Below are 72089 nucleotides of genomic sequence, written 5' to 3' on the forward strand. Positions count from 1 at the left end.
ACACACACACACAGAGGGAGGGAGGGAGAGAGAGAGATGAACGAGCGGCGCCACGGCCGAGCAAGCCCCACCTCATCCAGAAACACGTAGCCACGTGCTCCGTTGGGCTTCGCTTCGCGCCCACCCTGCCCCGGATGGCTCTCCCGAAGCTCGCGCGGTGGGCTTGGTTTTTCTCCCCCCTCCCACACACACTTTCTCTCTTTCTTTCCTTCTTTTCTTTCTTTTTAAGCCGGAGGAACTCTCGGAGCGCCGCACGTGAGGCGGGAAGCCCAAAGTCCGCGCCACCGGATGCCTGAAAGCGGCGGCTCTGCTGTGGGTGGGGGGGGGGGGGCGAGACTGAGCGATTCTGAGGTAGCGCTTCGCCGACGGTCTGAGGGCGCCAGGAGAGCGAAAGGCGCCGTTTTCCCGGGCAAACCTTTTCAGAGGGGGCGGGGGAGCGCGCGCACGAGGGGCTCACCCCCCCCAAACCTCGAGATTGTGTGGCGAACGTGCCGTTCTCGAAGCGCCCGAATGCTTACCTGGCGGGGGTGGGGCGGGAGACGGGAGGGGCTCGCGGTTTCTCCCTCCATCGTTTCTAACCGCGGGTTTTACGAAGGGAGGCAGAAAGCGAACTTTTCTCCCCCTTCCCCCCCAAACGAGTCTCTGAAGTTTTTAAAGGCTTGGGTTGGTTTGATGGGCATTTCGTCTTTCCTTCCAGCCGGGATCAGCCTATCGGAAGAAGCGAGGAGGGAAAAGCTTGTTTATTGTGAACGAAAGTCGCAAAACCGTAATGGCCGGGCACTTCCTGCTGCTCGGGCCGGTTGGGAACGCTTTGAGATGCTTCGGGTGTCCTCCCCCCCTCGATTTAATCCCAGTCTGTCGGTTGAAAACCAGGTGGACTGATATCGCAAATTCGTGCCGTATGATTTTGAGTCGGGGAATAAGGACTCGGAACCTGGTTCGTCCGTATTCTCGTGGCCCCAGCCTGTGATCTACTCACAGAAATGGTGCGCCCCCCCCCCAGTTGACCTTGATGCTACGTGATTCTGAAAGGAAGAACTGGCTCTGTCAACAAACGGAGCTTTGCTATGAATTGTATGTTTATTATTATTAATAATTTTTATATTATTATTATTATTATTATTATTTTATTATTATTATTAATATTGACTGTTTCCTCATTGCTTATTTGTGCCCTATGACAATCCTTAAGTGTTGTACCTCATGATTCTTGACAAATGTATAATTTCTTTTATGAACACAGAGCATATGCACCAAGACAAATTCCTGGTGTGTCCAATCACACTTGGCTGATAAAATTCTATTCTTAATTTTGTTGTTGTTGTTATTACTAAACTTCTCTTAACGGGGACTTGGATAGGGACAGAATGAAGCATTTTGGGAAGTTCTCCCTCCCCACCATCACTTGTAGCAGTCAACTGTATTATCATGGTATCTATCAGGTGATTTAAATGCTAAATAGTGATATTACAGGCACAATCAGGGTCATGTGTAGCTTTTGTACTACTTTTCAGGCTTGTCAGAATGTCTTTTGGTTGCATGTTGTCACAATTAGGTGAGAATGCCACTTTTTCTAGCAGAATATGCTTACTAGGCATTGCTGCTAAACACTGCTTCTCAACCTGGATTTTAGCGACCATTTTCCCACCTCTGTTTTATCTTCTAGAGTTACTGGAAAATCTTAGTTGAAATTTAAAAAAAAAGACTGTCTTTATTACCAAAACAAGGCATACAAATCCAATAAATAAATAATAAAAAATAATAATTGTGATTCATGGAGAATCCTATGAGATGTTCTAAATCCTTAGTGAAGAATTTGTTATTTTGAAGTCACTGGATGAAGTTTATTTATCAAGATTTTTATCTTCAAGGTGCTCAGAAGAACAAAGGTTTTAAACAATACCTCCTTAGTTAACAGAGCATAATGATATATAACCTACTGCCCAAATTCTTAAGAAATGGTGATCCGTGGGCAATATTTCTGGATGCCTCTTTGGTGAAGCATGTGTAAAAAATTGTTGAGATTGATGACATCCAAATATAGTATGTGAAATGAAGGTCAATATTAATGTCTGAAGTTGATTATTAGTTCTACCTCCCATCTGAATTGAAAACATTTTGACTAATCCAGTAATTAATTTACATGGAATGCTGTACCTTTCCCCCAAATATTGAAGAAGCTTGCTTTATCCAGAATAATAAATCAGAATTGTATAAAAGTTTTGCAGCTTCTTTCTCAAATAAGAAATAGAAGGATTATGCACCTACAGTTAGTAAATATAAATGATTCTTAATAAATTGTCATTCATATTACTTGCTTATTTTTTATATTATCCCCTGTAGTGGCAACTTAGTTTACCTTTGATAGAGATATCTAACAACCTTTTGCTTTCTTCTAATTATCCAGTTTCAGTTAAATTAAATTAAAAGGTTGGCAGAGGGGGGGGGGGATTTAAAAGAGCCAAACCTTAAACTTTCTAACCTTTTGCAGAAAATTGTTTTTTGCTTCATATGTCATTCCACTTTATCCTGTTGTGTTCCTGTGGCAGCCCTGATTTCTCTAGCTTCTCAATGCCCACTGCCTCCCTTTCCTGTCTCCTTGCATTTCAGATGCTCCATTCTCTTTTTCTTCAGCTTCTGGGCACTGGGGAGTGCTTTCCAATGTTTTCCTTTTAGATGTTTAATTGAAGGTATGGGATGTTTAATAAAAGACTGCTGCCAAAACTGGAGCCATATATGCCACCTTGTTTCTCAGCCTCTGCATACTACGGATGATGCGTTTGCTTTTGCTGCCATCTCCTTTGCCAGTTTCTTGTAAATGTGCTGCAGAGTCCTGGCCCTGTGCCCTCTTGTAGCCACTGGATACATAAGTTCACCCTTTGCTTCTTTCTTCCTTCTTCTTTCTTACCTCTGGGTTTCACCAGATTGCTCCTTCAGATGGATGCAGGAATCTATTTCACAATTTTGTGATAATTTATTTATTATTTATTTATTATTAGTTGGACTTGTATGCCGCCCCTCTCCGAAGACTCGGGGCGGCTCACAACAAGTAAAAACAGTCACAACAATCCAATTAATTGAAATATTTAACGATTTAAGAAAAACCCCATGTAATAGCAAACACACACACAAGCATACCATGTATAATTAACATGCCCAGGGGAGATGTTTAGTTTTCCCATGCCTGACGGCAAAGGTGAGTCTTAAGGAGTTTTTGGAAGGCAGGAAGAGTAGGGGCAGTTCTAATCTCCGGGGGGAGTTGGTTCCAGAGAGCCGGCGCCGCCACAGAGAAGGCTCTTCCCCTGGGACCCGCCAACCGGCATTGTTTAGTTGACGGGACCCGGAGAAGGCCCACTCTGTGGGACCTAATCGGTCGCTGGGATTCGTGCGGCAGGAGGCGGTCTCGGAGATATTCTGGTCCGATGCCATGAAGGGCTTTAAAGGTCATAACCAACACTTTGAATTGTGACCGGAAACTGATCGGCAGCCAATGCAGACTGCGGAGTGATGGTGAAACATGGGCGTACCTAGGTAAGCCCATGACTGCTCTCGCAGCTGCATTCTGCACGATCTGAAGTTTCCGAACACTTTTCAAAGGTAGCCCCATGTAGAGAGCATTACAGTAGTCGAACCTCGAGGTGATGAGGGCATGAGTGACTGTGAGCAATGAGTCCCTGCTATGTGCTTATTATGTGATTATTATTTCTTCCTAAGGAACTAAATAGCTAAATGGTTCATAGTTACTTATACATCAATATCTCTGTGCTTATATTTGTCACACATTTGATTTATTATATTTCTTTCCTATTTTTCAAGAGAACTGCTTCCAATGTTATATACGAGTAGAAATAGAATAAACTTGCAGATAGAGGGGATGGCTGATTAGAATAGAATAGAATAGAATAGAATTTTATTGGCCAAGTGTGATTGGACAAACAAGGAATTTGTCTTGATGCATATGCTCTCAGCGTACATAAAATAAAATATACATTTGTCAAGAATCATGTGGTACGACACTTAATGATTGTCATAGGGGTCAAATAAGCAATGAAGAAGCAATATTAATAAAAAATCTTAGGATATAAGCAACAAGTTACAGTCATACAGTCAACATGGAAGGAAATGGGTGATAGGAATGATGAGAAAAACTAGTAGAATAGAAGTGCAGATTTAGTAGAAAGTCTGACAGTGTTGAGGGAATTATTTGTTTAGTAGAGTGATGGCGTTCGGGGAAAAACTTCTTGTGTCTACTTGTCTTGGCGTGCAGTGCTCTGTAGCGAACGTTTTGAGGGTAGGAGTTGAAACAGTTTGTGTCCAGGATGTGAGGGGTCAGTAAATATTTTCCCCGCCCTCTTTTTGACTCGTGCAGATTAGGACATAGAATAGAACAGAACAGATAAGGAATTTGTCTTTGGTGCATATGCTCTCAGTGTACATAAAAGTAAATACACAAATACACTTCTTCCCTTTCAGAAGTCCTTTTGTTGAATTATGGTCATTATTGTAGAAATTAGCAATACTTTGATTTGCCACCCAAATTGTGACAGAATGTGTGTATGTGTGTGTAATATATGTGTGTAGGGGGGTACACCTTCATTTTAAAGGACCTCTATACTTCATGCATCAATGCTATTTTAAGAAGAAAAAGCATATAAACATTACAGACATTCCTAGAGTGACCATGGCAACGGTATTGTTGCATGATATTATTGTTTCCCCATATTAGCTCTACATGGAAGCAACCCATCAACACATGTGGATTGGATAACCATGATATCCGAATCAACATTTATAGAAAGGTAACATAACCCAACTAGGACGAGGTGTAATGTGTTCTTCTAGTTAGATTGTTATGGCGAATGGATATGAAGAAGATTCCATTAACAGATATAGTATCAATAGAAATGTATGCTAGTATTTCCTGCTGTACCTATTTATAAATAGAGAAACATGCTTGAGGAAAACAGCATGATGCCCTCCAGATCTTTGAATTCTTATTGATCCCACTAATGTGGATTGATAGAAAAATCTCTGGTCAGCACCAGGATACCTATATTTGCAAAATAAGCAGAAATACCTCTGTGATAATTCCATAGCTTAGTGGATAAAGCAAGGATGAAAATCTACAGTTTTTCTTGAATCTGGAGATTGTTGTACACTTTGGATTTGCTTTCAAAGGGGACCTGTTTATGCTTTTTCCGGTGCCAATCCTACACTACATTCTGTTGTAACCAAGTTTGGGGGGGGGGAATAAAAAATAAATAGCTTTGACTCATGATGGGTGCTGAGTCACAAGCAGTCGGTTTAGTTAAAATTTACCCCCTTTTTCTTTGTCTTTATATAGGAAACGCATGCCAAATTCCAAGTTCCTTTGTGTTCTTTTTATAGACAATAAGATTGGTTAGTTGGTTGGTTGACTACTTCAACTTGTGCTAAATCAACAAGGATTACAGAATTAAAATGCGTGCAGTACTAGCGGTCAGATAGTTTGATACTACTGAGCAATTATGAGATCATCTGCATAGTGTCACAGTGTCTCATCTCCTAATGAGATAAGAGCAGAATGATTGTTAAGGAATCAGAGTGAGACATGCTTGCATTAAAAGGGCCAATAAATGGTTTTGATTTATTTTGTATCTGATTTTGTATCTGATTCAATGGGTGGGAAATAATGACATCAACAGGAGGGGAGGCTAAAATGTCAAGACAGTATTGGTATGCCAACCCACAAGTAAATATCATAGGCAGGTACAAAAGGATGAAACTTGAATTGAGACACCTCTTCTATCATCTTGCCTTTCCTGATTTCTTCATATAGACCAGGAGCCACCAACCTTTCGGACCTCAGGGACCACTAAATTCATAATTTTAAATCCTGTAGACCACTAATATGATAAATAGTATTTAGTGTAGAAATCTTCAAACTTGGCAACTTTAAAACTTGTGGACTTCAACTCTCAGAATTCTACGGCCAGCTATGCTGGCCAGAGAATTCTGTGAGTTGAAGTCCACAAGTCTTAAAATTGCCAAGTTTGGGGACCCCTGATTAGTGCTATATAAAAATGCAAGTAATTTTTCTGTCGACTACCAAAATTTTCTCACGGACCACCAGTGGTCCATGGACCACCAGTTGGTGACCACTGAAATATACTACTGGAGTCAGGGGATAAGACCTCTTTGGTATCAGTGAAGGTTCTCAACTTAATGGAGAAAGCATTTACCGGTATTTAAAACTGGTAACACTGGTAACACAACTGGTAACTGATCATGGTCTGGGGAATAAAAGAAAACAAAGTAATGAAGAACAAACAAAAATGTTGCCAAGAAGTTTTTGTATCATGGTTAAGGATAAACAAGGAAAAGCCTTCAGTAGTTCATTTTGAGTTCAATGAGTCATCTTTTTTATAAATGCTCCTGAATCATAATACATGTATGTTTGCAATAAGACTGAGTAACTTTTTCTGGTCCTGAGAATTATCATCTCATTCAAATATTCCCTGCAACTGAGTAAAATTGTAGGGATGCAGAGATATACAGTACACCTCTCTTGCCAGTATGTTGTTGGTTACCCAATGCTAATGGCAATAGGAAATTGAGGGCTATAATGGGGTCACTAGATGGAGGGGCGAATCTTCCTGTTTCCTTCTGTTCAAGACTGCTGGCATTAGATCTCTGAGTGCAATGAAATTAAGAAAATATGTTCTTGCATAGTCAACCTCATGTGTTCCAACAATTTATTAACCCTTAGGGATATCAGTTCATTCCAAACAATTTTTGCACAACTGTGATTATTTACGCTACATTCTTTTGAAAATAAGTCTGTAAATGTTACCCTCCTTTCAAGCATGTGTATTAGCCTGAGAAAATTCCCACATTGTTCATAACAGTTTGACTAAAAAACCTGGAATGCCAAGTTATGGAAAACAATCTAATAGCAGCCATTCAGCATTCAATAATGTCTTTCCTAATGCTGCATCTATATCATATTAGAGTCGCTTTCCACTTGTCCTACATGCACTATTAGTAGTAGCAACGTTCCCTGTAACCTGCACTGTGCACTATAGCGCAGGAGATTTCACACCTCAGTGCACGAGTTTCCAATTCCAGCGCAGAGGTCCAACCTCTGCGCTGGAATTGGAAATTAGAAGAACTGTTGCTGCTCTGCAACTATAGGGCAGCAACAGTTCCTCTCCAGTAAAGGCGGGAAAGAAAGGGGCCAATTGCAGGCTCACTTTCTTCCCACCACTTTAACCCCGAGTTTTCTCCTCCCCCCGACAGCTGAACGGTCTTTCTTGTTCAGCTGCCGGCCTGGTAAGGTAAGATAACCGTCCGGGGGGGGGGGGGGGCGCCGAGCGGGGACCCTGGGCTTGGCAGTGCAGCCCGCCGCTGGCCCTCTAACCATCCATGGGGGGAGGCAGCGAACGCATTCTGTGGGTGAGGTGCAGGCAGCCCCAGGAGAGAAAGGGAGAGATAGAAAAGAAAGGGAGAAATAGGGAGGGAGAGAGAGAAAGAAAGAGTGGAAGAGAGAGAAAGGAAAGAGGGCAGGAGAGAAAGAGAAAAGGAGAGATAGAAAGGATGGAGGGAGAGAGGAAGGATAGAGAGACTCTATTTGAAAATATTCTATTGAAAATGTAGAATTATGGACGTCAGAACTTGTGCATGCATGATAGTGCGCGCCCACACTTTGTTTGTTTGTTTGTTTATTTATTTATTTAGACTTCTATGCCGCCCAGTCCCAAAAGGACTGCCACTCAGACACTATACTTTTCCGCCCACACCGGAAAAAAATTAGAGGGAACATTGAGTAGTAGTGGACTTTGAGTTTTTCCTATTTTTTCCTCCAGCAAATGGATTTCATGAATAGATTTTGAGAAATATTTGTTGTCATCAAGAGAAAAACTATATTCCTAGTTTCAATCAGCTCACAAAAAACAATTGAATCTACAAATGTAGACTAATACTTTTTTAAAAGCATAAATGCATACTGCATCTCATTCACTAGCAGTACAGAAGAGCTGTTTACTGACCAGAAGTCTTAAATTGTGTGCTTTGGTGTAAATCACAAAGGAGCTAATAAATGTCTTATTCCTTGGACATACTCATCAGATAATGGAAAGTGACATAAAATAGGATAAAAAGTGGTATCTAGAAACATAGAAACATAGAAGACTGACGGCAGAAAAAGACCTCATGGTCCATCTAGTCTGCCCTTATACTATTTCCTGTGTTTTATCTTAGGATGGATATATGTTTATCCCAGGCATGTTTAAATTCAGTTACTGTGGATTTACCAACCACGTCTGCTGGAAGTTTGTTCCAAGGATCTACTACTCTTTCAGTGAAATAATATTTCCTCATGTTGCTTTTGATCTTTCCCCCAACTAACTTCAGATTGTGTCCCCCTGTTCTTGTGTTCACTTTCCTATTAAAAACACTTCCCTCCTGAACCTTATTTAACCCTTTAACATATTTAAATGTTTCGATCATGTCCCCCCTTTTCCTTCTGTCCTCCAGACTATACAGGTTGAGTTCATTAAGTCTTTCCTGATATGTTTTATGCTTAAGACCTTCCACCATTCTTGTAGCCCGTCTTTGGACCCGTTCAATTTTGTCAATATCTTTTTGTAGGTGAGGTCTCCAGAACTGAACACAGTATTCCAAATGTGGTCTCACCAGCGCTCTATATAAGGGGATCACAATCTCCCTCTTCCTGCTTGTTATACCTCTAGCTATGCAGCCAAGCATCCTACTTGTTTTTCCTACTGCCCGACCACACTGCTCACCCATTTTGAGACTGTCAGAAATCACTAATCTAATTAAATATAATTGTTTAATTTAATCATATGACAGGGAATGTTTTTCCTTCTGAGGTAATACACAGTGCCATACAGAGATGCATTGAAGTGCTCATTAATCTGTCATCTCCCACAAGATCCCTTTTATTTTTTGTGTTCTCCAATCTGTACTTCAGATTCTGCTCGAGGTCCTGCAATATGAATGAGAGTAGAGATAGCAAAGGAGGCACAATGTTCTTAGCGGGGAATGATAAGCTTCTAATTTTTGAATTGAAACAGGCATTAGAGCATAAGAATTAAGAGTAGCTTGCATTACACAAAAAACACATGATTGGGGCATTTTTATAGCTTATACAACCCATTTTTAAGCAGTACCTAAAATTTTCCCTTTCAATAGTTTTTTTTTTCTTTTATACCTTTTAAATGATAAGTATGTGATTCCTAACTGTTGTATTTGAATAAAGCACCTAACAATTTCAGACATATAATGCATTATATGATATATGAGTGCCATCTGCACCTCTATAACTGTCTGGTTCAGTTCTGTAACCCAACGAGACAGACACAGATTTCAGAAGATAATCAGAACTGCAGGGGAAAAAAATGCTGCCAATTTGCCTTCCATTGAGGACCTGCATGCTGCAAGAGTCAAAAAGAGGTCTGTAAAAATATTTACGGACCCCTCATATCCTGGACATAAACTGTTTCAACGCCTACCCTCAAAACGCCGCTACAGAGCACTGCACACTAAGACAACTAGACACAAGAACATTTTTCCCCGAATGCCATCACTCTGCTAAAGAAATGATTCCCTCATCACTGTCAAACTGTTCACTAAGGCTGCATTACTATTAGTCTTCTCATTTATTTATTTATTTATTTATTAAATTTGTATGCCGCCCCTCTCCATAGACTCGGGGCGGCTCACAACAGTAATAAAAAAAAAACAATGTACAATACAAATCTAATAATTAAAACTAAAAACCCATAATTTAAGAAAACATACACACAACATGCCTTACATAAACAGTATAGGCCCGGGGAAGTTATCTCAGTTCCCCCATGCCTGACGGCAGAGGTGGGTTTTAAGGAGCTTACGAAAGGCCAGGAGGGTGGGGGCAGTTCTAATCTCAGTGGGGAGCTGGTTCCAGAGGGTCAGGGCCGCCACAGAGAAGGCTCTTCCCCTGGCCTCCGCCAAACGACATTGTTTAGTCGATGGGACCCGGAGAAGGCCAACTGTGGGACCTAATCGGTCATTGGGATTCGTGCAGCAGAAGGCGGTCCCAGATATATTCTGGTCCGATGCCATGAAGAGCTTCTCATTTATGTCTGTATCACTGTAACTTGTTGCTTGTATCCTTATGATTTATATTAATATTATTTCCTGATTGCTTATTTGTACTGTATGACAATCATGAAGTGTTGTACTTCATGATTCTTGACAAATGTATCTTTCCTTTTATGTACGCTGAGAGCATGTGCACGAAAGACAAATTCCTTGTATGTCCAATCACACTTGGCCAATAAAGAATTCTATTCTATTCTATTCAGTAAATAAATTCACATTAATAATGAGATAATATTCAAGCAAAGTGTTTTCACAATAGAATCACAATTCTGGAAAGTGAAAAAAATTATAATGCTAGACAAGCATATATAGTGAAACTTGTTTTATTTAACATTTGTTTAGCCAGAAGACTACCCTGTTAATATAAAGTGATTGTTGACTATCGATTGCCAGTTGGATCTGTTCATGTACTATCCAAAATGTCCAATAGAGGGCAGACTACCTCCACACTCATAAGGCTTGATGTTGTGCAGCAGCATTCGGGGTTTTCCCACCACCTATTTCACTTCATATTTGGAGAGGTCCGACACAATAACTTGTATTGCTACTGGAAGCATGGGTTTTTTCACACTAAAGTGGTGCTTTTAACAATGAAACTTATGCAAAGAAATTTGACCTGACAAATTTGACTACATTTTTTATATTATACTGTATTTCTATTATTAGATTTCTTTGCTGGAATTTTAGGATCTAAGCAGCGGTAAAGTGCTCCCTGTTCGCTCGTGACTGTCAAGCAACTCAAGAGAGTTGTCTCCGAAGGGAGTCCACCCACCTGCCCGGTTGCTGATTTACCCCTTTGCATGCGCAAAGAATTCTGTGCATGCACAGAGGGTAAAAGAACCCAAATGTTGGCACCTGGGTCAGTGTGGGCGGAGCCTCACGCTCTTTTCGTGACCGGCTCTTCAACAACTAACAGGCACAAGCAAACCAGAAACATTTTACCCCTGGATCTAAGTCATTATGAATTTGTTTGCTTTTAAAATCTCTAGCCAAGTTGCTAAAGTGAACTATATGATCTCTAACTGATTAGATCCCTAGAGGTCAGGAGGTCTAGTGGATGAAGCTGCGAGGATGCAGTAATGGAAAAGAGATACTTTTTTTTGCTTCCATCATCATCAAATTCTATATGAATTTTCACCTACATTGGGCTTGAATAAGATCTGCAATATATGGGAGGATATATATATGTTGAATTCAGAGTAGTCAAATCTTTGACAGAAGTAGAGTCCCTTGGGATTGGGCGGTATAGAAGTTGAATGAATGAATGAATGAATAATAATAATAATAATAATAATTAATAATAATAATAATAATAATGTACTAGATTTGTAGGCCGCCCCTCTCCAAGGAATGAACAAACAAGGAAGGAAGGAAGGAAGGAAGGAAGGAAGGAAGAACAAAGATTACTAACCAGAAAACACTGAAAAACTTATTAGAATCAATTGCCAATTCATCAGCTTTCTTGGGCAATCATTCTAATAGCTTCCGCACCTCTGCGGAGAGAAATAGTTGCTATCAACCTAAATCTAAGTAGAAATAGATTCAGCAATGACAGGAATAGCTATGAAATCTGTCTCTTTGAGACCATTATCCTAACCAATAGAATAGCGATGGCAAACCTATGACACGTGTGCTACAGCTGGCACATGGACCCATATCTGAGAGTAAATGAGGTGTTGCCCTATGTCAGCTGCAGCGTGTATGCACACAATGACCAGTTGATTTCTGGCATTCTTTTCAGCCGTTTTCGTTCTCCCCAGGGTTTAAGAACGCTAGTGATGGCGAAAAATTGCCCAACGAGCTAACTGAAAGTTTGTTTCTAAACTTCTGGTTGGGCTGTTTGTTACTCTTCACCAGGATCCAGGAGGCTTTCTTGAACCCTGGGGAAAGCAAAAAACAGCCAAACGGGTCTACCAGATATCCAGAGGCTTTAGTAAGGCCTGAGTGCATGCCTGCAGGGGAGGCAGAGTGTGCGGTTGTGCACATGCGGGGGGAGGGCATTGCAGTATGGGTGTGCGCATGTGGGTACACTATCACGCATGCATGCCCCCTTTTGGCACTTGAGCTAAAAAAAAGGGTTACCATCACTGCAATAGAAAATCAAATCAAATTCGGAGTGCGATCTGCCATATGTGCTGGGCCAGAAACAAGTTGATTGAAATCCGTGGTTGGCATGGCAGCTATGAATTCCTAGGCAGCCCCAAAGCAGTCCAAGCATGGAAATTAAGATTATCTAGAATTCATCCTCTAGGACAGTGATGGTGAACTTTTTTTTTCTTCAGGTGCCGAAAGACTGTAAACTCGTGATATCGCACATGGGCAAGTGCCCACACCCATAATTCAATGCCTGGAGAGGGCAAAAGCAGCTTCCCCTGCCCCCTGGAGGCCCTCTGGAAGCTAGAAATGGCCTGTTTCCAAATTTCTGGTGTGCCCAGAAGGTACCTCCGGAACCACCTGCTACCGCATGAATCCCAGCGGCCGATAAGGTCCCACAGAGTTGGCCTTCTCCGGGTCCCGTCGACTAAACAATGTCGTCTGGTGGGCCCCAGGGGAAGAGCCTTCTCTGTGGTGGCCCCGGCCCTCTGGAATCAACTCCCCCCAGAGATTAGAACTGCTCCCACCCTCCTTGTCTTCCGTAAACTACTTAAGACCCACCTATACCGCCAGGCATGGGGGATTTGAGACATCTTTCCCCCAGGTTTATTATAATTTATGTTTGGTATGTATATGCTGTTTGGTTTTTAATTATGATAGGGTTTTTAGTTTTTTAATATTAGATTTGTGCCATTATAATATTGTTTTTATCGTTGTTGTGAGCCGCCCTGAGTCTTCGGAGAGGGGCAGCATACAAATCTAATAAATTATTATTATTATGATTATTATTATTATTCCTGTTTTGCCTTCCCCAGGCTTTAAAGGCTTCCTGGGAGCTGGGGAGGGTAAAAATGCCCTCCCCCATCCCTGCGCAGGCTCTTTGGAAGCCAAAACTCCCCTCCCAGAGTCTCTGTGCAAGCCAAAAACCAGCTGGCCGGCACACACATGCACGTTGGAACTGAGATAGAGCAGTAGCTCGCGTGCCATCAGACGTGGCTCCCTGTGGCACCTGTACCATAGGTTCACCATCACTGCTCTAGGAGTTCTGAACCACCTCCATCAACTCAGATAAGGAACCTGTTGGGTAACTGACTGGATGGTATACCAGGAGAATCCACATTTTCTTCTGAATAACCAAAACTAGATATCAATATTTTAGATTGATGCCTGAATGGACAATAAGCCTGGAGAGAGAAAGAGATCCATATACTGTATTCCAAAAATTCTCTTGCCCTGACCTTCTGCTCTTTTTTGGTGCTATACCAAGCATTCCCTAGTTATCCAATTCAGACATTTGTGAAACATAGTAGAGCAGTCTTCTCATGCACAATCAAATCTTAGATGAGAAAGGTCTTATCTACCAGTCTGGTGCTTAATAGCAAAACCTGCAGATCAACAACAAACCAACATGAGTTTATCTTGGTGAAAAGTAATGGAGTCAGTTGATGTTTGGGCTTCCATTCATGTTATGGTAGCCAACTGTGATTTCTCTGCTAAAGCCCTTGGAGTAAAAGTGGAGAAGCTGGAAAGCTGTAACTGTAAGTCAGTGAAACTGGAGTCTTTTTCTCATGAAGGAATTCACAATTAACTTTGATCTTTGGCAGCAGCCTAGTCGCTGGTTTGTTCTCTTTTAATTCCTCTCACTGAGAGGCTGCCTAGATGAACTCACATGCATGAATTTGCCTTGTATAAATGATGCTTTCTATATAAAAAAGATTGGTTTGAAATATCATCATGTGGATTCCTCCTTTGTTTTCAATCTGTGTAGGTCCGGGATAGAACAGAAGTTATTAGGACAACAGGTACTGAGAAGTGTGCTAAGCCCATGGAAATGGAAAAACGTTAGGTAAAAAACACTGGCTCCTCCTAGATTATCTGGACTATAGGAGTGAGTGATGGAAACATTCAGATACACTTGTAAGATTTTATTACTATAACCTATCTCAATAAATCCTCCTGTGGAGTGTTTCTCTTTATTCTATCTCATAGTGATCTTATGTTCTTATAAGCTCTGGCTGCTATGACTAGAAACTAAACTGCTCTCATCTCCAACCATTAGATGTGTTTGGCTTCTTTAGAAGACAGGGACCTCCAAGTTGCCAACTCATAATGCACTTCCAATGTTGTAAATTTTATACCTAATCACTCAGTAGTTTTAAATAGATGAACTTGCATTGAGAGAGGCCAAGGAGGAAATTGGCATACCAACATACTACTTGAAGTATGAGCAGAGAAAGCCTTATTTCCAGGATGAAATTTGATTCATGTTAAAATTCAAAAAAATGTGAAATATGATTTGAAAGCGGATATAACACATGGCCGTCACTTTTACCTGGATATTTAAATGCTGAATTGCAATGCAATATCTTTCTTTGGAGGTAATGACACTAGACTGATCTTGATATCTGTACATGCTCCTTAATGAAGTGACTCAAATAGCCCAAGCAAGTTTTTGGTTGCTATATCAAAACTTCACAGCTCTGGATACAACTCAGGGTTCCTGACAAGTCAAACTGAGCTTGCAACTTGAAGTTGGTTGAAAAGGGTAGTTCTGAATTTGAAATACTGATTCTAAGACCTCTGACAAATTTTATTTGTACATAGTTACCTGGTACATAAATCATGTTTTTGTCAAATGTATAGGTGTTTGCAGGCTGTGCAGTAGCAATTTGACAAAATGTGATACACCATCAGTGCATTGATTTAAATCCAGGACTGCTTTTGGAAATTACAATAATTACGGAATAAACCTGTGACAAATTTTTATTGTGGAAAAATAACTATGCCTAAAAAAGATGCTTGATGTTTAGTTTTGATTAACAAAGGACCAAATGTTACGTACCAAGGACTTGGGTTGGGATATAGTGAGATCACCCTCTCCTCGCTAAAACATAAAACAGTCATAAATTTAGCTTCCTTTATTTGGAAGGGAGAGAAAAATAATTCAAAAATAATGCTTCTGAACAGAATATCCCACTCCCTACCCCTGGAAAAAGTACAATTGACAAGAGTTCTGCTCTTTTCTGATCTGAAGCTTTGACTAAGGCAGAGTGGGCACCTATGATGACTCTCAGAATTCCCGAGTCATCCATTTGAACATTTCTTTTGGCTATCCAGTGATCATTGCCCTTGAAGAATTGACACAAAATAACTCCAAAAGATGGGCATGGCAATATTCAGCCTTCCTATCTAATTTGAGGAAATTAGATTTATAGTAGACGCTATAGATTAGCAAATCTAGTTTTTTGTGTAAAGATTACATTCTGACCCACTAGAGAAATGTCTGAATTTGCATTAATATTACTGTTTTAAGGCGTATTTTTATTTTTTTGCATTAAACAGGATTTTGAGGATTCTCCTTGTGTTCTATCAGCCAGCTGTATCTTCAACAATTCTGAGTCCCATCCCCATCAGCAAGTTTACTTCAATTATTGCTATGGGACAAAACGACAGGAAAGAAGGTTATGCCATCTCAAGTTGCTGAAAGTAGAATACAAGTCTAAAAATCATGTAATAGTATTCTCTTACTGTGCCATTAGAACTGCCCCCACCCTCCTCGCCTTTCGTAAACTCCTTAAAACCCACCTTTGCTGTCAGGCATGGGGGAAGTGAAACATCTCCCCCGGGCCTATACAGTTATGTATGGTATGCTTGTGTGTATGTTTGCTTTTAATAATGGGGCTTTTAGTGTTTCTTTTAAATTATTACATTTGTTATATAGTTTATTATTGCTGTGAGCCGCCCAGAGTCTACGGAGAGGGGCGGCATACCAATCTAATAAATAAATAAATAAATAAAATGTTAGGGGAGGGCGTTGGGTGGGAGAGAAAACAGCTGCAAACTATAAACTCTAAGTGCAAAAATAAAAATTAGCTTTGAAATGGTGGCGACTGCCCTCTGGTGGCACTTTAAGCTCCAGCTGCACTGGGTAGCAATAGCATTGCTGGAATTTCAAAAGGAAAAAACATAACAGTTAGACCAGGAGTCTTTGGAATGGTGTGATGTGATCTTTTAATAGCAATTTGGAATTCTTCCCAATTCTGACGTGCTCTCTGAATAAATAAAGCTCTGGGCTGAATTGTGGAGTTTTTGGTATAAGTTCAGCCTTGAGCCAATTCAACTATGAACTGCATATATCCTCTTCTATTGGTGAATATAAACAATTGGCATGTCTTGACTCTTCTTTCCAGCATTAAATATATCATTATGATTTAACAAAGCTTTCTGATCAGAATACTTTAGATGTTATCATGGCTTTAAGTGGAATATATATGTCTTCCATAGACCAATTTATACAAAATGTTTTTATTTAAACAGATAACAAAAACAAGGAAAAGTATGCCGTTTGAAGAAATCTGGAACTAATAGAGAATATATTAATGAGAATGCAGAAACAGAACTTAATTATACCTTGAATGAAAACAAAAATGAGTTGTTTAATGGGAGCCACAGTCAAATCTTGGTCAACTATTTCGTTTTACATTATGATGAGAAATTAACCCATTCACGCAATACATGACTGGAAACATAAAGTATTATTATCCTTCTGCATCCTTATAAACAAACTAGAATGATACTGCAAGCACTAGTCAGACACTGCTACCAGGATTTGTGATGATTGTTCTGGAGACATGTACTGCCCTTCGGCACAGAAAGGCGAACAAATATTAGTCATACATTTGTACTGTTATACAAACCATAGGAATAGCCACTTTTTAAGTACGTTTTCCAGAGATTATAAAATATTATTAGGTTAGCTTCAAAATTATTTATGATCACATTAAATATATACTCTTGGATTACTCAGCCATCAATTTTTAAGATTATCTTTGCAAGTCTGTTCCATAAACCTGCAAAAATGCACACACATTTTCTAGTCTTTTCACATACACTAGAAGAATCTTGCTACAAAATAAGTTACCAATCCAAATTTGTATATCACCTTTCTCCCTCTGAATGCACTTTGACTAAAGAAAAGATACAAACTTCAAAGTAAGTAAAAAAATGTTTATTATGCCACCATTTCAACACAGGTTTTGATCTTCAAAATACCCTAGAAACTGGAAAAAAAATCGAAGAATTTAGATAACAGAAATCCTTCTGCAAAGTTCAGACTAAATACATGCGAAAGACATACTCTTCTCAAAAACACAATTCTGAACAAAGCACCAACTACACAAATATGCAGAATGGTACAACACTTTAAAACTTCACCAAAATATTCTCCATTAAAGGTGTAAAAGTCACCTAATTCACTAGGCACCATTCAACTGAACAAAAATAACAAGTATGCAATCACACTGCACTGTTTGCAGCAATAAAGTCTTCATTTTTTTTCCATTTCAATAGCGACCTGCAATGCAGAAAGAAGCCAGTTAGAATCTTGAATCTCTGCAATTCTGCCAAAAGACATTGTTAATTTATACTATTTGGAGAAATAATACAGAATATTGGACCACTGTTGGAGGCATTTTCCCCCTAATGCATAGATTCAGACTTCCTCTTCTATTTGCAAAATAAAGAGGAAAGGAAGTGGCAATTTTCACCAAATTAACCAGTAAACTGCTGTGCCATTTCCCACTATTTTGTAAATGTTTTGGTAATCTAGAGCATGTTTGTGATACATTGCAAGAAATGATAAAATGCAAGCAAACTTTGAATCACGTCTGCATATTCAAAAGCAAAATGGGTTTATGCAGTTTAACTCAATCCAGTTCAATAACAGTATAAGCTTCTATTTGGATCCAAAGTGTCTCTTTAAAATATTACTTTTTAATGAAGTTAATGACTAATCATCTAAATTTAACCTAGAAAACATACTTTGTTGGTGTGTTATTCCAACAAAATATTCTATTTATTGAGGTGTTATTTGAATCAAGAATACGGGTCTAAAATTTTCACTAAGTCACCAAGAAACCATTGAGGAACAAAAATGAGTACAGGTACAAATGCATATACAGTGAACCCTCGATCATCGCGAGGGTTCCGTTCCAGGACCCCACGCGATGATCGATTTTTAGCGAAGTAGCGGTGCGGAAGTAAAAACACCATCTGCGCGTGCGCAGATGGTGTTTTTGCTTCCACTGCCGCCCGCCCTTCGCCCGCCCACCCCGTTGCTCGCGCCTGGGGTGCGCGCGCATTTGGGGACTCCCTAGATCCGCTCCCCAGCTGGGGAGCGGATCTAGGGAGTCCCCACCGCGCGCGCGTTGCTGGGGAAAGCGCGCGCGTTTGGGGACTCCCTAGATCCGCTCCCCAGCTGGGGAGCGGATCTAGGGAGTCCCCACCGTGCGCGCGTTGCTGGGGAAAGCGCGCGTGTTTGGGGACTCCCTAGATCCGCTCCCCAGCTGGGGAGCGGATCTAGGGAGTCCCCACCGCACGCGCGTTGCTGGGGAAAGCGCGCGCGTTGCTGGGGAAAGCGCGCGCGTTGCTGGGGAAAGCGCGCGCGTTTGGGGACTCCCTAGATCCGCTCCCCAGCTGGGGAGCGGATCTAGGGAGTCCCCACCGCGCGCGCGTTGCTGGGGAAAGCGCGCGCATTTGGGGACTCCCTATATCCGCTCCCCAGCTGGGGAGCGGATCTAGGGAGTCCCCAAACGCGCGCGCTTTCCCCAGCTGGGGAGCGGAGCTGGGATGTCCCCAAGCGCGTGCCGCCCGCCCGCCCACGCCGTTGCTTGCGCCGCCGCTGGGGTCTTACGGGGGCAAGAGGGGGAAGACCCAGGGAAGCCTCTGCCCGGCGGGGAAACTCCACCATCTATGCATGCGTGGAAGGGCACGCATGCGCAGATGGTGGAGTTTACTTCCTGGTTGAAAACTCGCGAAATAGCCCTTTCGCGATACTTGAACACGCGAAACTCGAGGGTTCACTGTATAACAATGGGGCTCTTAGTAAAATATATGCTAATTTAATTTAATAGTTAAAATATTTATTTCCAAAAGAACATTTCTATATCAAGGTGAAGACAACTGAGACCAGGAGGTTGTTTGAAATTCGACAAAAACTTTGCAGTAATGTATCTCTTTTTTTAAAAACAGAAAACATAACTGAGAATTTTTTTTAAATGAGCAGAGGACAAATGAGTTTTGTGACTCAGTATTCTAGAAATGCTTTGCAAAACTTGTTAGGCAACACTGCTCATCAAAAGATTAAAGCAGGCAATTCTAAAGTCTGTCCCCACTTGCCCATTATCTGCTTTGGTACGCACATGAAGATCTGATAGATGTAGCTAGTCTCTTTGAGAGCAGAGCTTTAGCTCTTTGCTTGTATTAAAAGCATAGCTTTGCACAGCTTTTAGTTCAAAAGAGTTTACTATGCGTTTATATTTATACTGCTATGGTCCATATTAACTTTATTGGCCTGCAATGGCAAAATTATATTCAACTGAACTTGTAACTTACGAGGCGAATAGGATCGAGACCGGGAACGGGATCTATAACCCCCTCGGCTATAATATGGAGATGGTGATCTTCTCCTGCACAAAAAAATGTGAGTGATGATACACATTAACTTGCACTGCTACAAATAACCTTGGTAGCTATATAGTACACAAGAATACTGGATCATCATGGATGTTTCAAGCCCATTAGTTTATGTATCTATCTACTATTATCTATTTTATCTATCATAGGGCAACATTTTTTGATCCCAGGTTCCACAAACTGTCTAACTTACAGAATGTGCCCAAAATCTGGGACCCATGATTCCTGAGCTAATGAAATTTAGAAAAGTTGTAGCTGTTCCACTGCTATTGGCTGCTCTAGTTATGTGATTTCCATTTTCTCAGCCAGTCTCACAATCCCTTGTTCCCTTCTCCCATCTAGCAGCAGCCACCTACCTTCCTCCTAAGGAAAGGAGAATGGATTTCCAATACTCCCTGCCAGATGTCCACAAAGAAACTTAATAGGAAAGCTGGCAAGGAATTAGAGGTCGCTCCTCCTCCCCCTGCTTTTTTTGCCCACCCATGGTCATTCTTTTTCTGTTTAGACAAGAAAATATATTCTGGAAAGATGACTCAAAGGGGCACAGGTTGTCTAGTTATTATTAAATGCTTCTATTTTTACAAATCTGCTTAGTAATATTGTACAATAGACATAATATCAGATAAGCCAGGGAAAAAGTGAGAAGTTAACCTTAAAACTAGTTACTGCATCTGAATTTACATTGAGTAGCATATAAATGAGTTACAGCTGAAATTGGAAATGATAAGATTGCTCAATGTAATGCATTTTAATTTTAAATTCTGCAGAATAGTGATTTGAATCACATAAATGTTTTAACTAAAATGATTACTTAAGATTAATAATCCACCTCCACTTCTAAATATAGCTAGATCAAAATACACTGCTCAAAAAAATAAAGGGAACACTCGAACACATCCTAGATATGAATGGATGAAATATTCTCATTGAATACTTTGTTCTGTACATGTGCTGACAACATGTGAAATTGTCAATCAGTGTTTCTTCCTAAGTGGACAGCTTGATTTCACAGAAGTTTGATTTTACTTGGAGTTATATTGTGTTGTTTGTTTAAGTGTTTCCTTTATTTTTTGAGCAGTATATTTTCTTGGAAACCAGATAGAACCAGTCACTCATCAGTATTGGCTTTGAGGATACCGCTCCATATAGATTTTTATAAAAAATATTCCCATTTCACCCTCACTTGCATATTTAAAAAATCATATCAGAATCCTTTAACATACCTGTACATTTGATCCCTATCTTGGGCACCTCGCCATCCTCCTCCACCTCCACCACCTCCTCTGTGAAAGGATAAGCAAAACGTTTTTAAAAAGCTTTGTTAAAATTGCAAAATACAAATAACTGATATAAAGGAATAATGCAGGGGGGAAAGCCCTGGGATTAAGGGGAAAAATCATATGAATTACATAACAGCATCAGCCACTGATGCAACAAATTACTCTGAACAGAAAGTGTGTTGAATCCTAAATCCTTTGTTTCAAGTTTAACACAGATATACTATTTTAATTAAATGTTTCAATGCTGTTCCAACTATCTCAGTAATTTTCATCTTTGAAAAAGGCCCTTTCTTAATTTAGGACAACTGCTTTAAGTTATTGGGCATATTTTAGACATAACGTATTTTTGAATATTTATTAATATATAGCTGAAAAGTTCAGTCACAGTATCCATGAGCTGGCTTTTATCAAAACCTTTGCAAACAGAAAATAAATTCTGTTTAGATTTAGACTATTGAAATGCTTTTTCTTTTATGTTGTTGAAAAATGTAAATAAATCCTTTAAAAAAAAGATTTATAGGGCTGCCCACCTCAAATACAAGCCACTGGAAAGCTTATATTAAAAATAATAAAAGCATATAGAAAAAAATGTGTACAGTGGTACCTCAAGATACGAACCCCTCGTCTTACGAACAACCCGTGATACGAACCCGGGGTTCAGAAAATTTTTGCCTCTTCTTACGAACGTTTTTCATCTTACGAACGCCAAACCCGAACTTCCGGGTTCGGCATTCCGGAGGCTGCTGGGAAGCCCCGCAGCCCGGCTGTCACCGCTTTGGATTTTTGGCTGGGAGGGAAGGCAGGAGGTCCCGCGCTGGGGAAGGGAGTCAGGAAGGTCCTCCTGCTCCCCCCTCAGCGAAAAACACAAAGACGGTCTGCCGCCGCATGACAGGCAGGGCGGAGCAGCATGGAGCAAACGGAGTCTGAAACCGCCAGCGGCTTCAGCTTCCCATTGCTCCGCGGGCGGCGGCAGACCGCCTTTGTATTTTTGGCTTGGGGGGGGAAGCAGGAGGCGCAGGATCGGGCGGGCGGCGGGCGAGGCGTGACCGAGCGGGCCCGGCTCAGGCTCCGGCTAGGACGGGGCGGGCAGTGGCTGGGCGTGGCGGCGAGGGTGCGTCCGACTCGGGGCTGGCGGTGCCCGATGCAGCGGGGAACATCAGCGTGGGAGGCAGGAGAGTACCAGGCAACCGGAGCAGCGTCGCCGCTACTCCCGGCTTGGTTTCCCTCGCCGCCGCAGGCAGCGTGCCTTGCGATCTTTCGGGTCGGCCAGGCTCAGGGGATGAAGCCGCGCCTCCCGGGCCTTCTGTCACTGAGCCTCGCCGGCCCGGAAAATCGCAGCCCCTGTTGCCTGCGGCGGCGAGGCAAGCCAAGCCGAGAGCAGCATCACCGCGGCTCCTGGCTCGGTTTCCTTCGCAGCCGCAGGCAACACGGGCTGCCATTTTCTGGGCCGGCGAGGCTCAGTGACGGGAGGCGCGGCTTGATCCGGGAGGCACGTCTTGATCCGCTGAGCCTGGCTGCCCGGAAAATCGCAGCCCGTGTTGCCTGCGGCGGCGAGGGAGCCCAAGCCGAGAACAGCATCACCGCGGCTCCTGGCTCGGTTTCCCTCGCAGCCGCAGGCAACACGGGCTGGGATTTTCCGGGCGGCCAGGCTCAGCGGATCAAGCCGCGCCTCCTGTCACTGAGGCTCAGTGACGGGAGGCGCGGCTTGATCCGCTGAGCCTGGCCGCCCGGAAAATCCCAGCCCGTGTTGCCTGCGGCTGCGAGGGAAACCGAGCCGAGAGCAGCATCACCGCGGCTCCTGGCTCGGTTTCCCTCGCCGCCGCGGGCAACACGGGCTGGGATTTTCCGGGCCGTCCAGGCTCAGCGGATCAAGCCGCGCCTCCCGCATCAAGCCGCGCCTCCCGTCACTGAGCCTCGCTGGCGAGGGAACCCAAGCCGAGAGCAGCATCACCGCGGCTCCTGTTGCCTGCGGCGGCGAGGGAAACCAAGCCAGGAGCCGCGGTGATGCTGCTCTCGGCTTGGGTTCCCTCGCCGCCGCAGGCAACAGGGGCTGCGATTTTCCAGGCCGTCCAGGCTCAGCGGATCAAGCCGCGCCTCCCGCATCAAGCCGCGCCGGCGAGGCTCAGTGACGGGAGGCGCGGCTTGATCCGCTGAGCCTGGCCGCCCGGAAAATCGCAGCCCCTGTTGCCTGCGGCGGCGAGGGAAACCGAGCCAGGAGCCGCGGTGATGCTGCTCTCGGCTTGGGTTCCCTCGCCGCCGCAGGCAACAGGGGCTGCGATTTTCCGGGCCGTCCAGGCTCAGCGGATCAAGCCGCGCCTCCCGGGCCAGGCGGCTGCCTTCCGTCACTGACCCCAGCCCACGCCTGCTGCTTGCACTCCTGGAAAGACCCCAGCCCACACCTTCGGGAGCGTCCCAGCCGGGTCCCTTCCACGGGGCAGTGGCCACGGCTCCCCCCATTTCTCCCGCTGACCCTTTCCACACATGCACACCATCCACAGCCTCCGCGCCGCCGGTTGGCTGTCATCTTCTAAACAAGCAAGAAGAGGAGGAGGAGCTGGGCGCCGGTGGTGGTGGAGGAAGGCGCCCAGCTTTTCCTCCTCTTCTTGCTTCTTTAGAAGATGACAGCCGGCCGGCGGCACAGAGAATGTGGCCCGGAGGTTGGGAGGGAGGCGGAATACAGGAGGAGGAGGAGGAGGGAGGCCAGGAGGGAGGGAGGAAATCTGAGAAGACGCATCGTTCGGCTTCAGGAGACAGCTGGGAAGCGGCGCGGCTCTTTTAAAAGGTCGCAGCCGGCCTGGGGGGCTTCCCAGCACCCCCCCGAACCCGGGTTCGGGGTTGGGGGGGTACTGGGAAGCCCCCCAGGCCGGCTGTCACCTTTTAAAACAGCCGCCCGGCTTCCCAGCAGTCGCGGAAAGCAGGTTTTTTGCGGGGTTTTTTTGGTTGCACGGATTAATTGACTTTACATTGTTTCCTATGGGAAACAATGTTTCGTCTTACGAACCTTTCGTCTTACGAACCTCCTCCTTGCACCAATTAAGTTCGTATCATGAGGTATTACTGTATTTCCTTTGCAATAACTACTGTTTTAGGATGACTCAATTCTATCTGTTTAAACATAACCAATAGTTTGGTATACACACATCCACACAACAGAATATAAAACAACACTTATATTGAGACATCAACTATTGATGAGGTTATCAATGCAAATGATAAATAAGCAGTGTTAAGCACTTCTACATTTTGTGTAATTGGAAAGCACTCTCGTCCAAAACAAGATCCAAAATAGAATTTCCTTTACAGAATTCAGTTGCAGAGGGCCATGTACCAAGGTTATTAAGATTCTTTTTAGTCTTAATTCAGTCCCGGGGTACTTTAGAGAGATGGGACTGGCCACACTTGCAGATGATCTGTACATGGTTTAGGATGGAGCTATGCAATCACCTAGATTTCTTAGCATGACAATAGTATTTTGGGATTGGGAGATACTATAGTGGTTCTTCTCCTTCTGCGTCTAGTTTCCAGTCAAGTGTTGAGTGGGAGAAACCTAGCCCTAAGCCCCTGCAGCATGGGGTGCCTTAAGTTTCTCACTGTTCTTTAACATTTACATGGAACTGCTGGGTAAGGTCATTTGACAACATGGGGTTACAAATTTCCAGCTCTGGCTGGATTACTGAAGTGGTTATCTTTGACTTTTGACAGGGTAGCACATCTCTGTAGAGACTTGGCAATTTGGTGTCCCTGTGGGTTTGCTGATTCAACCTACAAAGCAGGTTGTAACCTATGGTCAAGAGCCTTTTTGCACAGATTTGCTTTGGACACCAATTCTATCCATTCCTGACCAGAAGGTCTTGCTTAAAATCACTCATGCCTTTGTCACTTCCCAGTTGGACTACTGACACATTAGCCTTGGAAGCAACCAAAAAGCTACAATTGGTCCAGAGTGGGGTGGCACACGCTGCACTGTATGTTCCTAGGTTTGCTCATTATAGACTGGCACTGCACTGTGCAGGATGCACAAAATTCCCAGGATTTTTTTCAATTGTCATTCAAGACGATAGCTACCACCTTTAAAGTTCCACATGTCTTGGAGTCAAGTGGATTAGAGTGAGCAAGCTTTAGGTTCCTACTCTTAAATATTGTCATTTACTGTACTTAGAATTTGTGCCTTTTCTACATTTTATATATGGGAAGAATGTTTCACACCATGTTTTCCCCAAGATATGGCAGGCCCCCCACCCTCTTATTCTTCCAGAAGGCTCTTCCCCTATGTGATGGGATAGCGTAAATTTGACGCTTGGAAATGGTTGTGTTAGAAGAGGGTTTTCTTGTATTATTTGTTTTTTATTGCTATTTTGAGTCATCCAGAATTGTGTTTCAAATTGGGAAGCCATATAAATAAATTGCATTGCAAAAGAAGAATATGCAATCTTATCAACATCTAATTAAATAGATTTGGGAAGACTCGTTAGTACTGTTAAGAAAAAAGGGATGAAGAGGGTGTCAAAAGACAGATCGAGAAGAGAGGGAGGGAGTGACTGAGAGAAATAGGCAGACTCACCTGTATGATCTACTATAATAGTCACGGTCATCATAGCCTCTATCATAACCTCTGTCATAATAGTCTCGCCGCCTGGAACTACCACTAAAGTAAATATAATAGAGTATTAGAAAGACAAATGGGTTATATATGTATAATAAAAGAAGGTAAAAAAATTCGTTTCCCATTTTTCTATCAAAAAATGCTCAGATAATATAGTATGTTAAAAATGTAATATCAAGACATATAAATACTTCAATAATATCAAGTTTATTAAGCTTTGCACTATGAAGGCTGCTACATTACTTGCAGTCACATCTTATCTGTTAACTTTCTTTTTTCCCTAGGGTATCTCTAAATAAGAACGATTTTAAAGCTTTTTGTGGGTCGATAATGCATAATGAAACAACTGCTATATGTACTGTGCTACTTATGTGGCTTAAGAAACAAGCTGACTTGATTATTCCTACTCAATGCCACATTTGCAGACTGATATGCAAAACTATAAGAGTTTGCTGTCAACATTTAAGTTTTTAAAATATGAGTGTCAATGAGTATTCAGCTGGGGAAAGATAAAATACATGTAGCCCTTAACATGGTTGCTTAGCAACTTTTTGAAGTTACAATGGACATACCTTGGTACCTACAACTGAGATTCAAAGTTCCGATGGTGCGGCCTGGTGGTTAAGAGTTTGATGGCCATTTGCAGTGTCCTTTAGTTACGTCACTTGTTTTACATCGGTTTTGCCAAAAAAAACCTGGCATATACTTCCAGTTTTGGGAAAACCTGAGCCCAGTGAACCACTGGCTTGCTTAATAACTGCCACTTTAAGATGGTACAAAAAAAGATTGTAAAATCAGGTTGGTCCTATGACTGTCCCATTTTATAATAGTCACAACTTATGACCATGATGGGTAAGCTTCATTATAGTAGTAAGTCGAAGATTACTGTTACTGCTGTCAAAATAGAATGTTCTGTGTGTCTTGTATTTACATTCGTAAAACAGAAAGCTCAATAAAAAATGAGGGTTGTGCGCTGATCCAGGTTTAAAGAACACAATGTAATTTGGAACATGAAGAAAATATCAGAAATGTATTTTCTGCTGTGCTAACATGATTACTGGTGTGCATGAAAAATATTTATTGGAAGCATGGTCTCTGTCAGGCCTTATGATTGACTGGCCTGCTGCTATTGCCTAATCCGCCATGGATAAATTCATCCCCAGCTTGTTTATCATACTGTAGAACCCAATACCTTTTCATTTCTAATTTGCTAAACTCATCTTGGTAGAACAATTTATGGTTTTTTAGTTGTATCGATTCATAAATCAGGTGTAAGTAGAACATATAGCAGCTTGATATGTTGTACAGATAATGTTTTTTAAAGGTAAATGTTTCTGCTGTCCAGTCATGTCTGACTTATAGGAGAGGGAGATCATCTCAGTTTCCTAGCCCGGAGAATCAGTGTTGTCTGAAGAGGCTTCAGTGGTCATGTGGCCAGCATGATTATATGCCAAAATGCCCTGTTACCTTCCCACCAAATTGGTACCTACTTATATTTATCTACTTGCATTTGAATGCTTTTGAACTGCCTGGTGGGCAGGAGCTGAGGCAAGAGCTCATCCCATCGCATAGTACTTCGGGTCTTACACTAGTAACCTTCTGGTGGTCATGTCCAGCATCTCAACTTCTAGGCCACTTGACTCTTTTCACACAGACTATGAAATCAGAATAGCAAAAGAAAATGAGACCTGTTTTGCAATACAAAACATATCTTGTTTTTTACCAACTGATTCTTTCCTGCTTGACTGCTGTGTGACATTGTTTAAAGCTGAAAGCCTTGTCAGAGGCAGTTATGGTTGCAGCATCATCCTGTAAGTAAGACCTTAGTATCATTACAACACATAACATTGTGTAAAAAGACTCAAATGAAGCATTGGCTTACCTGAACGTTCTTCTCTGTGCGCTTCTGGGAGAGTCCAAGTTTGGGGATAAACTTTAGCTGGTTGCCAAGACACTGAGTTATTTTTAAGTTTAAGCACTTCCTCTCTGCTCAGACATCCTTTCTGAGGTAGGACACAGCAAATAAAGATGCCCACGACCCTGGACTAGACAAGCCAGGGCAGGCTTGGACTCTCCCCGCAGTGCACAAATAGGACTGTTCAGGTAAGCCAACCCTGTTTCTTTTGTCCACTGCTTAAGAGGAGTCAAAGTATGGGATATATCCAAGCTTAAGTCTCATGGGCAGCGAAGGCTCATCAGATGTGGAGCAGATTCTCTGTAGTACTTGCCTGCCAAAGGGCAACCAAGTCCAGTTTATAATACTTGACAAAGGGAAATGGCAAAGACCACATGACTGCCTGACATGTTTTCTCCATATTTCCAAGGTGGCTGCGATATGGGTTGATCCGTGATATGGTGATCCTGCCCAGAACGGGCCTGGACTGGCCCTTGTAGGCCTAAATAATGCATGCCTTAAGCTGGCAGCTGAAAGTCTGGTGTATGACTTTGTGTCCCATGGAAGCCAATTGGAATGCTATAAAGAGCTCTTCAGGTAAAGAACTGAACGGGGCTGTCCATCAGATATAAATTCGGAGAGCCCTCCTGATGTCCAGCTTATGGTAACACTTTTCTGACAGATGTCGTGAGTTAGGATAAAAGTCCAGCAGTATTATCACCTGGACCCAATGGAAAAAGAAGTTCACTTTAGGTAGGAAGGAGGGATCCAGACGGAGGACCACTCGGTCCAGATGGAAGTGACATAAAGTCCTGGCGTATGGAAAGAGCGCCCAATTTGGAAGCGTCCTGGCTGAGGTGATGGAGACCAGGAAGGCTGTCTTAAGTGTTAGGAACTGGAGTGATACCATTCTCAATGGTTCAAAGAGAGATGATATGAGTGCTTGCAGGACAAGGGAGAGGTCTCAAGAAGGATATCTATGAACAACTTGGGTTTCAGATTAGTTGCACCCTCCAAGAAACTGTATACGTTGGGATAACACAGCGAGCGAAAATTGTCAAGTTTTAGGACTGTGGACAAGGCTGCAACTTGTCTGCAGAAAGTATTGGGAGCTAATCCTTTATTAAACCCCACCTGCAAGAAACTCAAAATCTGAAGAGTTGAGACTGACAACAGATCCAGGTAAGACTGGAAAGAATCTACAATAGGCCGACCAGGAGATCCTGTGTTTGGGAATTCGCCAAGGATGAGACATTGAGAATTCCACCAGATCTGTGTAACAAGGGCAGCGGGGCCAGTGTGAAACAACTAGGAGAATCTCTACCTCTTCAAGCAAGGATCTTTCGGATCACTTTCAGGATAAGGGGAAGGGGAGGAAAGCTGCAGAGGGGTCCAGGTGGCCAAGGATCCTTCCACTCCCATGTTGGAAATCTGGAGAAAAATCTCAGCAGTTGTGTATTGGTGTGAGTCACAAACAAGTCCACTACTGGTCGGCCGGAGATGCTGGACAGTCTTGAATAGGTCAGGTTGCAGGGGCCACTCCACTGGATCCATCATAGTGCAACGTAGCCAGTCCTCCTGCACATTAAAGGCACCCGAGATATGCTCCACTCGAAGCGACCTCACATGCAGCTCCACGCACAATCTGATTTGCTCCACCTCCTTCATGGGACGTCTGGACTTCACGTTCCCCTGGCGGTTGATGTGGGAGTGGGTCACCACATTGTCCATCATGACGAAGACATGGGAGCCCCTCAGCAGCAGCTTGAAGTATTGAAGAGCGAGGTACACAGCTTGGAGTTCCAACAGGATGATGTTGGCATTGACTAAATCGGATGGAGTCCAGCATCCCTGGTTTACCTAGGACTGGGTATGGGCGCCCACTTAAACAGACTGGCATCGGGGGTTAGTCACCCAGGTGGGGTCTATGAAGAGGCAGCCCTGCTGAACAGCCGAATCAGCAAATGTAGGATCGCTGGTGGCACCCTCACCATAGAAAGACTGGCACGCACTCGTTGAAATGGGAGTAAGCTCCATTGGAAGGGGCTTGAGCGTGAAGCCTTGCCTGTAAGAACACATCGATGCACGATATGAGTTTCCCCAGCAACTGGAAAAGTAGAGAAAGGGTGGTTGAGTTTTGCCGATGGACCTGTGCCAACAGAGAAACAATGCTGTCACAACGGTCTAGTGACAGGAAGACCTCACAAGTCTGGGTATTGATGATAGGGCCGAGATGGAAGGGTGAGGTGGCTCTTCGAAAAGTTCACTGAAAAGCTGTGCCCTTGGCAAGGTCCAAATTGTGAACAGGGAATTCTTGCATGCACAACGGGATGAAGATTGTATGATATTGTCCAAATAGCACTGTAGATGCAATGGATGTGGCCGCAGATATGCCACCATTACATTGAGAAGCTTGATGAATGACAAGCCAAAGGGCAGGGCTTGATATTTGAAGTGAGTCCCCCAAAAGGTGAACCTTAGGAACTTCCTGTGTGATGGATGTACTGGGCACATGGAGATAGGCCTCCTTGAGGTTGATAGATTTGAGCTAATCCCGTTGCCTGAAGCATCCTAAAATGGACCCAAGGGACTGCATCTTGAAGGGTTTGTATGCTATGTACACGTTGAATTGCTTCAGATTCAGGATGGCTTTCCAACACCCCCCCCCCCCCGGAGCTCTTGGAAACTAGGAAAAATATAGAATACAATCCAAGTCTCTCCTGTTCCTGGGGCACCCTTCTCTATGGATGAAATTTCGAGTAGGTGGTGGATCTTGGCTTCCATCAGTATCCTTTTTTGTGACATTGGATGGAGTGAGACACCGGATGAACCAGCTGGGGGACGTGAAGTAAGGTCTATGGTGAGGCCAAATTTGATGTGCTGGGAGCCAAGAGACCGTGGTTGTAATTTCCCATTGGGCTGCAAAATATTGAAGCCTGTCCCCAATAGGGTTGGACTCTGTGGAATCATTTGGGTCAACAAAAAGCCTAGGCATCTGGATTGAGAAACCTGCCTGCCCCTATCCCTGGTAGCGGATCTGTCCTGGAATCTTTGGAATCAACTTCCCCCAGATTCGCACCATGCCTACCCTCCTGGCCTTTCGAAAGGTCTACAGAGAGGGGCGGTATACAAATCCAATAAATAATAGTAATAGTAATAATAATAATAACAACAACACACTTTTGCCGGCAGGCCTGGGGCTGTTGAGCTTTGGCATTCTGCTCCGGCTGATACTATGATTGTATGCCTGTGATTGGATAACCAGGTTGAATGGTTTTAATTGTTTGGGGTTTTAGATTTAGATTTAATATTTGGGTTTCTTACATTTTGTATTTTGTAATAGATTTTATCTTGTAAGCAGCTATTCTATTCCCATAGAATTTGCATTTGGCCGAATACAGACCAGGGGTGGCAGAAGGACGATCTCACGGACGCTTGGTGATGTCAGTGAATATTTTTGAAGATGGAATGGTCTCTGTTTCTCATTCAGGTTCTGAGAACAAGCCGGCAGCTGAGTCAATACCCAAAGGATCAGATGAACTTTAAGACAGGCCAAGGTTGACTTAGGTTTGGCCTTGTGTGGTTTCTGCTGAAGCCAGACAGCAATGCCCTGTGAGTAGGCATTTGCAATCATATGTTGTATATCTGCTGGAAGGTGTCACCAGCTATCTTCCCCAGGACAGAGCCCTGCTGCAGTGGATGTAAACATAGCAGTAGTAGATGCCTACAAGGTTGGTGGACCCAGGGCAAGGCTTACAGAGGCAGTTGGTAAGGAGGGATCCCCCTGTTCCATGATCTGGGATACAATGGGACGGCCTGGCGACCAGTCCAGTTCAGATGCAGTATCTATGTCCAGAGGTTGAGAGAACATGGCCATCAGAGGAGTTTCCTGGACTGGAGGAGGCAGCAAACCCTGGGAAGGTGGAGGAGCCTGCAAAGGCAACTGAGGTAGCTGCTGAGGTACCAGTGAAAGGGACATCTCTGCTTGCTGTTGGGCCTTAGCGAATTGCTATTACAAGGCATGAAGTCTTCTTTCTGTGTCCTTTAAGGCTGCTGCTGATGCCTGCTTGTCAGCAACCTTTTAAGACCTTTTCAGCCTTATCCTTGAAGGAGGTCTGGCTTTGAGAGGTAACCTTCCTGGGACCACTAGAAGTGGAGGCCTCCTGTCCTTTGTCTGACTTTACAGTCATGGGTGAGGCAAAGAGTAGGGCCACAAGCCAGGTGGGAGGGATATGATTTAGAATGCTAAGTCTCCAAGCGCTGCAAGGAGTATTGCTCTGAGGCAGAGACTCCTATAAATGGAGTGGGAAGGTATTTAAATGCACCACTCATGTCCAGGACAAGCACTCACCTGGGTCACCTATAAAGATTTAGAGACAAAGCATTTAATATTGGATTTATATGTTTTTATTACTGTTGTTAGCCACCCCGAGTCTACAAAGAGGGGCGGCATACAAATCCAATAAATAACTAAATAAATAACTAAATAAATAAAGCAGGAAAGGCAATCCTTTGATGAAAATAAGCAATCTGAATAGCTGTGCGGTGCAAATAACACCAGCAAAATGGTGATCGGAGGCTTGTGGTTCAGCTGTGGCTTTCCAAAATGGCCACTGGCATAAAGGGAGATGAAAACATGGCTAATGACCAAACAAAATGGCCACTGGTTCTCCCACGGCTCTGAAGAAATCTGCTTGGCAATAGGCAGTTGTTGAGTTCAAAATGGCCACCGCCAGTCACAGAGGCAAAAGGCAGGTTTCCCGGCCCAATTTAGAGCTGCAGCCTGCGGAGAAGAAACTAAGACCAACCTGCGTTTCAGCAGCACTTGGGATGCTAAGCCAGAGGCTGTGAGTAAACTTCATTACCTGCATTTGCTTTGCTCAAATAGCATAGCCGCTGTGGGACTCCAGCTACCTAGCTGTTTGGAAGTGGCAGTTCTCAATCAGCATACCGGTACAACCACTGGCAGCCAGAAATGATCTTTTTTCCAATAATGTACTGATTGAATAAAGGAGAGTCCAAGTAGGAGAAAAATCTCAGTCTTTGCTCAAGTTATTATTGAGAAAATTTAAGCATGTCCCTTTGAAAACTGACATGTCACAACCAGTGGAGCAGAAAGTGCTTTAACTTAAATATAACTCAGTCCCTTGGCAAAAATGACTGAAGTTTATCCCCATACTTGGACTCTCCTTAGCAGCGCACATGAGAAGTAAACTATTTTATAACTGAAAAGTATACATGTTTGTCTAAATCTGTACACACAATCATCTTCATATTTTGAATACCCATAATTAATTCCTACTTATGGAAAACCAATCCCATGGGATCACCATTCTCAGAGACTAATCCAGTGTACAGAAGCTATAGCACTCCCATACACACAATCAAAAGTATGGATTTGATATGTAGATGATGTAGTGGTGGAATTCAAGCAATTTAATAACTGTTTCTCTATCCTAATTTCTTCCAACAACCAGTTTGCCAGACTGCTGAGAAAGTTAACCTGTTCTCACAAAGTGGTGAAAACTGGCTGAATCCCATCAGTGAGATGATAGCTTATCATAATGAAAACTAGAGAGGAAATTTGAAACAATCAACAACTTCAAAGGAGTAACGTTCATGAAAGAAAAGAGTAACATACTGGTCATTAGCAGTGGAAATGGCAGCAAATTAGAAATTTAAGTCTATTGAAAAATCGCCCAAAATAACAAGTGCTCCACTAAATAAATAACAACCAAATCTTCCACAAGAGACGCTATCTAAAGACATTATTCAAACAAACACAAATGCACTTCAGCAATCCAGAACCCTTTCCAACAACTTGATAACCAAACAAATGTATCAAAGTGTGCCTCACCACTCAACCCATTTACAACATAACCAATACAACCTATGAAAAAGACAACACTGCCATTCATCAAAAACATTTCAAAAACAATCAACAGACCCAGGGTGGATTTCATTTAAATCACCAATAAAAAGGCTTGATTTAAATCAACTCAATTTCAATCATAATTTTTAAAGAGCAACTGTCATATCTGTCCCACAGCAACTACTCTGACCCATAATAATACTGCAAAACATACAGCCTCATGCTATATAACTAAGCTCCATTTCATGCTGAATAAATGAAATTATTAATGTATCTTAAATTTTTACTCCAAAAGTATTTTATTAAAATACAGTGGTACCTCTACTTACGAACTTAATTTGTTCCATGACCAGATTCTTAAGTAGAAAGGTTTGTAAGAAGCAGCAATTTTTCCCATAGGAATCAATGTAAAAGCAAATAATGCGTGCAATTGGGGAACAGGTGGAAGCCCTGTTTCCTCCCAGGAGATTCCTAGAGAGGCCCCACGGAAGCTTCTCCCTGCCTTTTCCGGTTATAGTTTTGGAGGCTCGGTTTTGTAAGTGGAAAATGGTTTCTTGAGAAGAGGCAAAAAAATCTTTATCTAGAAAAGTTTGTAAGTAGAGGCGTTCTAGAGGTAGCACTGTAAAGTAATAAAAATTAAAAATCCCAATTCTCGAGTCTTCGGAGAGATTCGGCATACAAATCTAATAAATTATTATTAATTAATTTATTATTATTTTAAATTTTTTAAAAAATCATCACATTTTTATTCAACCTGAACAGACTGTTACAACCACACAGAATCACAGTAGCCCATGAACCAATGAAAAATTTCAAAATATCTTGAGTAAACTGAAAAACCCAGTAGCCCAAAGGGTTTTGGGGGGGGGGGGGGAGAAGAACCCTGTGTAAAGACTGTATTATATACAGTGTAAAGAATGCAACAGCCACTATATAGTCAGACAAGCAGAGCACATTCATGAACACCATTTATCCTGAAGACACGATGAAAACTCCTTAATTTCACAAAACATGAAGGATAAAATCAGAGTTTCAATCTTATATCAAGCTAATTCAAAAAGGACACTCAGAAAAATTAATCATCAATCCATAACACAAGGAGATAAATTAACATTAATATTCAAAAATCAGTTTAAAAAAGCTAAAAAAGTAAAGAAAAAGCCCAGAGCACCTCGCCAGCAATCAACATGCAGATAAATCAGGCATTGGCATCAAACAATAAAGCAGCAACCAATAGCTTAATCAAGGAAATACCAAGGAGAAAATAATACCTTCACCAACAGGGAACGCTACTCTATGTAAAAGTGGTCAAAATGCTCCACTCCCATCTATCTGTGAAAATAAATAACCTAGCTCAGAGTACAAGAACTCGTAATACTTTCAAAAACTGTTCTGCAAAAATCCCAATATTTAATCATATATTAAAAATGTTTAATTGATTTAATAATTGTACAATTGTGTCTAAAATTTGAAGCTTATTATTTGGTACAGAATGCTGTGTTCTATATTCAAAACTGCCCATATAACATAAAATATGGAATTACTTGTTGGAAACCTTGACCCAAAAAACTTACTAAGTAGGTCTCCCCATGTAAATTCCAGGAGTAGGTGTGTGGGGTCTTTTTGTTATTGAGAAATCAACTCTGATTCTTCTCCCATCAAGTTCCATTCCATTAGCTCTTTCTTTTGCCTAAATGAGGATTAAAATATATTGCAGAATAAATTTAACCTAATCACAACTAGATATAAAATTAACAGCTGGAGTGGAAAGCCTATCAGAGTAGCTTTAACAATGTTGCAATACCACCCATACTATCTGCTTTTGGGGGAAAGTGTCATAATTTCTACAATTTCTTGTGAATGTATTCATCTTAGCCTGAGTCTTATTTTCATAAAAGTTGTGATTTTTTATCATGAAAGAAGGCTAAGATTATGTGACACAACTGAACAAAACAGGACAGAATCAAATAGGATTCAAATCCCTACAACTTCTATTATAAATTATTGGGATTACCTGACCAATCATCTCCTCTCAAATTAACTTTATTTCAGAGACAAGAATAGAGAATTATGTATCTCTTTACAGGAATCCAGAATATCTCAAAATAAAGCATTCTATTCTTAATGATATAACAACTAAAATACTAGAGACAATTAAATTTGCATTGAAATTACTTCAGTCATAAAATTTAGTGGACAACTGCACTGTCTTAAACCCTAACATACAAGGGATAAACAGGTTCTTTAATTTAATAGAGGACAAACACAATATAAATAGTATGCATATGCAAAAAAAAATGCAGAAAGGAAGATCTGCATGAACAAAATTTTTGATACTTGTAACACAAACTTCAGTTGTGGTCAATTTTGAAAGTTTCCCGTATTTTCGGAATGTAAGACACACCTTTTTACTTGCTAAAAGAGGCTGAAAATTCAGGTGCGATTTATACTCTGAATGTAGCATTTTTCCCCAGCCCTAACTAGCTGCTAATGATCTTCCCAGCTCTTACCTTGCAGGCTCTTTCATTGTTTCTCTCAGCGAAGAATATTTTCCAAGCCCTAAGTCTTTGCAGGGTTTTTTCATCGCTATACTTGCTCTGAATAAGTTTCTTTCCAGCCCTAACCAGGTGCTAATGATGTTCCCAGCTCTTAGCAGCTTGCAAGCTTGTTGATTGTTACTCTCTCCGAATAAGTTTAAAAAAACAAACAAACCCTAACCAGGGGATAAAATAATGTGCTGAATCTGACCAGACTAAGGATGGTAGCCAGATGAATATCTGGTAGGCAGATTTTTTTTCCTCCTATTTTCCTCCCTCAAAATTAAGGTGAGTCTTATACAAATACGGTATGGATCTATTAACATGAATCTAGGAAATACAGTACAGTGATACCTTGTCTTACGAACTTAATAGGACAGGGTTCGTAAGGTGAAAAGTTTGTAAGACAAAACAATTTTTCCATAGGAATCAATGGAAAAGCGATTAATGCGTGCAAGCCCAAAATTCACCCCTTTTGCCAGCTGCGCCCATTTTTGCGCTGCTGGGATTCCTCTGAGGCTCCCCTCCATGGGAAACCCCACCTCCAGATTTTGCAATGCTGCAGGGGAATCCCAGAAGGGGAATCCCACCAGTGCGAAAACGGGCACTTTGGCTGGTAACGGAAGTCCAGAGGCGGGGCATCCCAGTTTGGAAGAAGAGGCAAAAAAATCTTAAACCCCGGGTTCATATCTTGAAAAGTTCATATGACAAGGTATCACTGTATACAGTGATCCCTCGATTTTCGCGATCTCGTTCTTCGCGAAACGCTATATCGCGATTTTTCCCACCCGATGACGTCACTCTCTTCCTTCCTTTCTCATCTTTTTCTCTCTCTCTTTCTCTATCTTGCTTCTTCCTCTCTCACTCTCTCTTCCTCCCTCTCTCATCTCTTTCTTTCCTTCTCTCTCTTTCTCTATCTCTCCCCCTCTTGCTGGCGGGTGGCGGGCGGGGGCATCAGCGAGGAAGACCCAGGGAAGGTTCCTTCGGCCGCCCAGCAGCTGATCTGCTCGGCAGCGCAGCGAGGAGCCGAATCGGGGTTTCCCCTTTGCGTGGGCGGCAGGGAAACCCCGATCTTCGTCTGTTCGCTGCTGCTGCGCTGCCGAGCAGATCAGCTGCTGGGCGGCCGCAGCAGCAGCGAGCAGACGAAGATCAGGGTTTCCCCGCCGCCCACGCAAAGGGGAAACCCCGATTCAGCTCCTCGCTGCGCTGCCGAGCAGATCAGCTGCTGGGCGGCCGCAGCAGCAGCGAGCAGACGAAGATCGGGGTTTCCCCGCCGCCCACGCAAAGGGGAAACCCCGATTCGGCTCCTCGCTGTGCTGCCGAGCAGATCAGCTGCTGGGCGGCCGAAGGAACCTTCCCTGGGTCTTCCCCGCCGCCCACGCAAACTCCACCATCTGCGCATGCGCGGCCATGAAAAAAGGGGTGCGCATGCGCAGATGGTGTTTTTACTTCCGCAACCCTACATCACGAAAAATCGATTATCGTGAGGGGTGTTGGAACGGAACCCTCGCGATAATCGAGGGATCACTGTATTCCTTTTTTACTCTGGAAAAATATGTTTATACAATTTTAATTAGCATGATTTTGCATATATTTAATATAATTCAATATAAAGACAATTCCTTACCTCCTTAGCATCATCAACACTTTCAAAATAAACAAAAGCAAATCCTCTAGAACGCCGAGACTGTTGGTCATATACAATAGAAACATCAGCAATTGGACCATATTTGGAGAATACGTCTCTCAGATCTCTTTCTGTTGTATATAGACTTAATCCAAATACTCCAAGACAACAATTTGGGTCTGGATTTGCCTGCATAAAAAAAAAAAAAGAACAGAAATTCTCATAAGAAGTGAGTGTTCTACAAAAAGAAAAAAATATTTTCAGATACAATTTAAAAATATCTATATGATGTTAAATAATAAACAGCCTGCCTTTCCTAGAATAAAAAAGGTAAGCAGAGACCAGAACACTGTCCAACTCTCCAGAATGTTCTGTTGTGCTCATTAACTAACAAATTAAGTTTAGAATACACTAACAATTACTGATTATTATTGGGAATTGTGATTTCTCATGCTTAACATGGTTCACTTTGGAATTACTACAGCATGTTTTTTTTATGTTTGGACATGAGAAGCTTCCTTTTTTCGTAACACATTTGCTCACACATTAATCCTTCACCCAGTAGGGATTTAGGTGTTTGTTAATCAACAGGGGCACTTTTGAATGCAAAATACAGAAACATTTTTGCAATGAATAAAACAATAATAGATGTCTCTAGGTCAGAAAAGGGATTTTTAACTAAAGGTCCAAGGACACTTGTGATTAGATTTCAGAGGGTCCATGGATGCGGAAAAAATTCAAATTTATTTTCAATAATCTCTAGCTGAACTGAACCCTATTTTCTTATTAATAAATTAAGAAACACATTTTAAAAAAAAAAGAATTTTGTTAACTATATCTGAATACAGGTAGTCCTTGTTTAGCATCTTTGTAGGCATGCCATTTACAAAAAGTACAACCAATACTTACATTTATAACTGTTGCAGGTTTGTACAGGTAGTTTTGACTTATTACAATTAGCACAGGAAATTTATTGCTAAATGTTATGTCATTAAGTGAGCTGTGCCTGATTTTACAAATTTTTCATCACAATTGTTACATAAATTACTATGGTCATTAAACAATTCATGCCTCTCCCAGACTTTGCTTGTTTGAAGCTCCCCAGAAAGGGAGATCACTTGACCCCAGAAGGTTGCAACTGCCATAAATGTCAGGTGCCAAGTGTCTAAATTTTGATCACGAATGCGGAGGTTCTGCAACAGCAGTATGTGCAAGAACTTGGTAGCAAGTAATTTTTTTTCAACATCAAGGTAACTTTGAATAATTGATAATTGAATGATCATAAATCTAGGACAACTTGTAAGGCAAAGGAAAGTTGAAGAACATAAGCAGTCTCACAACTATTTTGCTTAATGACCATCCCTATTGTGATTGCTAAATGAGGACTATCTGTATAAATGATTTCTCTTGTAATACAATCTACAGCTATGTATCTTATTTTATGCATTTAAGTAAGTGTTCTTAAAAGGGCTATATTAGGTTTCAACAGATTCTCAAAGGGGTCCATTGCCTAAAGACATTAAGAATCTCTGAATTAGAGATTTTGTGCAATATTTTTACTATACTGTATATCTACTGAAATTCTTTGTTTATACATGACATTTTTGTTAGTATATGAAATTAGATAATAAAGTCAATGTATGTTTTTTCTGCAGTGAATTAAAGTCACTACAATGTATAACTGATCGGCTGCTTTCTACCTTAAAATATATTAAACTATATACATAATCTATATGAAAAAAATCATTACATCTCATTAAGTTAAAAATGTCTTAGCAAACTTTAAAGCAAACTAAAAGATTTAAATTAAGACATAATAATATAAATCATTACTTTACAATATCTATTTTAAATAAAATTTACTAAATACATTTAGCATCAATATAACTTTAACAATATTAGCATTATATACAATACAATTATAACTTTATTTCGGGGTAATTTGAAAACTTTAGAACCTCCAAAGACACACACAGCTGAATTATCTCGGGTCAACTGCTGCCATCCCAGCCTTACTCTGTTGCCAACATGACGCCGACGAGTAGACATAGGAGAATGGCTGTGACTATGTCGGCGCCGATAGTCGCGGCTATAAGATCTGCTTCTTGATCGTCTGTGGGATCGAGAACGTGAACGTGATCTTGTATAATGTCTGCGAGAACTTCTCCTTGATCTGGATCTATAAAGTGTGCAAATTAAAAATGTCATAGTGAACAATAAACACACATCTTATTAATAATGGACCTATAAAATTGCTACTATATTAGAACTAAAATGTATATCTACATGTATGCAATGCTCCTATTAAAGAATGGAGACTGTAAACATTTCTTGGAATTGGTGGAACCAACATTTTCAACCGACTCAGGAAGAATATTTTTTGGGAATTAAAAGACCAATAATTGAGTTCACAATATTTCTAGTTATATAATCCTGTGGCCTCTGGGAGGTGCTTCCAAAAAAGCATGGGAGCAAAGGACTAATAGCGACAATGAAAGCAGTGCAGGTCACACTGGCTAATTCAGAAACAGATTTTACGTTGTACCTGAAGATAAAATACAGACGAAATGAACCAGTGCACCAATGTATTTCAAGTACAAAACAATTTAAATGCTCCAAGTTCACAACAAAAATCCAATGATTGAATTTCTAACTCAAAGTTAGTTACAGCAGAACACTCAAATTGCTTAAAGTTTTGTTCCACTGCAAAGTGGGACAGTTGATTGGTCTAGGCCAGGAGTAGGCTCTTCTATGACATGTGGACTTCAACTCCCAGACGTCCTGATTGGCTCAGGAATTCTGGGAGTTGAAATCCACAAGTCATAGAAGAGCCAACTTCGCCTACCCCTGGTCTATTTTTCTTATTCTGTGCACATCCTTAGTCACATCAATACTGCAACCTAGGAGTGGTGCTGTGATATCTTCAAGTATACTTTTTATGGGAAGGAAAACTGGTGCATGTACTGTATCTTCCTGAAGAGCTCAATAGGAAAAGGATATATCAGAAACATACAATGGTACCTCTACCTAAGAACGCCTCTACAGTGGTACCTCGAGATACGAGTTTAATTCGTTCCGGACCTGGGCTCTTAAGTCGAGCAGCTCTTATCTCGAACGACTTTTCCCCATAGGAATTAATGTAAATAATTTTAATTGGTTCCAGCCCTAAAAAAACTCACAAAGTTAGTCTAAATTATGCAGAAAGACATGTTTTTAATGAAGAAATGTACATGTACATATAAATGAATAATGAAGTTTCTTTCACTTAACTTGTAAACTTTCTTAACCCTGCTGTTCTGTTCGGGTCTGTGAGACCCGAAATCAAGGTTTGAGACCCTGTAAAAAATTTTCCCTGCATATCTGAAACTTGAAATTTCATGACTTTTCATCATTTCAGGGGTTCTCTCTATGAGAATTTTTTTGGGGGGGTGGGAGGTTTCTTTCTTGCTGGAAAAAAAAAACTCCCTAATGTTATGTTCCCGGGTCACCCTGACCCGGACCGAAAACTCTTCATTTGCAGTGCTTATGTTTGGTCTTTTTGAAAGCTTTTTTCACTTGGAAAGTAGTCTGAACATTTCTTCACACAATGGAATGAAAATTGAACTGAAAAAATTAATCCTTATTGGTTTATTTTGCCCATAAATGTGCCTCCCCCCCCGTTTTTGTGAAAGTTTTTTCAATTTATGGATAGTTTTGCTTGCAAAATGCAGTCTATTTTACTGGAGTTGGTGTGGGAATGGTACCTTGAACATTTCTGAATATAAGAAAAATATAAAGGAACTGAAAAAAATGATTCTTACTGTTTTTTTAACATCAGAAATAAGGCCTCCCCCCCCCCCTGGCTGCTTGCAACAATTTTCACTTTTTATTTTTTTATGCTCCAAATCCGAAATATTCTTTAAAATCTTACGCATTCATTTACTCAATTTAACAATGCTGATCATCAAAAAAATATTTGTGGGGGTGGGGGAAAAAAATTTTTCTTGGCAAAAAAAAAGTCACATTTACTCTGTTCGGGTCATATAGACCCGGATCAAAATGATTTTTTTTAGGTACTTGAATTTGGTCTTTTTGAAAACTTTTTCCACTGGAAAACTAGTTTGAACATTTATGAACATAATGATATGAAAATTGAACTGGAAAAATTGAGACTTATATTTTTATTTTGATCAAAAAGCCCCTCCCCCCATCCTTTTTGAATTTCGTGTCAATTTATATTTTTTAAGGCTACAAATCCCTAAGGAATTTTCCCCCAAAAGGTTTGATATACTAAATTGAACAATCCTGAACATAAGAAAAATATAAATGAACTGAAAAAAATGACTCTTATTGGTTTATTGTTTTATACTCGAGTATAAGCCTACTCGAGTATAAGCCTATTTGAGTATAAGCATGGGGGCCCATTTATGAGCAAAATAAACCAATAAGGATCATTTTTTCAGTTTAATTTTCATATCATTATGTTCAGAAAGGTTCAAGCTACCAATCCCACACCAAAATAGAATAGTAAAATAGAATGCATTTTGCAGGCAAAATTATCAATAAACTCAAAAGTTTTGATATACTAAATTGAACAATCCTAAACATAAGAAAAATAGAAATGAACTGAAAAAAAATGATTCTTATTGGTTTATTTTTGAATATAAGACCATATCATTTTATACTCGAGTATAAGCCTACTCGAGTATAAGCCTATTTGAGTATAAGCATGGGGGCCCATTTATGAGCAAAATAAACCAATAAGGATTAATTTTCTCAGTTCAATTTTCATATCATTGTGTGCAGAAATGTTCAAGCTACCAATCCCACACCAACTTTAGTAAAATAGAATGGATTTTGCAAGCAAAACTATCCATAAATTGAAAAAACTTTCACAAAAACGGGGGGGGAGGCACATTTATGTGCAAAATAAACCAATAAGGATTAATTTTTTCAGTTCAATTTTCATTCCATTGTGTGCAGAAATGTTCAAACATGTTTCCAGGTGAAAAAAGCTTTCAAAAAGACCAAACATAAGCACTGCAAATGAAGAGTTTTCGGTCCGGGTCAGGGTGACCCGGGAACATAACATTAGGAACTTTTTTCGAACAGAACAGCAGGGTTAAACTTTTAAATTTACATATGTTCAACTTCTCTGCCACCCAATCCTGTAGGACAGAGGTCCCCAACCCTTTTTGCACCAGGGACCGGCTTTAAGTGATCAAGAGAGGAATGGGTGAATGAATGGACGGAGGGTGGGAAGGAAGGAAGGAAAGAGGGAAGGGACAGGAACAGAGGAAGGAAGCAAGGAAACTTATGAAAGGGGAGAGTAAGAGAGGAATGAGTGAAGGGAGGGAGGGAGGGAAGAAGGTGGGAAGGAGAAAGAAAAGAAGAAATAGAGGAAGGGAAGGTAAAAGAGAGAAAGAAAAAGAGCAAGAAAGAAAGCTGCAAGCACCCCCCCGAGTCCCCCAGGCCGGCTGCAACCTTTTAAAACACGCGCGCCGCTTCGCAGCTGTCTCCTGAAGCCGAACGCGGAAGTTAGCGTTTGGCTTCAGGAGACAGCTCCTTGGCGCTTGTATCTCGAATTTGGGCTTGTAAGTAGAACAAAAATATCTCTCCCCTCCCAGCTCTTATCTCAAGTTGCTCTTAAGTAGAGCAGCTCTTATGTCGGGGTTCCACTGTATTTACGAACTTTTCTAAATAAGAATCCTACAAACCCGAGCCTCCAAAACTGTAACCGGAAAAGACAGGGAGAACATTCTGTGGGGGCTCTCTAGGAATCTCCTGGTAGGAAACAATTGCACACATTGTTTGCTTTTACATTGATTCCTATGAGAAAAATTGCTTCTTCTTACAAACCTTTCTACTTAAGAACCTAGTCACAGAATGAATTAAGTTTGTAAGTAGAGGTACCACTGTATTTGAATTACAATATATTTCTGGTGTAAGTTAATCCAGAGCATGATACATGGTCTTTTGAGACTGAAGGATACAATGCAAGTGAGGCATAGGGAATTTCAAAGACAGATATATATATATATTTTAAAATTCTCATTGACATATTATTCAACTATTGATGGGTTAACTTCATGGACAATTCTGGAATCCACTTCTCTGACGGGGGAGTATTCAGATATTTACATAAGTGCATGTACACATATACTATATGTTTTTTACATGTTATCAGACATTATTTCAATCTAGAGGTACTAAAATATTAAACTTTAACCTTTGTGTACAGATAATCCTCAGGTTGACTGCAATTAAAGCAAGACTGCCACCATTAAGTAATGCAGTTGTGTGATGACTACATCACTTAGCAAAGCAATCGAGATTGTTGTTGTAACTCAAGACGTGCGATTTGCTAAACTGAAAATGGAGGAAGTAAGGCAAGGAATGCAGGATGCCACTATGGGTTGGAGAGGACTTAGAGGTTTTTCATTCCTAATAGTTAAGTCAGATGGTTCTTTCAGATGGTTTATTATTGTTTATTATTTCAGATGGTTTATTATTGCTTATTATTGTTTCTGTATATGCTGTGAGCCGCCCGGAGTCCTTGGAGAGGGGCGGCATACAAATCCAATGAAATAAATAAATAAATCTGGGGGCATGCCCCCCCCCAACCCTCCAGCCGTGGCCTGTTAAGAATGCAGGACATGCAAAAGGTGAAGCTAAAGTTTCATCTGTGCAAGCATGGTACCTAGGTTGCGCACGAACACACACATGGTCTGTGGAAGATAGCTTTTCTTCCAAAATTGGTTGAGCACCAAGGATGTGTGGTGCACGCAAGAACAATGAGATTAGAGAGGGGCATTGCCAAACCCCACAGCAACAAGGAGTTCCCCGCGCTCCACGGGGAATCCCAAACAACTCCGTTTGGGGGACCTGGTTCGTTCGAAACCAGGTTGGAACTACACTGTAGGGGTGGTGAAGAAGGGAAGCACTCTCAGATTTCCTGAGGGGGTGGCAAACCCCCCAGGGAGCTGACAAGAGCTCTCAACCAGCAGCAGCTGGGAAATGACTTGTAGTCCTAGCCACAGTGGCCACAAATGGAAGGATTGTTTACTTGAAGATTGACATCACCTAGGAAGGAAGATATAAGATTATGCGCTGGAGAGGATTGAAAATAGAGAGCTGGTAAATGTTTATTGCCAATAAAAGCCAAAAATTGACTATTTGGAAATATTTAAAGGGGAACAAAAGGACAGGAAATTTGGAAATCGGCTATCTAGCTAATTGGGAACCATAGAAAAAATATTTATATTTTATTATTAATTAATTGGATTTCTAGGCAACTCTTTTCCAGGGGACTCATAGAGGCTAAAAAGAGAAAATGGAATTGAAATCCATGCCCATTTTTTGGGACTTAGGACTTCATTAAATTTGTGATGACTATTTAAAAGCTTTGAAAAGAAGATGAAATAAGGATACTTTTTTGGACAGAATTGATTTAAAATACATATGAACACTGGAATAGGGAATCCAAATTTGGAGAGCACTGAGTGACAACTACTGGTCAAAGGACTTAATTTTTTAATGGACTTCCTGACAGCTGTTGGCCTTGAATAAGAAAAAATTGATATTTGCAAAATACGGAACTATGAGTAAATTGTTATTGTACTAAAAGACATTTTGGACCCATTCAACTTCAATATTGAAAGATCAGAGAGCTTGAACAATCTAAGCACTGTAACAGGTAGCATTTCTATTCAAAGAAGACAACTGAAAAGGCTGTGAAACAACATTTGTTAGCAGCTGGATCAGTTGCAAATATGGCAAATCTTTATACGAAGGATATGGAGATAAATAACTATGAAGAATTGATAGCAATCTTAAAAGAGATCCATCTAGGTATAAAAGGTGTTCGAGAGGATCTGAAAAGAAACATTTTAGTAGTTGGAATAAACAAAGAAAAGAAAATGATGTAAAGGACAACAATGATGACAATGAGGAATTAGAGAAAAATAACTATAAAATTGAAATTATTGAGCAAGACAAGAATGAAACGGAATTAGAAAAGAGCTATCAGACTGATGAATATACTTGGACTTACAATGGCAGAAAAAAATACATTCTGAATGGATAAATTTATGAGCATGTTGAGACTTATGACGATTACACTAGGTTTTGCAGTGACAGAGAGACTAGGGAAAAAAATAATGGTATTGGGAGAAACAACTCAAAATAGAAGGGGGAAATATAGAGATAAAATTAAGAAGAGATAACGATCGAATTAGGCAAATATTATACTTAAAAAGGGGGAAAAGTTTGGAAGGAAAGAAGCTAGGGCTAGAAGGGTAAAAGGAAAAGGACAATGGAAATTATAGAAAATGGTTGATTGAAGGTATAGGAAACAGGCTTTTCTTGTCATATCTTTTTTTAATATTTTAAAGTATGGGGTATAGGTTTAATATGATTATTATAAGAAAAAATATTTTGGTAGCATTATATTTTAGTAGGTTGATGAAAAACTGGTTGTATTAAACAAATTATTAGAAGAAAGTATAAACTGTAAAAAGTATTATTTTTAATATAGGACATGTTTGATATATGAGAATACTTTGTAAACATGCCAATATAATGATGTCATTGAAGTAAATATTATGTAAAAGTGAACAATAACAAGCACTATTAGCTTGAGATTTTAAAATAAGGTGAAAAATACAAAGTGGATTAGTCATTGGGTGTTTGGAATTGGTTGTAATGGAGCGGGGGAAACAAAGATAAGTAAAGATATTAGGAAGAGAGGAAGCAATAAGGTCTAAAATTAAGAGGCACAAGAAATAACAATTATTAAAATTAGATCATTGCAATATTTTAAGAGTAGAAATTGAATTAATTGATTGTTGGCCCAGGAGACAAAAATAGGGGATTAGGTGGCATTAAAGTGGTATAACATATGCCAAGGTTATAGAAATTATAAACACAGAAATGAAACAAAAATATATTTGAGAAGTGGCACTGCTAATATAAAAATAAAGAACATAGTATCAGTCTGTCAAATAGAAGTTGAGTGAGGATGAGACACAGGAACAGTATTAAGAGGAAGAGGAAATAGAAGGGGAAGGTAGAGTAGTTGAAAGAAGTAGAAAATATAGGTAGAGCGATGGTGAAGGAGTAAGAAAGTAGGAAGAGGGAATGAATGTTGCGAGAGGGGAGTGTTGGGTCAGACTGAAGAATAAGAGTTGAAAGGAGTGCAAAATAAGACACTGGTTTATGAAATATTGAAAATGTATATGTATTTTATTGATATATTTTAAGGCGTATGTGTCCTGTTATAAAAATGGAATTTGTGGGAAGAAAAAAAAATATTTGGGGAAAAAAAGAACAATGAGGTTGAGGAACGTAGTTGAAGGTGCATCCAAGCAAATGGGGGAAGAATGAGGGCATTGTATAATCAGGGCAGGAGGGAGACTTACCTGAGCAATGTGATCTTCCTTACTAGATTTCCCACTGACTTTGCTTGTGGAAAGCCAGCCGGAAAAGTCAGAAATGGTGATCAGGTGACCATGGGTTGTTATAACCAGTTGTAAATATGAGCTGGTTACCAAATACCCGAATTTTGTTCATGTGACCATGGGAACGTGGCAACAATCGGAACTTCAAGGACCAGTTGTAAGTTTTTTTTTCATTCAGTTATCTTCGTAGCTTCAAATGGTTGCTGAATGAATGGTTGTAATTTGAGAACTACCTGTAATGAACTCTAGGATCCAGTTATATTAGGATCCAGCTATATTATTTATATGTCTAGCAAGACTTTAATCACCCATTGTTTCAATCAAGATAAACTACATTATCCTTGTGTACAATACAGCAATTAAAATCACTAGGGATACCTATCGTAACTAAACAAGATATAAATGACAATTGGGAATGACCAGAGGACCATCTGACAATTTTAGCACTAAATTCCCAGATCACTAGAATTAAAAGAAAGCTTGCAAACATAAATCTCATAAGGAAATAATTGCAAATCACTGATGTTTAACACTGCCAAGAAAACTACATGAATATAGTCACTAAGCTCAATGCAAGTGCATTTACCTGTATTTACATAGGTAAATTTATTTGAGATAAATGTAACAAAAATATGCATCACATAAGCTTACCGAGATTCAGATCTCGATCTAGATTTTGACCTAGATCGCCTTGAACCTTCCTTGGATCTAGATCTAGCAGGAGAATGCCTCGGAGACTTGCCAGAACCATGAGCACTTCCACTTCTGGAAGCAGAACGGGATTCCTGTGTATAGAAAACGCATTATTTAGTTTAAGTTCAATGTCTTTAATATTTTAGTCTAAAGAAGTTCTGGTGAAAAATAAAGTTCTTTGTCTCCATTATGTGTCCGGGCAGTTGCCACTAGAACTGCCGAGATTTAGGATTTTTTTTGCCTGTTAAGCACTTGTTTTTAAAGCAACACCCTGTGTGTTTTTTCGTCTATTAAACAAATAATGCATGCATGCATGTTTATCAAAATATACAGGGACACATAAACAGACTAGTAATTACTTAGCGTAGTGCTTTCAGATTCCAGATTACTTCTTATCTTAACTTCATTTTTATTTCTTTTCTTCCGTTCATTCTTCCGTTTCAAATTCTGACTTCTTTCATCTTCCCCACTTCACACAAATTTCTCAATATTCTATAAGTGGGACTTCTGGTCTGATAATTAGCATGCATTCACTTTCTTTTTTTTCAAATTTCAGCTTCACTTATTCCTGAGCTTCAAATAATTCTCATTTACAAAACTTGTCAAATGGCGACTTCCGCATTTTCCTTCTTCAACATTAACCTTAATAAAAAAAGAACAGGATGAAGAATATTTAAAACTCCAGGATAGATATCTAGTGTCAAAACTGAAACTAGAAAAAATGCTGTGTTTGCACGGCTTTTAATTAGTATGCAGTTTTGTTCTAAAACTTTGATGCCAGGTTTATGATTTTTTTTAGAAAAATGTCAATTTAATTGAAAAAGATTGACCAGTTACAAAATTCCTTATTAAGCCTATTTAGATGTCCAAATAGTTGAGGATTTAACATACTGATGACTTTTTTTATTTAACATTTAGAAATTAGTAATGTTTTTCAAAATCATAATTCCACTGAACTGAGCTATTTTTAATAGAGACAGAATATATGGATAAACTGAAGAACCTTATTTCTCAATAGCATATACTTTAATCTCTTCAACAATTATGGAGAATTCTATCATATGTAAGAGAACAGACTTAAACAAAACAAAACAGGAAGCCCCTAGCAGTACCTTTCTGACTAAAAGAAAATCATTAAAAAGCATATGAGCTTTTGTGAAATGCAGCTAATAAAGGGGACTGAGCCTCCTAAGAGTTTATTATAAAAGCCTTTTCATAAAATTTATGTCAGAAAAGTGCTGCCAGTTCTGATATGTCACAATGAAAATTTTATGCGAAAAATTTAATTAGTTATGACAACAGAAAATACATTTATTTTAAACAATGTATTTTCCAAGCTTATAAATTCCTATTTTAAAATTTGGTAGCTTTTATGTTAAATAATTAATACCAGTTATTTTAGAACAACCTCATTTTAATTCTCCTTTTTACAAATACCATCTATCTAGTTTCTACCATATTTGCACGAACAATACAAAAATACTGTAATACGTACAACTTTTACTGTACCATATACAAAATACAAATGTAACATCACAGGAAGTCTTGGGAGAATTCAATAAGAGCATTATGTTATAAAACTATGTGCGCTCTCAGGCAACATTTTAGTTTTATCACTCATAGCTGATAATGGTTAAAACTATGCCTTGTTACTGCCAAAAGCAAGTTCATAGATACAGTGTCTCACCTGAACCTATTGGTAAAACTCTTTCCTCACTATTCCACACCTCATGAAAATGGAAAGAATTCCCAACTCACAAAATTTTTGATACACAATGCTTATTTGAAAAATATGACCTGGCAAAGTATTCGCATTACAGGGGGAGTGGATATTTTGTTAAAACAGGATTTACTTATTTACAATATTTGTGTTTTTCATTTTAAAAAGAATTATGAAAATGCCCTATAAATTTCGAAGTGTTTTATCTTTTAAAAATGTACAATATATAGTTTAAATCAAATTTGACATTTCATGTATTTTCTAATATTTATAATTAGAGCAGGTATTATTTATACATTTTCACTTTTACAAAGAGCCATATTTCCCCCCATGATTTTGGAATTTTACCGAAATAACAAATGACTGCAAAATAATCCTATATAATGTCCATTATATCCAGCAGTCATGACAGATTGAGAATGTAGTTATGGGAATGGCACACAAAGATAGATGAACAAAATAAAGAGTTTATTTCCATGGAATCAAAATGGGACATCTGGTCAATATACATTGGAGAATTAATGAATCACTATTTAGACAGAGTATGCTACTTACTTTTCACATAATTTCATCCAAGTTGGAGACTACCTGCATTGATGCCCCTTGACCTGCTTACTATTTGTTATATAAATGGTTGTCCTGGAAGACTAATAAATTTCAGATGATGCAGAATGCAACTGCCTATGAGGTAATGGCTCAGACACTTTACTGCAGCATTACCTCGATATTAGGGGATTTGCATTGGCAATTAAATTAGTTAATGTGTTATTTATCTCCTATGAAGCCCTAAATGTCTTATGGTCTAGTTATTTTCAAGATAGCCTATTCTCACTCCATGTATACAAACAGAAAACACCTGCTAAATGTTTATATACCATGATATCCAGTAGCAAGGGGCACAGAAATCCACAATTTTGAGTCCCTATAAGAACAGAAGAATTACTAGATATGAAGGTGAAAACACTTTAGTATAAAATGTACAAAGATGGAATGCCATGAATTCTACTGTAGTTTGAGGTTATTGTAATTAACTGTTTACTTTCATTGTGTTAACTTATTAGGTAGATTGATTTTATACCATTTCTGAAGATGTAAACATTTAATAAAGCAATAAAAATAACTTGTAATTGTATTAATTTTTTAAGGTTTCAGTACATGGAAACAACTCAATTCCTTTCAAATATTATGGACTACAATTTCTACAACATCCAACTTTGGTCATGCTGGGACATCATGGGAACTGTAGACAAAATATCTGCAGGGCAGCAGATTGCTTACATAAGTACAAATAAAATGTCAGGTTCACATGCATTTTCTATATGGATGGAAGAATATATTATATACAAATCAAGTAAACAAGAAACTTTGCTTTTAAAAATGTTAGTTTGCCCTTAAAGCTGTTTTTATGTTGTGTTTAAAGCATAATTTGGAAGTTTAAAGCATAATTTAAAACAAAAATGCTGTTTGATTTTTTAAGTTTTTAAAAGTTAAAGGTTCTGCTCAGTCATCCATATAACAGTGCTAGAAGACAATATTTACTAGAGAACCAAAAAGCTGTGAACATCCACATAACCTTTTAGGTACCTTTTATTATTTTGGCCCCTTGTTCCCAGACATGACATTGCAGATATTTTGAGGAAAAGCAAAATTTAAATCGAAGTTTTGCAACAGAATTCATGATGTACTTTTGAAAATCTGAAAATGTTCACTGATCAAAAAGATTACCTATTCATGCTACAGGAGAGCCAACAAATGCATTTCAAATAAAAATAATCTGCTTTTAAAACATTCTCTCTGGTTTTGGCAGCAAAAGCTTTCTAGAAACCAGTAAAGCGTGTTCCCCTTGAGTCTTAATGGTTTTCATATTTCATACAGATTCATTTTCTCCCACCAAAGTGATTCCCAAGTCAGAAAAATATCATTAAGTAAAATATGAAAGATAAAACTGTGTAATTTATTTTCAAAAATATGCCATTTATTCATCCAGCTCTTTTATGAAAATCCACACGAGTAGCTAAGCACAACTGGTGTTCAATTCTTTTAATGTAAAATACTGTTGGCTACAGGAAGAAATCCAATAATTCATGCTACTATAAACACAACAGTACAGCATTTCCTCCTTTTTTTCTTCACTTGTAAGCAATCTCAAACTGTTCTGTCCTTCACTTTAATGATTTAGGGAATAGAATGGTCCATGCGATGCCTTAATTTTTAATATTTAAAAGTTAATCCCAGCAACAAGCAAGAATCAACTGTAAAAACATGGTCATCAAGAAAAAAATCTTAAAAACAAGATGAATTTTAGTAGTAAGGAGTTTCAGGAAATATAAGTCCAGATTTTCTTTTATGTACCCTGAGACAAATTATGCACTAAAGACAAATTCCTTGTGTATCCAATCACACCTGGCCAATAAAAAATTCTATTCTATTCTAAATTTTGATTTCTGAACAATATAAGACACATTTCTACAATTTTTAAGGGATAGAGGTTTATTCAGCATTAAAATTGTTGGCACCACAACTAAAAATGTTGCACTTTCCTTTATTTAATCTGGGAAGAGACCAGTAATTTAGCAATGTACTATAGTGCAATGATGGTAAACCTTTTTTCTCTCCAGTTCTGTGCACAAACACTATTGTGCCTGCATGAGTGCCCATAATTCAACACCCACAGCCCTCTGGAAACCAGAAATAACCCATTTCCCAACTTCTGCTGAGCCCTGTAGACCTGTTTTTCATCCTCTCCAAGCTTCAGAGCCTTTCCTGGAGCCTGAGGAGAGCAAACATGCCTTCCCCATCCCATCCAGAAGCGGAAGCAAAGACTTTCCCAGAGCCTCTGTGACAGCCAAAAATCAGCTGGTCGGTGCGCACATGTGTGCTATAGCAGTGTTTTTCAACCAGTGTGCCTTATGACATGATCAGGTGTGTCATGGGGAAATTAAACTACGGCCTGCATGCCAGATATGGCCCGCGGAAGCCATTTATCCGCTACCCACCTCCACCTGAACATAAATATTCCCCTCACAATCCCTCCAGCTATCAGCAACAGGAAGAGTGGAGGCACAGAGAACACTCACTGAGCAATCACCTTCTAGGATTGCCTCTCCTCCACACCCAGGAAGGTTCCCACTTGGGCTGCTGCTGCTACTCCTGCTACTCCTCCCCATGGTCCCGATTTCTAATCCTGGTCAGGACTGGAGGTAAATGTTGCCACCACTAGATGAAGCCTCAGCTTCAGCTGGTTATGTCTATCCTGATGGTGTATATAGATATTTGACCTTTTTCTTTTTATAAGAGGCCCTCCTAAGTATAATATGTACTGTGTTAGAGTGTCATTTTGGTTGGTGGTGTGCCCCAGGATTTTGTAAATGTAAAAAATGTGCCGCAGCTCAAAAAAGGTTGCAAATCACTGTGGCTTGCTTGCCCGCAGATATGGCTCTGTGTGCCACCTATGACATAGGTTCACCATCACTGCTATAGTGTGATTGCTTCCTACATTAGGGAACTCCTGAACAAAGAGCTAGCTGCCTGTATGACTTCGTTTTGAAACTCAGAGATTATAAGCACTTCAACATTTCTTTTACTCTGCAGTCTCAATGAGTATTAAACTAAACATTCAAAAATATTTTGAGGAAAATCTTTCTGTATTAAATTTTCATTGATAAGTTTGCAAATTTTTAAATTGATTTCATAAAAAGAACATGTGAACCCCTTGTGTTCACAGATCTGGCACATCCCTATCAGTTTAACTATCACAGTGAGTTCATACCTTCATAGTTTTATCCCCATCTATCCATTTTCTATGCCTTCATATTTCCACATTACTCCCCCCCCCAACATTTATCTAAGGCAGTGGCTACATTAATCTGTACCTTGCAGTAATTGCATCCACAGCTATAGCATGTTCAGCAATTTTCTCCAGGAGGTAAAACCCCCCCCCCACTATGCATTTCTTTGTCTTGTTTCCATTTACTTGTTTATCATGCACTGTTGCTCTCAATAATATTGGTAGACCCATTTTGAATATATTGGCAGAAAATAATTCATCCTTTCTAGCTACCTACTTTAAATGGCTTTTTTGGCTTAAAAGTCAAGATTTTTTGTGAAACAAATCTGAATTGGAAACATTTTCTCAAAAGGTGGTCCTCACACAACTATGCAACCAGATTTTTGAAAAAACCACGGAATTTAATGCAGAATTCCTTTTGAAAGCTACTGATAGTATAAAATACATTTCAATAGTTCAGTTTAAAAAAAGACAGCCTGTGAGCCAAAATTCAATTACTTTGCAAACCTAAGAAATTAACTTAATGAAGAATTGAATATGCATTTCTTAAGGACAGTAAACTTCTCTTTATTTCAATTCATGTTACTAATTAATTGTCCCAAAAGTGCTTTCCAAAAGGCAACTGGACTTTGTTGGTTTCTTTAAAATGTTTTACTTCTTATTCAAGAAACTTCTGTTCTGAAGGAGAAGTGAAATGTTTCCCAGGAAAAAACCCCCTGACAATTCATTTGCCTTTTGAAAAGCACATTTGGGACAATCATGAACTGGATGACCTCCATGGACACAATTAATTAATGTAACATCACCTACCTCACACTATTGTACAATATATATGGCCTTAGAAGATTAGCTAGACATAATTGGAAGATCACCAAGCAGTACTAGGTGTGTGATGCTGGGGAAAAAATCCCAAGGACAAAATGATGGAAAGATTTTGGCACTGTTGCTGAGATATATGGATATTGATATTATTATTAATAATAATAATATCACAACAGAAGTTTCTTGAATAATTAGACTTGTATGCTGCTCCTCCCCGGGACTGGGCAGCTCACAACATACAATGCAAAACAATATGTATACAAAATTAATAGTTAAAACTATAAACTAAAAAACCCATTAATTTAAAAAACAGCCAATTTACTCAATCACACCCACACATAACATTAATGGTCGGAAAAGGGGGGGGGGCATATACTAGTTGCCCCACTAGTCTGGGATATGTCCACTTAACTCAAATTTGGTTTCTACTTTCAACCTATTAGCTTCCCAGGAAATGAGTATTTTTTTAAAAACAACAACAGCATTTTACTGTAAAACCCTATTGCTCGGTCTAGAGGTGACATCAATGCAATTTTAAAACTGTAGTGTTAAAAAATCATGCCTATTAGGAAAATTTACTATAGCCAATTTTACACAGTAAAAGTGGTAATCGTTTATAACTAGGCATTTACCATAAGATGTGCTAAATTATATTATACTACTGAATGCAAGTCAGGTAATATTCAGGATTCACAACTACAAAGTATGCTTTAAATTAAAGCTTAATAGTGATGGCTATATAAAAATTATATATATATATATATATATATATATATATATATATATATATATATATATATATATATATATATATATATATTTGCAATTCCCCCACATCTGAGGTCAGTTGAATCTCAGTGCAGAAAACTGAACAGAAAAGGCGAAAGGAACCATTTTCTTACTCAATCAGCAATCCAATTTGATTAAAATATTAATATACCAGGGCTGGGTTAGAGAATGCTAAGCATGCACCTCAACAGCGTAGTTAATTTGTATTTTCCAAATTTCCATCTTTTGGACAAAATCTAGTTTTGCCATGCAACTTTCAATTATTAGAGTCGTAAAATGTGGCCTGCTGTGATATTGAATGAAGCCCTGTAAAGCAGCAGCCAGCCTAGCACATTAAATACTGTATCACAGTTGATGTGCAGCATTTGTGTACCACCTTCTATTTTCCTGCTTTGTTTCAGATTCAGCTGTATTGAACCAAAGCTTTTACTGCTAATTAGCAGATAAGCCAATATTACGCTGTTTGAGAAGTCAATCTAGTTTGAAATAAAAATTTGAACTTTTAAAATTATCTATTACTTCGGCGAAGGTCCACTTATTCCTTTCTAATCCACAAACACGAATATGTTAAGTTTACATTCAAAGAACCCATACTGAGCATTATTTTTCCATTTTTTTTAAGGAAGCGCTTTGTATGCTGCGAAACAGCCACGCTGGGCTTTGGCCACCAATGTTTTTCCGTTAACAAATTATATAAGGATTCACGGTGCAAGTGCGCAACAGCAAAAATTTGGAGCTGAAGCTGAAACGCCAATCAGTAAAATCGGAAAGGACGAAATATCTAATTATCAGAGAGGTCCAGGATGCAAAACACCGCGGATGATGGCGCTTGCGAAGAAATCCGCTGTCTAAGCATTCCAGCGGGGAAACGTTTTGCCAATCCGCGGCCATTTTGTCCCCGCGGCGCCGCGTTCCTGCGGGTCAACTGCCCAAGATGGCGCCGGGCGAGGGGCTCACCATAGAGCTCCACGTTATAGCGCGCCCTCTCTACAGGAAACGCGGAGGGCCATTTTCTCGCGCCAAATCAAGGCGGTTCAGGCGGAGACGGGAGAGGACGTTAGGCCGGAGGAACAGCCGTTTGTTTCCCCCATTCGAGGTCTTTCCCTCCAGCTCCACGCCAGTCCCAGAGAAAAAAGGAAAGGGAAGCCAAAATGCTTTTTTTCTTTAAAGAGGAAAAAAAAGCCGGAAATGAGTGTTTTCCCTGTTAATCAAACAGGCTGCTTAAACCTCGCTCGCAAGCACTGTATATTACCCGCTCGCCGTAGTTCTGCTCCCCGCTGTCGCTCATTTTTTCGTTTAGGAGCGCAGGACGCCAGCCGCGGTTTCTAACGCCAAACCGTCTCTTCGCTAGTCTTCTCCGCAGAGGAAATGACGGAGTTTCTTAAGCCCCGCCCCCTCGGGCTCGAGCGTCCAACTGCCTCGCTTCTTCCTTTATCTACGGCTCTGGCCCCTCCCTTCCTTTGGGTGGGGGCCTCTGCTCGTCTTGGGAATCTGTTTAGTGTGAGGCGGCTTGTTAAAACGAATTTGTGTTAAAACGAATTTGTCTACCGTACATTTCCCGTTTATATTAGCTCCGTGTGCAGCCCATAGGAATACTTTGGTCTTAAACCAAAGAGGATTACCTTTTATGGCAGGCCACCCTTCCAGTTGTGGGAGGAAAGAAGAAATGGAGAAAGAAATGACGACGATTTCAACCCCAGAAGCTAGACATGCTTTTCCCGTCCTCCCTATTCACAAGCTATTATTCCCAACTGCACAATGGGAAGAATCATGGCGCTTGCTTTTAGTATTTATTTTGGTTGATGTATTTAATAGGATGTAATCTATTCGATTCATACCTGCTGCGGGGGAAGAGACTTCAATGATTTGTGAAGTATCAACAAACAATAAAGCTTTGATGCACTGTAAAAGAAGTAACAACAAATCATACAGATAAAACCAAGACAAGCAGCATTTAACAGACAGTGAGAAAATTAATAAAATAGATGCCATGACTAATGTCCCAAGTATTGGCTCCAATAATTGGCTGCTTTTAATATTTTTCAGAAGGCAACTGATTAAATTTCTAGACTCCAGGGAAGTTATTCCAGTGCACAGAAGCAGCAATAGAAAATTGTCTTGTCAGTCTGTCTGTCTATCTATCTATCCGTAGCTATACCTCCCTCCCTATCTACCTCCCTACCTTATAAGCCACCCCATTCCTTCCGGACTCTGGGCAGTATACAACATGTAAAAACAATAGAAACTCTGAAGCCCATTATTGCATGTGCCAGTATAATATTGTTTTTATCGTTGTTGTGAGCCGCCCCGAGTCTTCGGAGAGGGGTGGCATACAAATATTATTATTATTATTATTACTACTACGACTACGACGACTACTACTACTACTAAAAGACCATTCATATCCTTTAGTGGCCAGATCAAGATGGTATGGGTACTGATTTACCGCCCCAGGCCTGACAGCAAAGGCAGGTCTTCATTGTATCCCTCCAGCCTCTTCACTTTAGGTTTAGGTTTATTGGATTTATATGCCGCCCCTCTCCGCAAACTCGGGGCGGCTCACAACAATAACAACTTTGCAGAAGTGGGAAGCCACTAGGAGATTTTCTCATGGCTAACAAATCAAAACTGGAGAAATAATCTTAGAAATGTTTTGGTGCTAAGTCGTATAGGGCTTTAAGCTAAAATGTGCTAAAAGAGCCATAGTATCTGGCTCTTTTAGTACATTTTTAAATATAATATAATAGTTAAGGTGCCAGTGCATGTTCCGTTCCAGAGAATGGATATTACATGCTCTTATTGATCTGTACCAATCAATAAATGAATGCTGCATTCTGGATCAGATATATATTCAAAGACATGAATAATAGAATTCAAGTGTACCTTTATTTATTTGGTTGGATTTCTATGCCACTCTTCTCCGCAGACTCAGGACAGCATAGATAGTAGATAGGTCTTCTGGGACAATTGTAGTTTGTGAATAGTCTAACCAGGTAGTAATGGGAACACAAGTTGCTGTTAACAGGTCGTTATACTCCAGGGAAATTCACAATTGGCATACAACTAAAATTTATAGATCCTTCTATAGCCATGCCTTCCAAGTTCCAAGTGCTGTTGAAGCAGGAGCTATAAGTTCAGAAGGACTCCCAAATTAAAAACCTGGCTTTTCATGAATAGTGTCCATCGTAGGATCACATTGGCGCTGACAGAGAACCCCATTGTACAAGTAGCAACTTTGTCTTACTTTAGTTTAACTTCAGCCTGTTTTTCCTATCCAGATTCTTACAGCTTGCAGGCATTCAATCAAGGTGGTTTTTTTTTTGCAAAAGTGGTTTGCATTGCCTCTTTCATAGGACTCAGAGAAAATGAGTAGGCTAAGGCCATCTGATTCTGTGTCTAAGGCAGGACTAGAACTCACACAGTTCCCCAGTTTCTAGCCTGATGCCCTAACCACTACCCTCAAGTGAGTGCCACGGCAAAGGCACAGGCGGCGTGGCCAGTGCTCACTTAAAGAGGGTCTCCTTGTGTGTGCGCACTCTCCCGGCCCTGCCACAGCTGGCCTGGAGGTCACAAGCGAGGGAGGAGGGGGAGGATTGCTGGAACCTTTAATGTAGGAGCGAAGTGGCCTTGTGCCTGCCTTCACATCCATTTGCATGTAAGGCAGCCTTCGCTTCCTGCCACTTCAGGCTAGAATTCGCTTCCTCCGCACTCAGCCAAAGAGCTCCATGGGGGGACGACATGGCAAGGCAGTGGCCAGAATCTTAGTGCAGGAGAGAGGTCATGTCTTGTTGTGTCCTGTTAAGAGCCTCCTTAAGTGTGCTGCTGCACACCTTGCGTGCGCCTTTCCTGTGTTTTGGCGCTTGCTTGAGGAGGGTCTTCCTCTGCATGTGCACCCTCCCAGTCCCGCCACAGCTGGACAGAGGGTTGCAAGAGGTGCACACCAGCCAGCTGGTCTTCATGTTTCTGGGGCTCGGGCATGCACTTCCACTCCAGTTTGGGAACTCGGTGCTGAAAAGGTTTGCCATCTCTGCTATATTCCAATGCAATCTGCTATTAGCGGCAAGAGGGTCTGATTCTTTTAAAGCAGGCTTTCAGTATATAAACACTCAGCTGATCTGGGGAACTGAAGAATTGCTGGAAAAGATCAATCTCTCCCTTCTCTTGCTACTTGTTCAAAACCAAGGGATGGTGTTACTTTTAGCTGCAAGTTCTCTAAACCTATGAAGGTGAGATCAGAGAAGTGGCCAAAAAAAAAAGAGCCTGATTCCCTCTTGCGGGTATACTATGACCTCTTGACCCCTCAGAGGCTTTTGATATCATTGAGCATGGTATCCTTTGCACCGGCTGGAGGGGTTGGGAGTGGGAGGCACTGTTTTGCAGTGGTTCTCCTCCTACCTCTCCGGTCAGTCGCAGTTGGTGTTACTGGGGGGTCAGAGGTCGACCTCTAGGTTTCTCCCTTGCAGGGTGCCTCAGGGGTTGGTCCTCTCCCCCTTACTATTTAACATCTACATGAAACCGCTGGGTGAGGTCATCCAAGGGCATGGGGTGAAGTATCATCAATATGCTGATGATACCCAGTTATACATCTCCACCCCATGTCCAGTCGGTGAAGCATTGGAAGTGATGTGCCAGTGCCTGGAGGCTGTTAGGGTCTGGATGGGTGTCAACAGACTCAAACTCAACCCTGACAAGATGGAGTGGCTGTGGGTCCTGCCTCCCAAGGACAATTCCATCTGTCCGTCCATTACCCTGGGGGGGGAATTACTGACCCCCTCGGAGAGGATTTGCAACTTGGGCATCCTCTTCGATCCACAGCTAACATTAGAGCACCATCTTTTGGCTCTGGCGAGATGGGCATTTGCCCAGGTTAACCTGGTGCACCAGTTGCAACCCTAATTGGACAGGGAGTTATTGCTCACAGTCACTCATGCCCTCATCACCTCAAGGTTCGATTACTGCAACGCTCTCTACATGGGGCTACCGTTGAAGAGTGTTTGGAAACTTCAGATCGTGCAGAACGCGGCTGCGAGAGCAATAGTGGGGCTTCCTTGATTTGCCCACATCTCATCAACACTCCGCGGCCTGCACTGGCTGCCAATTAGTTTCCGGTTACAATTCAAGGTGTTGGCAATGACCTATAAAGCCCTACATGGCATCGAACCAGAATACCTTCGGGACTGTCTTCTGCCACACGAATCCCAGTGACCGGTTAGGTCCTACAGAGTTGGCCTTCTTCAGGTCCTGTTGACTAAAGAATGTCGTCTGGTGGGCCCCAGGGGAAGAGCCTTCTCTGTGGTGGCCCTGGCCCTCTGGAATCAACTCCCCCCAGAGATTAGAACCGCCCCCACCCTCCTTGCCTTTCATAAGTTACTGAAGACCCACCTATGCTGCCAGGCATGGGGTACTTGAGGTATCCCCAGGCTAATGTGATTTATTTATGTATGGTATGATTGAATTGTATGACTTTTAATAATATGGGTTTTTAGATGTTGTTTTTAAGTATTAGATTTGTCACATTGTTTATCGCTGTTGTAAGCCGCTCCAAGTCTTCGGAGAGGGGCGTCATACAAATCTAATAAGTAAGTAAGTAAGTAAGTAAGTAAGTAAGTAAGTAAGTAAGTAAGTAAGTAAGTAAGTAAGTAAGTAAGTAAATAAATATATCCTGGGAATGACAACATTCCCTGGGATTGAGGATAGAAGCAGCTTTTTTCCAGTTCTGCAATCCTGGCAATTGTGTGTGTGTGTGCATGTGTGTGTGTTTATATTCATATGGAAAATAAATGATTCATTTAGACGACAGAGGGCAATGTTTCTTATTTTCTCAATCTTATAAATAAATCTTTTGTTTATTTATCATTTAGACAATGGAGTGAAATGCTCTGATCTATATTGGAAGGCTGGAAGCCATAGCAAAATATCCATGACAGATGGGATATGTGTCTTCTGCTAAAACATATGAATGGAATGAGGCCCATCATTTCTTTAGATGGTTAGCCCCATTTTTAAAGCACTGTTGTTGTTAAATTTAATTTAATTGCTAAAAAAAACCCCTATCTTCCTGTGTTTAAATCTATTACTCTATGTCTTGCCCTTTTAGACAATAAAGAAGAGACCTTGACTGCTTTCTCTATAACATTCTGTCAGGTACTTGATATGCACAATATGTTGTTGTCATCATCATCATCATCTGTGGTGTGTACATATTACATTAAACTATTTGAGAGCCAATTTCGTGTAATGGTTAAACCAGGTTACTGAGTTTTAAGCACTTTAAGCACAAAGACAGGGGGAAACTTGGGCCAGTGTTCCCTCTAATTTTTTGGGGGGGTGGGCGGAAAAGTATAGTGTCTGAGCGGCAGTCCCTTCGGGACTGGGCGGCACAGAAATAATAAATAAATAAATAAACAAACAAACAAACAAACAAACAAATAAAAAACCCACCCTGTTTTGCCTCAGAGAATTTCAAAATAAAATACTGTACTGTGTGTCTATAACAGTGAGCTCATAATAGGGCAACTCTATCAATATCAAAATGCCACTTAAATAGTTGAGCTACTTTCAAACTAGATTTTGATTTTCTTTCTCTCTTCCTTACTCCCATTCTTTTTCTTTCTCTTTTCCTTCCTCTCTTTTTTCTATCTGTTTCTCTCTCTTCCTCTCTCTCTCCTTCCCTCTCACTCTTTCCCTCTCGGCTTCTGGGCAGGTTTGGAAAACTCTGAGTTGATGATGATTTTTAAGTGAGCGATTGCTCACTGCTCAGCTTAGAGGGAACTATGACTTGGGCTGGTCAATATTTCAACCCTAGGATGGCAAACTTTGTTAAGAAAATTGCAGGGGCTTGTCCAGGCAATTTCTGAGAATTAGACATGGTTGAATGGAAGGGAGAAAAAAAGAATTATTTTAAGATTAAGTGAGATAACGATATGTAGCAAACTAAATAAAGGACATAATTAGCATCATGCATCTCAGTAGTAAAAATACATACCTGAAATCCACATTTTAAATAAGTTTTCTGATAACATTTTTGGTATATTTCAATGTTTCTGTTTGGTAATTCAAATAGACTTATTTGCTTCTAATTACATGTGCATTTTTCAGTTGGTCAGTTTGCCTGCCATTTAGATAGGCTCACACATTGTACTAAATCAAAACAGGTTTGTTCACTGTTGGTTTAGCTTGCTGTGCAAATTTATTACATTTGGCTTGCAAAAACCCAGATATTCATTATATGGCAATAAAGAGCAACAGACCTACCTGCTTCCTTAAGTATGATCCCTATTTCTGCATCCCAGATATAGTATGCCTACTGTTATGCAAACTTAATACCTAACTGTGATTTATAAAGAGAAGCTGTGGTGGCAAAGTGGTCAGAATGGAGTATTGCAGGCTGACTCTGTTCACTGCCAGGAGTTTGATCCTGACTGGTTCAACGTTGATTTAGCCTTCCATCCTTCCGACTCCGAGGTTGGTAAAAATGAGGAACCACATTGTTGGGGGCAATATACTGATTCTGTAAACTGCCTAGAGAGTGCTGTAAAGCAGTGGTCCCCAACGTTTTTTCCACCAGGGACCAGTTTCAGCAAGACAATTTTTCTATGGCCCAGTGGGGGCGGAAAGGGGCGTGGTTGGGGGCGGGATTAAGCATGGGGGTGCTGGTCCTCCCCGCCCCTCTTTCCCGCCATCGTCCTGTGGCCGGCAGAACCTGCCTCCCAAGCCCTCTTGCCCAGCGGGAGCTAAGCGCTGGAGAGAGGGGGTCAGGCTGGCCCTCCTGCCTCCCCCCAGCCAAAAACGCAAAAGCGCCCCACGGCAGAAGCCAAAAGAGGCTTGAGCCTCTCGGTCCTTCCCGCCCCTCTGTCCCATCCATCGTCCTGTGGCCGGCAGAACCTACCTCCTGAGGCCTCTTGCCCGGCGGGAGGCGAAGCGCTGGAGGGAGGGGGTGGCGGCATGAGGGCCGGCAGCTGCTGACTCCATGGACCAGTGCAACATACCCCGCAGCCCGGTACTGGCCCGCGGCCCGGTGGTTGGGGACCCCTGCTGTAAAGCATTATGAAGTGATATATACGTGCTATTGCTATAAACAGTAGTTTATAAGCAACAATGCTATGTGAACCTATCAATATTTATTCAATACAGCATTACTTAATAAATCACAATTTATTTAATGTGATATATAAATATATTTCTTAATTTTTCAAACGTAGAGTTGTAAGGTAGTGATATACTGTAAGTTAAATAAGGAATGTATATCCAATTCATTGCATAAAGAATAAAATTTCCTTGCATATTAATTTGTACCATGGCATATATAATTTTCCAAAGAAATACAGTGTTAGTCTTTTGTACAAAAAAGACCACAAATAAAAGCATTCACTTCTCAATTTTGTAATACATAAGACTGATTGATTTTGTTACCATGTAAATGTACATGGTACATCTGTTTGTGTACTTTTTTTGTAAGCTGTCTTGAATGATCTTTCTAGGCAGGGGTGGGCAGCAGGCAGGACGGTGTGGAACGCAGTTCCACCGGTGGAAATGAAGATGCGTGCGCAGCTCCAGCTGATCAGCAGCTGTCACTTGCTGGATTACTGGTCTCGGCTCGGTTCTCCTTTTTCCCCCTGCTGCTGCTGCGTCTGTGCTCCTTGCTTTTTTCCTCTTTCCTACTTCCTGGCCTTGGACGAGTTTCTCTCTCTCCTGCCCGGCTCCCCTCCAGCCTGACACGGCCACCTCCTGCCTGAGGTGCAAACATAAGGCGTAGGTGGAAGCAGTGCTGGCAGCATTTATGCTTCTGGCAGCACCCATTCGCCTAGCTACCCAACCTGAGCTGGGGGGGGGCGACCCAGAAAGGAGAGCACGGGAAACACGATGCAAATTGTCACCCCAGTGAGCGACACTGGTAAGGTTGTAAGTCAAAGACTTAACAGTTCACTTGAACGATGATGATAATTCAAGCCACTCCCACCTGGTCACATGACCATTACACCACACCCACAAAATAAGCCACACCCACAATGTGGCAGTAAAAATTTTGGCTGCCCATTACTGTTTCTAGGTATGAAACATCTAGTAAGAAAATAAATAGACATTAGATTGCTAAGAAACATTGAATGTAAACATTTCTGGACTTGTAGTGACACGTTTGAATGGGCTTGCTGTGATCACCTTTCCTTTTATGGTTGGACAGGCTTTAGCTATTTATTCAGTTATCTACTACACCAACACAAAAGAATATGAAATAGTTTCTTGGGAAGAATATGTGGAAAAATCAGAGACATAAATTTAGTGTAATTTCATATGGGTCTTACATTCCTGGGACTCGCAAGTTCCCAGGAATTCAATGAAAGCATCTGCATTATGCCATGTAATGATATCATAGATTAAATTAAATAATTTTTATTTAATTAAAAGAAAAGTTTCAAATGATGGTGACTTTTTCAGGTCCCCTAATTAGTCAAGCAATTTTCAAACATTCTTTGTATATGGAATTATATTCCTACCTCTTTTCTAGAGCAGAAAAGTCATCTTAAGTATGATATGTAGTTTGTATCATATTTCAAAAGGCACCTTTCGTCTTAAACCAGAAATTTGGAGAAGTTACTAAGACATATACTGTAATAATATTATACGTAGTTAGAATCTATGGTGATATGACTTGGATTTCTGGCATCTTTTAGTAGTGACACTTAGTAGGCTTTTCCAATAGAAATCAGTTATAGAAAATAAGAGGGAAATAACCAGTGTGGCATTTTTTTGTGTAAAAGAATATGTTAGACTAAGTCTCTTGCTTGTCACAGATCGTCAGCTATGTTTTTGTCCAAAGTCATCTTTTTCCTTAAGTTTTATTATGTCTCCTCCTATTGGCACTATTGTTTTTAATTTGGCTTCAGTTGATAGATTAAGGATTCTAACAGAATGTAAAGTAGATCCCTCTGGGCTGAGGTTTGCTTAGCCCAGATTTAATCTACTGACTCTTGCCAGAGTTGTTTTAACATTCTGCCTTGAAAGCAATGGAGCTGTTCCATCAAGGAAGTCACATGCTTTCAATAATAATCTGTAGTCAATGATCCGGCTGTATCATTCTGAATTAGAATAAGAGTTTTAAAAGTACAAGTTATAAAAGCATAAGTTGTAACTAAAGCTTATGTCATTTTTCTCATCAGATTCAGGCTTGCATGTAGACTGCAGACCTGATGAATCTCAATTAATGTAACCTGATCAACACAGATTTAATCTTATTCCTTAATGCGCCTTTAACTGTTTGGAAGCACCACTTACCTGGACAAAACTCTCATTTGTTTGTTTTCATCAAATATAACTTCACGCACAATGAGAAAAATATGAATATATTGTCTACATTTACACAGGAAGGCATTTTAGGTTTGCATTCAAAACTAGGAGGACATATCTTTAAAGTGTTCCTCCAATAGGTAAATATGTAAAAAATAACTTCCACATAATTCACACATAAAAGGTATTCTCCTGACCTAAATTAAATGGACAAGATACTAATTATGTTTTTGTGTTTCCTTCAGGACTAACAGCAAAAGCCTTTCTTGTGTATTTTGCTCGAGAGCTGAACTTTATTTTCCTTTTTTAAAGTATTTCAGAATTTTTACCAGTATTTGTGAAACTCAAATGATCATTAAGGCTTAAACAAATAAATATGTGAAACAAAGGTTTAACAACGCAGGAAATAACTTCTCCAGAGACCACTCAAATTTTTGATTTGAAATAAACATACTTTCAGTTATTTCTCTAGATAAAATATCCAAGACTATGTTTATTGGCTTTTTAAAATGGTGCACAGCAGTACAGTTATGCAATCTATATTTTCATGTTTTGGAGAAGTTTGATATGTCCCCTTCTACAAGACATAATCACTCAGTGAAATTACAGGGAACCTTCAGTTTGTTTTCTGTTTTTTTTAAAATTAGTATACATTATAATAGATAAGGACCAACCAGATCATCTAGTGCATAATTCATGTCAATCAAGAGAAAGGGATATACTGTATGTGTCATTCACCTATCCATCTTGGATATATGAACTTGGCTATATCAACATTTTAGAATCACAACTTCCGCTATTAATATACATTAGACTTCATCAATTCTATCAGCTTCTGGGTGAAATGGACCAACTTCCAAACTTCTCAGCAGTAGCAATGTACAAGAGAAATCTCTCTCTACTGTTGCTTCTACCCTATTCAATGATGAAAGCAATCCAAGGTGGATGGAGAAGTCCCTCATTTGCTGTTACAGTACTGACATTTTTCCTCCCATCTTTCAGGGCTGCCTGAGCAAGGAAAAAAAGAAGGAAAATAATTTCCCTTTCTGCAATTTGAAGAATACAAGAGTATTTTCAATAGCATGCATAAGCGCACGAGTGTGCCTCATGTTCCGTCCAATTGTCTCTCCTTATCTCATTTATCTTTTCTTCCATTCCTAAGCTTTCCCTCTATTCCTCATTGACTTATTTTATTTTATTTTTATTCTTATATCTTCTCCTCTATTTTTTCTTTGATATATTTTACTATATGTATACAGTATTCTCTATAACCTACAATGTGTATTGCACAAAATAAATAAATAAAATAAATAAATAAAATAGCTAGTAATCAAGAGATAAAACCATCAATAGCAGAAATGAATCCCTGTGTTCCTTCCTCTCTCTAAAATCATTAACCCAGTATAATCAGGAGTGCTTATACTTTTTAATAATATTTGTTAATAATAAAAGGTGTTATGTCTCCCCTTTTTTGCCACAATACACTAACATGGTTCTTCTCCTATAATAGTCCAATAATGTTAATCTTTAAAATCCTAAAATTACCGGTATCTGGAAGAGAATAATTATTTTGATTGGGCATTGAAAAAAAAACAGTAGTACTAAGCAAACCTTCTTAAGGATTTAATAGCTTAATCAGTTTACACTAGGGAATTTCTCCCTTATCCATCAAGAAAAGCTTGGGTTGCAAGCTTTTCTTAATGGATAAGGGAGAAAAGTGGGAGGGTTCTCCCTTTTCTCTCTCAACAATGCTCTAAACACCATTGTCCGCTGCTAATCTTTGCGTCTTTACTTACAGGGTACATTTCTTTATTTTTTGTAATAGCTTTTGTGGCTTCCAGGTTGAAACACTATCTTTTTGCAAATAATGATTTCAGGAACATTTATTTTATAACTGATATTTATGATTAGCTGTATCAAACTACTGGGGATTTAGCCCTTTATTTATACATAAGTACAAACATGTTGGATTGATGCCAAACATATTTAAAATGTACCAGGATAGGAAGTGCCTAAGAATACCTAGATATAAAGATAAACATGCACACATAAAATCACCTACATTTAATAGTCCAATCTAAGAGGTTCAGTTGATATCTAACATCTATGAATCTTCCTTTTAATTCTTAATTATGTATCTTAATTAATATTTGCAGACTTCCAGAGAAGAAATGGTGGACTGAAAGCATTTTCATGACGAACGAAGAGTTATTGCATAGTTTTAATAATTTCTCTTTAATAATTCCTTCCTGGATAAAGAGAGGATTTGAGATTGCCCACCAACTGAAAGGTACAGAAAAGAGCAACCAAAATGATAAGGGGACTAGAAACCAAGACATACTAAAAGAGATTGCAGGAACTGGGCATGGATAGTCTAGTGAAAAGAAGGGCCAGGGGGTACATGATAGCAGTATACAGGCACTTAAGGGGTTGTCATGGAGAGGAGGAGGGTCACACTATTTTCCAGGGCACCAGTGGACCAGATGATGATGATGATGATGATTATTATTATTATTATTATTATTATTATTATTATTATTATTATTATTATTATTTATTAGATTTGTATGCCGCCCCTTTCCGTGGATGAGGAACAATGGATGGAAGCTGACCAAGGAGCGATTCAACCTGGAAATAAGGAAGAACTTCCTGATGGTCAAAGCTACCAAGAGAGTTTCCTTAAATCCTTCAGGAAAGATATATTAACTACAATTTTAAGAACTAATTTAAAAAAAATAAACAGCAAAAGAGTGATTAAAACTTGGACTTTACAAAGTTACAAATGGACTAAGGTTCTAAATAAATTTGAAATAAGATTTTGGAATGAATTATAAACATCCTTTCCATGGGAATTATTTTTAAAAATGAAATACTGTATAAGACTTTAAAAATTGGATGTTAGAGAGAACTAGAGAGAACTAAAAGATTATTATTAAAAGAACAAAACAAATTGTTAAGTCAAACTTAACAATTATAGAACAAAACAAAATATTTTAACACTGAAGATATTGAAGGATGTTTTAAACAACGTACTTAGAAGTTAATTTTAAAAGTGTTCTGTCTGTATAGACAGACTACAAAATGTTTAGAAGATGTTATGGAAGAGAAATATATTTTACCTGACAAGATTGAGACTGGTGAGAAAGTGCAATTAAAAACAACAGGCTACAAAGAAGACATGAAAAAATATGTTAAACTGGACATGCACAAGAAACTGCCTGATTTATTAATCCAAAGTGATTTTCCTAAATTGGATTTACAAAAAAAACATGTTAATATTCTGAAAAGTTTTAGAAGTCTCAAAGATAAATGTAAAGTAATCAAGTTTTATAATATTTGATGAGATGTAAGATAAATGGGATGTTGCTCAAAGTAAAAAGAAGGAATATGAAGTTGGCTTGTTTGATCAAGGTTGAAATATATCCTGGTGAGGATTTGTATTCTACATCCTGTAGAAAGATTATAATTGTCTTTTAAGTACCGGTAATTGAACAGCTAGGTCTTGTACAATATGAATATATTTTTGCCAATTTTTGAAGGACATAATTGGTTCTACTTTTACTAAGTAACAAAATGACAATATAATTATCATATTGTTAAACATTGCACTTTAAATTATGTTTATTGTTTGTTGTTTACAGTTGTATTTTATATTGTTTTATTACTGAGAGCACTCTTGAGAACAAAAGCAGTCTACAAGTACTCTGAGTAATACGGTAATAACCAGAGGTGGGTTCCTCCTGGTTTGGACTGGTTCACCAGAACCAGTAGCAACCCGCTGGTAATGTTATGATGATGTCACAGAACCGGTTTGATCAGTGTCTGTAGGCGCCTTCATCTTAAAATTATTTTTTTTTGAATTTTATTTATTATTTCTTTTTAGATGCATAGAAGCCAAGTTTCCAGCACTGTGCTTGCAGTCACCATGTTATTTTTTTCTTTTTTCTTTTTCTTTTTTGCCAGTGTGTGCCTGCGCAAAATGTGCATGTGGCAACGTGGTGTGGCCATGTGGTCTGGGAGGAAGCGAACAGGCAGTGAGATGTTAGAACCCGTCCCTGGTAATAACCCATATCAAAACTTTTCTGTTCTCCAAATAGATTCATTATTTTAATGAGGTCTGAAAACAATGTGGAGGCTGCTAATATATATATGATGACTACCAGATCGGGGCTGCAAAAATATAGACAAGGAATTAATGAATCACATAACACTCCATGTCACACCAACACTCCGCAGTCTGCATTGGTTGCCAATCAGTTTCCAATCACAATTCAAAGTGTTGGTTATGACCTATAAAGCCCTTTATGGCACCGGGCCAGATTATCTCAGGGACCGCCTTCTGCCACACGAATCCCAGCAATCAGTTAGGTCCCACAGAGTGGGCCTTCTCCGGGTCCTGTCAACTAAACAATGTCAGTTGGCGGGGCCCAGGGGAAGAGCCTTCTCTGTGGCGGCCCTGACCCTCTGGAACCAACTCCCCCCAGAGATCAGAATTGCCCCCACCCTCCTTGCCTTTCGTAAGCTCCTCAAAACCCACCTCTGCCGTCAGGCATGGGGGAATTGAGATACTCTTTCCCCCTAGGCTTCTACAATTTATGCATGGTATGTTTGTAAGTATGATTGGTTTTATAACAAGGGTTTTTAGATATTATAGTATTGGATTTTTACATTCTGTTTTTGTCACTGTTGTTAGCCGCCCCGAGTCCACGGAGAGGGGCGGCATACAAATCCAATCAATCAATCAATCAATCAATCAATCAATCAACAAACAAACAAATAAACAAACAAACAAACAAACAAACAAACCCTCTGCCATATACTGATCATCCATATATATTGCAATCTAATACATACATAGAATACAAAGTGGATGTCAATATACAGATTCATAAATTGAGAATAAACTAACTATTAATGTATAGCAGGGTTAGGCAATTCATATTGGTTTGGGTTTACAATTCTCATAAGGGCATTCAGCATATTTAATAACCAGATACTGAGGATTATAATCGCAAACATATTAAGTGCTCCAGATGGCCCACCTCCGGAAGTTGAATAATTTCATAGAAATTTCACTGAAACCATTCTTGCAACATAACAGAATGGAAACAGGGAAGCTTACTGTGAATTGTAATTCACATTTCTGATAATGTCTTCTTGTTTCTGCAAACAATAGGGAATAATATAAAAGTTTTTTGAAGAAAGGAATACTGTTAATAAATAATTCTGAATCAGCACTTTGTGTGTGCAAGGAAGTTGCAACTAAAATTTATCCATCAAAATTAATTCAGATAAAAGTTGCCTGCTAACAACATTTGAAAGGAATCTGAGATCAACTGATCCCAGCAGATGCTCTACATAGAGCACATTAATAATAATAATCCAAATGCAAACTATCTAAGGTATGACTCATCATGAACTATGTCTCAGCAATGAGCATAGTTTGGGGGGGGACATACAAAAGGCTTCCTAATCTCAGCTGCCACCTGGTCTTGAAGCAGGAGTGCTGAATTCGGGAGAATTCAGATTTTGTACCAACTCTAGCTGGGGAACATTAAGCTTTCTTCTAATAAATATCACTGTTCAGAGGTTTAAGAGACTTGTTCTTTGAATTAATCATTTCTAGTCTAAGTTGCTTAGGAGGAAAGTCTGATAAGAGACAAATTTTTATATATGGTTTGGAGATACAGTAGTTGTTAAAAATATCCTGGACTTGAATTCAAGTTTTAGACCAAGTAAAAGATAACTGGTACCTAAAGGTGATGATTACTAAACCAGAAACCTCCATATTTTTGGCATGTGAAGCAAATAGACCATGGGCTAATAAAAATAATATTGACAGGTATAAATGATAATATGCAGGCAGATAAGAATTTAGGAGAAAAAATATTAGACACCTGCAGGTTTATCCATTAGCAGGGAAAACTGTGTCACCGCCTCACCAGTTCACAGTAGGCTGGAGGAAAGAAATTCTGAAGATTCTACACTCCCAGTTTAGGAGATAAATTAGTATAAGTGGGAAAAACTTTATTTGTGGAAATTGTTTTAATTCTATCCTTTTCCTTTTAATAAATCTTGTTAAGAAGACTCCATAATTCATGCACAGAAAAAGTTTACTATTGATTTGAGACAAGTGTTCAAAAACCTGATAGCAGACCAAGGAAAGAAGATAATAGTAGATGGTTTGGATCAAATAAGTGTCTTGAGAAAACACAAAATTATTAGGAATGGAGGTAAAGATGGTGAGCAGAGAATTTTCATAACTTAAATTACTGCTTAATATTTATTTTATATTTTTTTATTCAGACGAGCACCTTAGAAGATGTTCTGCTGGCGTGTCTCAACCGCCCGTAATTACAGGGTAATTAGTCCAGGAAGACACACACCACACGATAAAAGGAAAACCCAAAAGTTTTTATAAACAGAAAAACAGAAACAGCTCCCTTTTTAAATGTCAAAGGGATTTTCTGGTACTCTCAAGGCACAGGTTAAAATGCAGTCCAATTGCTCACTCAATAACTGGGAAATTGAGTCCAATTCTAAAGTCCAGAGAGTCCACACACACAATCCTGAACAGCAAAAACCACGATCTTGACGAGACAATGAATCAGATAAACTGCCATGAGGCTAAAACACCAGGCTGCATTTTTATCTGTAGCACTAATTACAGCAGCCCCACCCAACTACAGGTGGCCTTATTTTCTCTTGTAATAATCCTTCAGTTGTTGTCTCCTATGCATCACTCTACGCATGCGTGGATGTGTCATTAATTCTTGTTCAGGATCCAGGGATGATACAGATGACTGATCTCCTCCTGGGCTGTCTGCCAAACTTCCCTCTTCCCTGTCACTCACGCTTCCTTGGTCAGAGGAGACTTCGTCGGCAGATTCTACTGGGAGCAAAACAGGCCTGCGGCATGTGGATGTCTCCCCCACATCTACCTCCACATTCCTTGGGGCAGGAGCTGGGCCAGATCTAACCACAACAGAAGATATCCTCACAGTATAATTTATCCTTTATAAGACACATCATCT

At 40.0% G+C, this 72089-nt stretch overlaps 2 protein-coding genes across 10 annotated transcripts in view; both read right to left on the bottom strand.

Moving 5' to 3' along the window:
* The window catches only part of IGF2BP2 (insulin like growth factor 2 mRNA binding protein 2), an 81242-nt gene extending 80664 nt beyond the window's left edge, over positions 1-578 (bottom strand). For 2 of the 8 annotated variants that reach the window (XM_070753117.1, XM_070753119.1), the window contains exon 1: positions 519-574. Coding sequence is in view for 4 of the 8 variants with exons in the window: in XM_070753113.1 (XP_070609214.1) it covers positions 72-76 (5 nt within the window). In the remaining 4 variants the exon portion in view is untranslated. Of the gene's footprint in view, positions 195-518 lie in introns of those variants that run through there. The other 6 variants (XM_070753103.1, XM_070753102.1, XM_070753120.1 and 3 more) reach the window with 5 other exon arrangements.
* A 16652-nt stretch (positions 579-17230) lies between these two features.
* On the bottom strand, positions 17231-56179 carry TRA2B (transformer 2 beta homolog). Of its 2 annotated transcripts, none has more exons than XM_070753125.1 (9): positions 56024-56179; positions 47612-47745; positions 39498-39702; positions 37524-37712; positions 34934-35049; positions 25552-25635; positions 20934-20993; positions 19630-19703; positions 17231-17590 (listed from the first exon to the last, which is right to left on the bottom strand). In XM_070753125.1, the coding sequence occupies exons 1-9, from the start codon at positions 56057-56059 to the stop codon at positions 17580-17582; spliced, it is 909 nt and encodes a 302-aa protein (XP_070609226.1). In that variant the 5' UTR covers positions 56060-56179; the 3' UTR covers positions 17231-17579. The 2 variants fall into 2 exon arrangements, with proteins under 2 accessions (XP_070609226.1, XP_070609227.1); XM_070753126.1 differs by having other exon boundaries at positions 39540-39702; positions 56024-56175.
* Positions 56180-72089: the final 15910 nt, after the last annotated feature.

This window comes from Erythrolamprus reginae, chromosome 5, assembly GCF_031021105.1.
Source record: "Erythrolamprus reginae isolate rEryReg1 chromosome 5, rEryReg1.hap1, whole genome shotgun sequence".
NCBI lineage: Eukaryota > Metazoa > Chordata > Lepidosauria > Squamata > Dipsadidae > Erythrolamprus > Erythrolamprus reginae.

Coding starts and splice junctions, on each gene's coding strand:
- TRA2B (XM_070753125.1), bottom strand. CDS start 56,059: ATGAGCGACAGCGGGGAGCAGAACTACGGCGAGCGG. Junction 35,050..37,523: donor GTGTTGATGATGCTAAGGAG/GTAAGGAATTGT, acceptor ATCCTCATTTAG/GCAAAAGAAAGAGCTAATGG. Junction 20,994..25,551: donor TATTATAGTAGATCATACAG/GTGAGTCTGCCT, acceptor ATCCTTTCACAG/AGGAGGTGGTGGAGGTGGAG.